Here is a 68,266-nt window from a genome sequence, read left to right as displayed (position 1 = left end):
ACACAGGTGACGCTCTGCTCTACACCAGCAGGGCTTATCCTCCCTGGTGGAAGACCCTCACTGTATAGCCCAGACTGACAGCATTTCTGGCCTTCAGTGATCCTCCCTGCTTCAACTTCCCTAGTTCTGGGATTACAAGTGTGCACTGCCACTCCAGCTTCCCAATTCAGATTTAGTTTGAATAGACAAAGTGCTAAGTCATGAAAAAGTGTGGACTTTGTGGTCAGACAATCCTGTGACTGACTCTTGATTCTGCCACTTGGTAACTGATCTTGGATAAGCTTGCTTATGCCTAAAATCTCTTTATTTTTGTGCCAGTACTTGAGCTTGAACTTGAGGCCTAGGTGCTCTCTGATAGTTTTATCACTCAAGGGTGGTGTACTACCACTTGAGCCACAGCTTTGCTTCTGCCTTTTGGTGGTTAATTGGATATAGGAGTTGCAAGGACCTTCCTACATGGGCTGGCTTCAAACCACAGTCCTCAGATGTTAGTCACCTGAGTACCTAGGATTACAAGAGTGAGCCACCAGAGGACCCCAGTCTTATGTATGTGTGTATGTATGCATGTATGCATGTATTTGTGCTGGTCCTGGGGCTTGAACTTGTGATCTGGACACTTTTTTGCAGACTCTGTTACTTGAGTTGCAGCTCTACTTCTACCTTTTTGATGGTCAATTGGAGATGAGAGTCTCATGGTCTTTCTTGCCAGAATGGCTTGGAAATGCCATCCTCAGATCTCAGCCTCTTGAGTAGCTAGGAGAACAGGTGTGAGCCACCAATGCCCATCTTGTTCTGGTTTTAAAGACTCCTGTAGCTGGCACTGGTGGCTCATACTAATCCTAGGTACTCAGGAGGTTGAGATCTAAGGATTGCTGTTTGAGGCTAGCTCAGACAGAAAAATCTGTGAGATTCTTATTTTCAACTACTCAGAAAATAGCTGTAAGTATCATTGTGGCTGCAGTAGTAGAGCACTAGCCTTGAGCAAAAAGCAGCTCAAGGACATGCCCTGGCCCTGAGTTCAAGTCCCAGGACTGGCAAAAAAAAAAAAATTGTGTAAAATTAGGGTGATAAGGGGCCAGTCTCAGGGACCAGTTGTGAAATTCAAGTAGGGAGGATTTTAACATAATGTCATCAAAAACATTTCATAAATAATAGATGATGTAATTGTTTTTCTCATTCTGCAAATTAGTTCTCTGTGAAAGTGCCTATACTATCTTTAATGTAGCATGGCAGGCACTGCTAGAATTTGGCATTCTCTGGTGATGTGATGTTTTCTCGTATTTCCTTGTTTAAGTTTAAATATCTTTCTTAAGAATAGCTTACATATTTTTATTATTTTTTTGGGGGGGGGTCCGGTCGTGGGCCTGAATTCTGGGCCTGGGTGCTGTCCCTCAGCTCTTCAGCTAAAGGCTAGCGCTCTACCACTTGAGCCACAGCACCACTTATGGCTTTTTTTCTTTTTGCTTATGTGGTGCTAAGGAATCGAACCCAGGGCCTCATGCATACAAGGCAAACACTCCATCACTGAGCCACCTTCCCATTTTTATTTTTTTGTTAGTCATGAGGCTTGACCTCAGGGTCTGGGCTCTGTCCTGGAATATTTTTGCCCAAGGCTAGCACTCTACCACTTTGAGCCACAGCTCCACTTCTGGTTTTGGGGGAGTAAAGATAAGATTCTCACAGAAAGTCTGTACTGGTGCTGGCTTCAAACTATGATCCTCAGATCTCAGCCTCTTGAGTAGCTAGAATTACAGGCCTGACAGGCCTAAGCCACCAGCACCTTGCCTTATATTTTATTTACGTGTGTGTGTGTGTGTGTGTGTGTGTGTGTGTGTGTGTGTGTGTGTGGTCAAACTTGGGGATTGAAGCTCAGGGCCTCAGGGCCTGTCCCTGAGCTTTTGCTCAAGGCTAGCACTCCGTTACATAGGGCACAGAGCCACTTCCGGCTTTTTCAGTTTATTTGGTACTGAGGAATCGAACCCAGGGCTTCATGCGCTAGGCAAGCACTCTACCACTAAGCCATATTTCCAGCCCCTGTATTTTATCTTTAACTCTTTTAAAGAATCATGTTAAGAAGTACTTGTTTCAGTGTTTAGGAATACAGTAAAGATTGGGTGATTTTCACCATTAATATGTAAATCATCTGCTAATGGAGAAACTTGGGTGATTATTTTGTTTCCATTTTTGTGGACTGGAGTTTTATTTTTTCAATTTAAATTTTGTTGTAAAGGTGATATATAGAGGGGTTACAGTTACATAAGTAAGGTAATGAGTACATTTCTTTTTGAACATGTTATCCCTCCCTCATTTTCTCCCATCCCCCCTCCCTGTATTGTAGTTTTAATTTGGGAATTTATTCTTGCTAGGCAGACACTCTACTGCTGGTTATTATTGAAATATTATTGAGATACAGTCTTGTTTCCAGCCTAGATGTGTACCTGGACCATGATGTGCCTATTTTAAGCTCTCCAACATAGCTGGGAAAACAGGCACATGCTACTGTGTTCTACTCTTGGGTGAGAAAGAGTCTTGTAGACTTTTCTTCCTAGGCTGGCCTTGAACTACAATCCTCTCAATAGCTTTCTATCTAGCTAAGATTACAAGCATAAGTTACCAGTGCCTGGCTAAAAGATATTTTGATTCTCTTCTCACTCTAAGGTGTTAAGTAATGTAAGGAAGATAGTATAAAAGTTTTAAATTTATGACAGGTTTGTGTGTATGTGTGCATGTGCACCAGTCCTGGGAATAAACTCAGGGCCTGGGTGCTGTCCTGAAGCTTTTCTGCTTGTCTATCACTCTTAACACTTGAATGATAGCTTCACTTCCAGCTTTTTTTGTGGTTAAGTGGAGAATAGAGTCTCATGGACTTTCCTGCCTGGGTTGGCTTTGAACTGCATTCCTCTTATCTCAACCTCCTGAGTAGCTAGGATTATAGATAGTGCCTGGTTACAGTATTTTTGATCTGGGTATGGGTAGGGGTATTTGTAATTAAACCCTGAAGTTTAATTCTTATGTTTAACTAACTTCTCAATGTTAGGATCTTTTCAGTGGCAGTATAGAGTTCTCAAGATAGAAGGTCTGAGCCAAGCACTGATGTTGCATGCTTATAATTGTAGTTTCCCAGGAGGCTGAGATTTGAGGATCGAGGTTTAAAGCCAGCTCAGGCAGATAAGTCCAGGAGACCCTTATATCCATTTAACCAGGAAAAACTTGGAAATGGAAATGTGGCTCAAGTTGTAGAGTGCCATCCTTGAGTGAAAGAGCTAAGGGACAACACCCAGGCCCTGAGTTCAAGTCCCAGTACCAGCACCAAGAAATAAAAAGAGTAGACATGCTTGGCCTTGTTTCCTGATTATATGATGTCATCATGCAAGGACAAAGTTGTTTTCCAAGTTGTCTTCACTTTGAAATCTTCCTTACACATTTTCTGTTCTACCCCCTTTTCTGTTTCATTATATTTATCAGAATCTTTTGATTGTTGGCTAACTGTTCATATTAAAGAATAGAAGTGCCAAAAAGGTATTAGGAGCTGTAAATGCAGAGGTGGGACTTGCTGCATTTGGGCTTAGTGGTAGCAGGAGTTTTTCAGGGAAAAGGAAGAAACACTGGTGTGGGGGATATAGAGCAGCTTTCCTGGTGGGACACAAACCCCAGATGCAACAGAGGACGAATCCGTTGGACAAACAGAATTTATTCCCCCAAATGTATGTGTAGAAAAATAGCAAAAGACTATTTGCAGTGGGAGGAAAATTAAAAAGGAAGGAGTATGATGAGCAGTTCTTACAATGATTGTAAATATATGGAAAGATTTTGTTTTTTTGGTGCTCATCCTGGGGCCCGAACTTTTTTACTCAAGGATGGCACTGTACCACTCGAACCATAGCTTCTACTTTTGGCTTTTCGCTGGTTAATTGGAGATAAGAATCTCTTGGATTTGTCTTCCTTAGCTGGCTCTGAACTGGGATTAACAGATCTTGGTCTCCCTAGTAGTTAGGATTCTAGTGGTTAGTCTCAGACCCTAGTTGCATTTTTTGTATGTGGTGGATTTGTGTGTGTGTGTGTGTGTGTGTGCGCGCGCGCGCGCGTACGTGCGCATGCGCACACACACATGCATATGCCATTACTTTTTTTTTTTTTTTTTGCCAGTCCTGGGATTGCCTGAGCACTGTCCCTGAGCTTCTTTTGCTCAAGGATAGCACTCTACCACTTGAGCCATAGCACCACTTCTGGCTGGGGGTTTTTTGTGTGTGTGTATGTGGTACTAAGGAATGGAACTCAGGGCTTTGTGCATGCTAGGCAAGTACACTACTACTGAGCCACATCTTCGGTCCCATATGCCATTACTGAGGGCTTTAACTCAAGTCTTGAGATCTCTTTGTCAGCTTCTTTGCTCAAGGCTAGTGCCACATATCCACTTCCAGCATTTTGCTGGTTAATTAGAGATAAGAATCTCATGGGGGGGCTGGGAAGGTGGCTCAGTGGTAGAGCGCTTGCCTTGCATGCATGGGGCCTTGGGTTTGATTTCTTAGCACCACATAAGCAGAAAAAGCTGGAAGTGGCGCTGTGGCTCAAGTGGTAGAACGCTAGTCTTGAGCTGAAGAACTGAAGGGCAGCGCCCAGGCCCAGAGTTCAGGCCCCACGACTGGAACCCCCCCCCAAAAAAAAAAAGAATCTCATGGGCTTTTTTTTTTTTTTAACCCCCAGGCTGGCTTTGAACCTTGTCCTCAGATTTCAGCTTCCTGACTAACTACAATTACAAGATGTGAGCCACTGACACCCAGCTTGCATTGGCTTTTTAACCCCCATTTTCTCTTTAACATATAGATTCAAACTTGCTGACACAGATCCATAGACAAGATTGTCAACTGATGGAAGGACAGCTGTGTAATACTCCATTTAGATGACTGAAATGTTGAATCTCTGAAAGGCACAGTTGAAAGGCACAGTTAGCAGTGCTTGGAGTAAAATTACCTTCTGTAATTTGGGCTTGTAATCACGTTGGTTATATGCTGCACTAGGATAATGGCATCTGGTGTCAGCTGCCCTATAAACACAGATGACTCACAGGTCTTTGCTTGCTTTTATTTCCTTTTGTCCCTGCCATAGTATCCTTACTTTCTACTCACATAGATGTGAATTTTTCGCTGGAAATCTCTACATAAACTATCAATATTCCTAGTTCAGGCAGGCTTTGGTGGCTCACACCTGCCATCCTAGCTATGCAGGAGGCTGAAATCTTAGGATGGTAGTTCAAAGCCAGCCTGAGCAGGGAAGTCTGTGAGACTCATCTCCATTTTACTAGCAAAAAGCTGGAAATGGATCTGTTCTCAAGTGGTAGAGCACCAGCCTTGAGCAAAAAAGGCAAGGGACAGAACACAGATCCTGAATTCAAACCCCAAAACTGGCCAAAAAAAAAAGCTACTCCAAAACCCCAAAACAAAAAACTACCCCAAAACTTCTAATTCAGCATGCTCAAAGGCAAACTCATGGAAGTGGCACTGTGGCTCAAGTGGTAGAGTGCTAGCCTTGAGCTGAAGAGCTGAGGGACAGCACCCAGGCCCAGAGTTCAGGCCCCATGACCGACCAAAAAGAAAAAAAGAAAGCCAGGCAAACTCATTTCCCCCCAAATCTACATTTTTCCCTAATTAGTGATGTTCATAGGACATTCAAGCTTAAAATTTGACCATCATTCTTGGACTTCTTTGTGTATCTATATAATGAGGCATACATCCCTGTTCACTTTACCTGTGGGGAAAAATATATGCCATCTATTATATATATATGGCATCTATATATAGTTTATCTATCTATCTATCTATGTATCTATCTATCTTACCTTCATTCCTACTGTGGATATTATATTTCAGGCTCCTACCTCTACATTTATTTATTTAACCAGCACTTGCCGATTGTTCATTTTGTGCCAGACACCATGTGAGGCTATTCTATGTCATTCAACAAATAAGGTGCATCTTTCAAATAGTCTAAGTATTCCTTTTTTTGTGCCAGTCCTGGGGTTTGAATTCAGGGGTTGGGCACTGTCTCTGAGCTTTTTGTTTGTTTGTTTTTGTGGTCATGGGGCTTGAACTCTGAGCCTGGGCACCTACCCTCAGCTCTTCAGCTCAAGGCAAGTGCTCTACTACTTGAGCCACAGTGCTACTTCCTTGGAGCTTTTTTCGCTCAAAGCTAGTGCTCTTATCATTTGAGCTACAGCTCCATCTCCAGCTTCTTAGTGGTTAATTGAAGAGTAGAGTCTCGTGAATTTTCCTGCCTAGGTTTGTTTTGAATTTTGAGAATAATTTTAAAACAACTTTTAAAGCAAAAATTTACCCAGGCACTGGTGGTTCATGACTGTAATCCTAGCTACTCAGGGGGCTGAGATCTGAAGATCACAGTTCTAAGTCATCCTGGGCAGGAAAATCATGAGACTCTTAATCTTCAATTAACCACCAAATAGCTGGAAGTGGACCTGTAGCTCAAATGGTAGAACCCACACACACAGACAAAGAAAACTCAGGGACAGCATTCAGACCCTAAGTTCAAGACTCAGGACTGACACACACCCAAAACATGAAATAAGATCAAGTTTTGTGAGCAGTATTAATGGGCACAACAGTAATTTTTATGACAATAATGTAGCCTACTTCCTGTAGTTTCAAGTTATGGATACTCAGATCTAAGTAAGGGAGAGATAACTGTAAGTAATTTTATAGAGTACTGAACTCTGTGCATCTTATACATTTACCATTTACCCTCTGCTAGTCTTCTTGGAACTACATATACATGGATAATAAGGGTCTACTGTACAGTCATTGTTTATTTTGTAATACACTAACTGAGCATGCTCTGTAGGCAGGATAAAGATCATAGTCCTCACATTGGCTCTTGGAAGAAGAAGCAGTCATGGAGAGGTGCAGTATACAAGCCATGATAGTCAAAACAGTGCGCTTGGCTCAAATTCCAACTGAAACATGAAGATAGTTGTTAATACAGCCAGATGCTGGTGGCTCACTCTTGCAAACCTAGCTACTCAGGAGGCTGTGATCTGAGGACTATAGTTTGAAGCCAGACCAGGCAGGAAAGACTGTAAGACTCTGTCTGTACACACACACACACACACACACACACACACACACACACACACACACACACACACACACACACACACACACACACACACACACACACACACACACACACACACACACACACACACAGAAAAAAAGTAAAATTAAAAAAAGAAGTAGATGATTACGTCAGATGTAGTGGTTCAGGAATCTCATCCTATCAACTGAGGAGACTGAGGTGAGAAGGATCTTGGCTTGAGGCCAGACTGGTTGTGATGTCCTGATATCTCTGTTCTGTGGGAAGTGTAAATAGGGGGATGGTAGTCCAGGCTGCCCCAGGTATAAATGTGAGAATATTAGAAAGCTAAAGCATAAAGGGATAGAGATGGCTCAAATGGTAGAGGCCTGCTTAGCAAGTGCAGACCTTGAGTTCAAATTCTAGTACTGACAAAAAGAAGGGGGAGATTGAATAATCAAAAACCTAGCAATATAGTCTGTGTGTGTGTGTGTGTGTGTGTGTGTGTGTGTATGTGTGAGAGAGAGACAGACAGACAGACAAAACAGACACAGAGAATGGATTTTTAACTAGAAAGGATTTTTGAGGTAAGATTTCAGAGGTAGAGGAGGTAAAGATAGTCATGGAGGAAAAACTAGTTCTAACGTGTGTGTGTGTGGCGCACACACGTGTGTGTGCTGGTACTGGGACTCGAATTCTGGCCTTAGCTTTTACACTTAAGGCTAGTACTTTACCACGTGAAGCACACTTTCACTTCTGGCTTTCTTTTGGTGTTAAATTGGAGATGAGAGTCTCATGGACTTTCTCTCTAGCTGGCTCTAGCTGGCTTTGAACTGTGATCCTCAGCTCTCAAGTCTCCTGAGTAGTTAGGATTATAGTTGTGAGCCAAGAACACCCTGCTAGTTCCAAATTTTTAATGGTATTCAACTTGTGGAACCAGACATGGCTGCTGGGCCTGGGAATAATGGAACCCTTCTTCCATTTGACCACTTTTCTGAGCATGTTGAGGAATTATTTTTCTCAAAATCCCAGGCTTTATAATTTGACCTCGTTTCACATTGTGAAATAGATTTAAAAAAAAAAAAAATCAATCCTGGGGTTGAACTCAGGGCCTGGGCGCTGACCCTGAGCTTCTTTTGCTCAAGGCGAGCGCTCCACCACTTGAGCCACAGCGCCTTCTGGCCTTTTTCTTGGTTAACTGGAGATAAGAGTCTCAGAGACTTTCTTGCTCAGGATGGCTTTGAACCTGATCCTCAGGTCTCAGCCTCCTTAGGGGCTTCCTGATCCTCATGCTCTCCCTCAGTAGGCTCTATGACTTCAAGTTCTCAGCGTTTTCTCTTGGAACAGACTCGGTTTGGATGCCCAAACAGTTCTCAGCTGACTTAAAAGTGTCCCTCCCCGTAGATGTGCTTAATTTGGAGGTAGTGCTAATTAGAAGGAAGCGGGAGGACGCTTTCCGTACAAGAACATGGCAGCTTCCTGTAGGACTTCGGCGGCCTTTGGAGGAAGCCGAGCTCGCTTTCCGTACGGCGTCATGGCGGCCTCCTGCGGGAGCGGCTCACTGCCTGACGCCCGGGAGGTGGGGCGGGGCGAGGGGGGGGCGGGTCAGAGACCGCCGTAAAGCAGGTGTGGCTTCCTCCTCTTCTCCCGCCTCCCCCTGGCCGTCGTAAAAGGGTGAATGGAGAGCGCGTTGTGGGGGGGACAGCGGGAGGCCCGGGGGCGCGGAGCCGGTGTGGCGCAGCCAGTGGCTGCAGGTGGCGGCGGCGGCGGCGGGGGTGCGGGTTGAGGCGAGCCAGGGGGCGCGGGGGGGGGGGGAGGCGGCGGCGGCGGCGAGGGTCCGGAGAAGAACTACAGCTGCAGTCTGGCCTAGCGCGCCCGGGGGCTGTGGAGCCCCCAGCCGGGGCTATGGACCTCAACCGGATCATTCAGGCGCTCAAGGGCACCATCGACCCGAAGCTCCGGATCGCGGCCGAGAACGAGCTCAACCAGGTGAGGGGCGGCCGCGGCGCGCGACTCGCGGCCGGAGGGGCCCCGGCGCGGGCGGGCTCGCCCTCCTTCCGGGGCGCCGCGCCCCGCCCTCCGGCCGCCCCGGGCCTGCGGGGCCCCCCGCGGGCCCCCCGCGGCCGGGGACCTGGGCGTGCTGCCGGCGGCACCTGTTGGCCCCAGCCGCCGCCTCTTCGTGAGGTCCTCGCAGCCTGTTCCGGACGCGTCCAGAAGCGGCTGCCACCTTGCTGGCGTTTTCGGGGGTTAGGAACGGAGATGGATTTCTTTTCCTTCCCTGCACCTCAACTCGGGGGCCGCACGGGCGTCAGGGCGTATTCGAACCCCAGCACTCTCGGTCCCAGACCCAGCCACCACCCAGGTGCTGGCGTGGCCGAGCCTACCCTTAGCCTGCGTGGGTGGGGTTGGCGGGACAGCTTTGACACCGGGGACCGTTCTACCGGAGCTGGGCAGCGCTGTTGGAAGTTGCTCCGGGAAGAGCAGCCAGCTGCCCTGGGCCTTGCCAAAGACAAATTAAGTCAGGTGTGTTTGGTGGGATTTCTTTTAAATGCCAGAATGTAAAAGACTTCTCTTGCGTTCAAACCAGCCTTGATTTGGTTCCAAGCATTATCCTCATCATTCTTTTTTTTTTTTTTTTTTTGGTCTTTGCAGATACTGGGGTTTGAACTCAAGACCTCCTGCTCTTAGTTGGCTTTTTTAGTCAAGGATAGTGCTCTGCCACTTGAACCCACAGCTTCACTCCTGGCTTTTTGCTAGTTGTTTGGAGAACTAGGAGTTTCCAGGATTTGGCTGCCCCGCTTGCTTCAAACGTCCATCCTCGGATCTCAGCCTCCTGAATAGCTAGGATGATAGATGTGAAGCAGTAGCACCTGGCAGGATTGTTTTTTTGTTTGAGTTGACTTCAGATCAGTTCGCCGTGTGAATCTGTGGAGTTCAAAGTAGATGTGAATCCAGGATTCGCAAGAGATACATACATACATACATACATACATACATACATACATATATACAGAGAGAGAGAGGACTTGTGGCTCAAGTGGTAGAGTAATAGTCTTGAGTGGGAAAAAGCTAAGGGAAAGCTCCCAGGTCCTTGAGTTCAAGCCCTAGTACAACCACACATAAGAAGGGAGGGAGGGTGGCTGGGAAGGTGGCTCAGTGGTAGAGTGCTTGCCTTGCATGCATGAGGCCCTGGGTTCAATTCCTCAGCACCACATAAGCAGAAAAAGCCAGTGCTATGGCTCAAGTGGTAGAACGCTAGTCTTGAGCTGAAGAGCTGAGGGACGGCACCCAAGCCCAGAGTTCAGGCCCCATGACCAACCAAAAAGAAAAAAAGAAAAAAAGGGTGGGGGGAGGAAGGAAAGAAGTCAAAAGAAAGAAAGGAAGGAGAAGAGAGAAAGCTGAACATGTGATGTACCATTTGAAGAGAGAGTTGGCCTGTTTGTGATCTTCTCCTTAGGCTGAAGTTGCTAATCTCTTTGATCCTGTTCATCAGGAACCTATCTTTGATGTCATTACTTTCTGGCCTCTTTCTGCCCAACCTTGCTTTGTATCTGATACATCAGGAGATGTTGTAAAAGTAGGAGAGGTAGATGAGAAAGCTGGAAGTACTAGGAGATGTCATGGTATTTTAGTCCAAATCTATTCCTGTTGTTTGCCCCATATTTATATGCTTTATCACAGTCCATCTCTCCTGCAGCCTAGAATCCTGGTCTGTACATGCACAAAGTCCTGGGTTCATCCTCTCATCCTCAGGACTACAGTCAGTCAATCAGTCTACCAAAGTAACTTGTTGCTATGCCACTCTTTGTTATACAGAATGCTCTTTGTATTGTAATGCGCATTCACCAAGTTTTTAGTAATTGTAAGCAGAAGACTGAAATGAAATGCCACTTAACCTTCCACTCTAGACTATAGATATGATATTGGGGTGTGTATTCTGATTCTTTACTACCAAAATATCTTCCTGTTTTTTCAAATAAATGAGTAGATGCCTACTATAAGCAGTTATGGTCTAGACAGGCAGCAGTGGCTGACACCTGTAATCCCAGCTAGTGATGATCCAGGTTCAGAACCAGCTTGGCAGAAAATCCCAAAGCCCAGAGACTCCCCCCCCCCCCCGCCTCCCCCCCCCCCCCCCCCAGGGCTTGAACTCTGGGCATGGGCTCTGTTCCTGAGTTTCTTTTGTTTAAGGAGAGCACTCTACCATGTGAGCTACAGTATCACTTCCAGCTTTTTCTGAGTAGTTGTTGGAGATTAGAGTCTATTGGAGTTTCCTGCCCAGGCTGGCTTCAAACTGCGATCTTCAGATCTCAGCCTCCTGAGTAGCTAGGATTACAGGTGTGAGCCATTAGCGCCGGGCTCTTATTGGAGAATTAACCACCAAAAATGCTGGAAGTAGAGGTTTGGCTCACGTGGTAGACTGTCAGTCTTGTTCAGAAAAAGCTGAGCAAGAGCATGAGGCTCCGAGTTCAAGTTCCACTTCCAGTATACACACCAAAAACAGTTATAGTCCAGTTCTTTTATATTTCATTTATTTATTTACTAATTGATTGATTGCAGTGATGGAGAGCAACTCCAGGGTTAGGCACATTCTAGGGAGGTACTTTACCACTGAGCTGTATCCCTAGCACCAGGACTGTTTATTTTAGTGTACTTATTTATGTATTTATTTTTTCTCTCAGCAAATATTCTTTGCCCAGGAAATGGGACAGCTTTTTCAGTGTACTGACTGATCTTTGCATGCCTTTCAGAGAAGCAAGTTCCTTCAGCTCTCAGCTTCATAGCCTGTGCTGTGAAAGATAAGTTCTCTGTATTTCCAGGTCAACATGTTTCTTTCACAAGTGACTGTCACTTGGGAATTATATTTGACTTTTGCCTCAAAATATCAAGAATGAATCCTATACTCTCTGTGTATATACATGTACGTGTACATGTGTGTGCATGCGCGCCAGGCCTGGGGCTTGGACTTGGGCGTGTAAGCTCTAACTTGGCTTTTTTTTTTTTTTTTTTTTTTTTTACTCAATGCTGGTACTCTATCACTTGAGCCACATCTCTACTTCGAGGTTTTTGATAGTTTATTGGAGATAAGAGTCTCATGAACTTTTCTGCTTGGGCTGGCTTTGAACTGTGATCCTCAGATCTCATTCTTTTAGGTAGCTAGGATTACAGACATGGTACTCCAGCACCTGGTGGCTTCTCTTTTTTTGAAAGAGGATCTCACTAGAAAGATCTCAAACTTGAAATTCTCTTATCTGTTTCCTTAGTGCTAGGATTATGGATTTGTCCTAGATGCCCAGCATTAGCTGTCTTTTAATAAATCAGTTTACACATGTGCCAATAAGGAATAAGTGATTACCTTTTATGGCCAAGTTTTGGAATTCCTATTTTTCTTGCTGTACAAGTCTTTTTTTCTTTAAGTGCTGGGTATTGAACCCAATCATTCATGTGTGCTAGGCAAGTGCTTTAGAATGGAACACCCTCAGTTCTTGAAGACATTTTGTTTATGAGGATAATGAATCTGTTTGCCAAGTTGTATTATAGACAAAAGAGTGTGTTCTCAAGCCAGGAGCCTGTGGCTTGCACCTGTAATTACAGCTACTCAGGAGGCTGAGATCTAAGGATTGAGGTTCATAGTAAGCCTGGATAGAAAAGTCCATGAAACTCTTTATCTCCAGTCAGCCAGGAAAAAGCCAGAAATAGAACTGTGGCTCAAGCAGTAGTGTGCTAATCTTGAATGAAAAAGCTAAGGGAGAACACCCAGTCCCTAATTTCAAGCTCTAGTACTTGAAAAACAAAAACAAAAAACAGAAAACATGGAGCTTGCTTACCTGTTAATGGGGCATGTGGACAAGTAAGTGATATAATTTCAGGTATGTCCTGAATTCAGGATAATACTGAATAAAGCCTGAGGTGGCATGCTATGACTTATAAACAGCGGTGTTGTACTGTGGCAGACACTCAGATGTTAGGTTGTCAATGAGTGACCTTTTCTGAACAAAGGAACTAGCAGGTTCTACAAAAGTCTTTGCCCCAGACCTGATGTGCTGAAGAATAGAAAAGCACATGGAGTTGGGCCACTGAGTCAGAGAATAGGGAAACAGCAGGTCTTTGCTGTGTACATGTGCAAATGTGTGTTCCAGTGCCATTGGTGCCTAGCTCAGTCTTTGCTTTATATGAATTCTCAGAAAATGCTGGATTTCATGAAGGACCCAATCTGTCTCTTCAGAACACTTCACAGATCAAAGTAATTATCTCCAATCAATCATTGAGACATGAGCCAATTTATTTTGTTAGAAACTTGAAGCCTGGAGAACAAGAAATTGGATGGGCCAGGTGCCAGTGGTTTACACCTGTAATCTTAGCTACTCAGGAAGTTGGAATCTACGGATTGCTTGAAGCCTGGAGAACAAGAAATTGGATGGGCCAGGTGCCAGTGGCTCACACCTGTAATCCTAGCTACTCAGGAGGTTGGAATCTAAGGATCGCTATTTGAAGCTAGCTGGGAAAGGAAAGACCAACAGATGCTTATTGCCAATAACTACCAAAATCTGCAGGTAGAGGTGTGGCTCAGGTGGTAGAGTGATAGCCTTGAGTGAAAAAGCTTAGGGAGACTGTGAGGCTGTGAGTTTAAGCCCCAGTACCAGCATTTAAAAGAAAAAAAGGGGGGGGGCTGGGAAGGTGGCTCAGTGGTAGAGCGCCTGCCTTGCATTCATGAGGCCCTGGGTTCGATTCCTCAGCACCACATAAAGAAAAAAGCTGGAAGTGGCGCTGTGGTTCAAGTGGTAGAGCGTTAGCCTTGAGCTGAAGAGCTGAGGGACAGCGCCCAGGCCAGAGTTCAGGCCCCACGACTGGACCCCCCCCAAAAAAAAATAAGAAAAAAAGAAAAAAGAAAAAAAGAGTTGTGAAAATAAAATGTTTTGACATATCAGATATATTAGAATTTGTTCCTGATAGTTTTAGCTGACCAAATTAGTCTTCCTTTAATGCAAGTTAAAAGGAGACAAAGTTTCCTAGGTTCTTGAAAATGATAAACAGTTGCAAAGTAGTGTGTCAAGTGGCATCAGTGCTGAAATCAAATAGATACTTTCAAGTAAGGAGCATTCATCCAGTGTAAAAGATACTTTGTATTTATAGATTATAAGGCTTTAAAAAATTAAGTCAGTTTTTATGATTAGTATAATATATATTGTGTTAGTACTAGGGCTTGAACTCAGGGCTTGGATGCTGTCCTTGAGATTTTTTGCTCAAGGTTGGTGTTCTACCCCTTGAGCCACAAATCCATTCTGGCTTTTTAGTGGTTAATTGGACCATAAGAGTGTCATGGACTTTCCTTCCTGGGTTGGTTTTGAACCTTGACATTCAGATCTCAGCCTTGTAAGACAGGTAGGATTACAGGAGTGAGCCACTGGTACCTGGCTGAAGGTAGGATAATTATAATTTAGATTATTATTTTTTTTTCTGTTCATAGAGCTTAAACTCTAGGCTTGGGTGCTGTCCCTCAGCTCTTCAGCTCAAGGCTAGCACTCTACCACTTGAGCCACAGTGCCACCTCTGGCTTTTTCTGCTTATGTGGTGCTGAGGAATTGAACCCAGGGCCTCATGCATGCAAGGCAAGCACTCTACCACTTAGCTACCTTCCCAGCCCTAACTCAGAATTTTATTGAGGCATATAGGAAAGTTTGCAGGGCACAGTGCTCTTGGGTATAATGGTCAATACCTTAAAGAATGCCACTTTTCTCCAAATTTATCTTTTAATCAAACATTTGCTTTAATAAATTAGTATAACTGGGCTCTGGTGGGTCACACCTGCAATCCTAACTATTCAGGATGCTGAAATCCAAGGATCCTAATTCAAAGCCAGCTCAGGCAAATTGGAGAGGCTCTTATTTCTAACCAGCACAAAGCCAGAAGTGGAGGTGTGGCTTAAGGGGTAGAATGCCAGTCTTGAGGGGAAAAAGCCAAGTAATAATGATCAGTACTGGTGTGTGCACATGTACATGTGCGCACACACACATACACAAATGCTATTATAATTAAATTCATAGGAAAGATGACAGAATCAAAACTAGAGTGCCTTTGATATCCTGTCTGTATTGGCTCCTCTCTGGCTGCAGGTGCCTCTGTGTGTTTTGTGTGTGTGTGTGAGAGAGAGAGAGAGAGAGAGAGAGAGAGGTGTGAGTCACTGTGTCAGTGCCAGTGCCAGAACTGGGGCTTGAACCTAGGTCCTCACACTGTCTCTTAGTTTTTCTGGTCAAGGTTGATGCTTTACCATTTGAGCCACACATCCAGTTCTGGCTTTTGCTGGTTAATTGGAGAAAAGAATCCCATGGACTTTGCCCACACTGCCTTTGAATTGAGATTCTCATACTCAGCCTCTTGAGTAGCTAGGATTTACAGGTGCTTAGTCTCCAGTTGGTTTTAATACTATTTTGTCTGTTCTGCTGTTGTCTTGTTTATAATGTGTAAGTAGTGTAGTCAGTAACAGATGCTGATAGCTGCTCATTTATATTGCTTTTTTCCTAAAACATTTCTTTGTGATTTCAGTCCTACAAGATTATCAATTTTGCTCCCAGTTTACTTCGGATTATAGTCTCTGACAATGTGGAATTCCCCGTACGCCAGGCAGGTGAGTTGATTTTTAATCCTTTTATATATTTGTCATATATATTTTGTATATTTTACATATTTTCCTTCAGTTGGTTTTTGCCTTTTTATATATGTATCAATTAATTATTTAATATTATGCCAGTTCTGGGGACTGACTCAGAGCCTATCATTTTTGCTTGTTTTTTTTTTTTCCTTTTCCACTTGAGCTACAACTCTTCTTTCAGCTTTCAAATCATAATCCTCAGATCTCAGCATCCTGAGTAGCTAAGATTACAGGTGTGAGTCACCAGCATCTAGTTGGATGTGTGTGTGTGTGTGTGTGTGTGTGTGTGTGTGTGTGTGTGTGTGTGTATGCATATGTGTAGTGTGTATGAGTCCTGGGGCTTGAACTCAGGGTCTGAGTGCTATTCCTGAATCACATATCTAGACCTTTTTGCTTTACGTTTTATTACATTTATTTATTTTTATTTATTTATTTATTTATTGCTGGTCCTGGGGCTTGCCTCAAATTGATCTTCTTAGCCTGTACCTCCTGAATATCAGGGATTACAAATGTGAGCTACTATGACTGGTGCTCTTCTGGCTTTATTTTGATTTTATTTTTTATTGAAAAATTTTGTGTGTATGTTAGTACTGGGGCTTGAACTCAGGGTCTGAATGCTGTCTCTTAGTTTTTTACACTCAAAGCTGGCACTCTATCACTTGGCTTTTTGCTGGTTAGTTGGAGAGGAGAGTCTCAAGAAGTTTCCTGCTGGGGCTGATTTTGAACCATGATCCTCAGATCTCAGCCTCCTGAGTAACTAAACTTACAGGCTTGAGCACCTAGCCAAAGTGAAACCTTTAAATTTGTACCCACTCCCCTTCCCACCTCATTTATTTATACCTGTAAGATTTTCTGTGTCTGCTAGATGGCAGGTTCATTCACACTGAGGGGTTTAGCCTGTCCTGTAGAGATGGACTAAGGACATTGTACCTATCACATAGCTGCCATCTACCTGAAGAACATGGTGACGCAGTATTGGCCAGACCGAGAACCTCCACCCGGAGAAGCTGTATTCCCATTCAACATCCATGAGAATGACCGGCAACAGATTCGAGATAATATAGTGGAAGGCATCATTCGCTCTCCTGATCTAGTGAGGTATGACATGCTCTGGGTGGCTCCTGGGAAGAGGGACTGGTCTGGTGATGGATCTGTGTGATTTACTCTGCAGCGTCAGGTTTTGTTTTATTTATTTTATTTAGATTATTTATTTTGGTGCCAGTATTGGGGTTTTAAGTCATAACTTCACATTCTCCCTTGTTTGTTTTTTTTTCTGTTCAAGGCTGGCACTCTGCCATTGGAGCTATATACCTCTACTTTTGGCTTTTTGGTAGTTAATTGGATAAAACGGTTGCTGAGCAGTGCCCAGCAACAGAATACTCTGTGTGTGTGTGTGTGTGTGTGTGTGTGTAAGTGTGTAAACGATTGCTGAGCAGTGCCCAGCAACAGAATACTCTGTGTGTGTGTGTGTGTAAACGATTCCTGAGCAGTTCCCAGCAACAGAATACTCTGTGTGTGTGTGTGTAAATGATTGCTGAGCAGTGCCCAGCAACAGAATACTCTGTGTGTGTGTGTGTGTGTGTGTGTGTGTGTGTGTGTGTGTGTGTAAACGATTGCTGAGCAGTGCCCAGCAACAGAATACTCTGTGTGTGTGTAAACAATTCCTGAGCAGTTCCCAGCAACAGAATACTCTGTGTGTGTGTGTGTGTGTGTAAACGATTGCTGAGCAGTGCCCAGCAACAGAATACTGTGTGTGTGTGTGTGTAAACGATTGCTGAGCAGTGCCCAGCAACAGAATACTGTGTGTGTGTGTGTGTGTGTGTGTGTAAACGATTGCTGAGCAGTGCCCAGCAACAGAATACTGTGTGTGTGTAAACGATTGCTGAGCAGTGCCCAGCAACAGAATAGAGAGAGAGAGAGAGAGAGAGAGAGAGAGAGAGAGAGTGTGTGTGTGTGTGTGTGTGTGTGTGTGTGTGTGTGTGTGTGTGTGTGTGTGTGTGTGTGTACGATTGCTGAGCAGTGCCCAGCAACAGAATACTCTGTGTGTGTCTGTGTCCTGGGGTTTGAACTCAGGGCCTGGGCACTGTCCCTGAGCTTCTTTTGCTTAAGGCTCCACATTACCCTTTGAACTACAGCTCCACTACTTTTGGCTTTTTGGTGATTAATTGGAGTTAAGAGTCTCATGGAAGCCGGGCGCTGGTGGCTCACGCCTGTAATCCTAGCTACTCAGGAGGCTGAGATATGAGGATCGCGGTTCAAAGCCAGCCCGGGCAGGAGAGACTGTGAGACTCCTATCTCCAATAAACCACCAGAAAACCGGAAGTGGCGCTGTAGCTCAAGTGGTAGAGCGCTCGCCTTGAGCTGAAGAGCTGAGGGACAGCACTCAGGCCCAGAGTTCAAGCCCCACAACCAACAACAACAAAAAAAAGAGTCTCATGGACTTTTCTGCTCAGGCTGGCTTCAAATCATGATCCTCAGACCGCAGCCTTCAGAGTGCCTAGGCTTACAGCCCTGAGCCACAGGTTCTTGGCTTCTAGAACACTTTCATGGGAAATGCTAGAACTCTTTGATACGTGATATTCATAACTACTGCATTCCCCTCTGCCCCCTTCCAGAGTGCAGTTAACTATGTGTCTTCGCGTTATTATCAAGCATGATTTTCCTGGATACTGGCCGGCTGTGGTGGACAAGATAGACTGCTACTTGCAATCACAGAGCAGTGGGAGCTGGCTGGGCAGCTTGCTGTGTTTGTATCAGCTAGTGAAGACTTATGAGTAAGTTGGTTCTCTCTGACTGAGGAGAACAGCCCTGGGGGACACTGAAAGTCAGCTACAAGGGGATCTGCTGGTGTGCTATGCAAGATGATGTGACTGAAACCATCAGAGTTAACACATTGAAACATGTATTCAAAGAAACTTTATTCTCCTTACCTACATAGCTATTATATGTGTGTGTGTATATATATATATATATATATATATATATATAGTGTGTGTGTGTGTGTGTGTGTGTGTGTGTGTGTGTGTATACTAGGGCTTGAACTCAGGGTCTGGGCACTCTCTTAGTTTTATTACTCAAGGCTGATACTGTCACTTGAGGCACACCTCCACTTCCAGCTTTTGTTTGTTAGTTGGAGATGAGTCTCTAGGATTTGTCTACTCTGGTTGGCTTCAAATTGTGATCCTCAGATCTCAACTTCCTGAGAAGCCTGGATTACAGATATGAGTCACACTAGTGACTGGGTTAGTTTAACTTTTTAGTTTAGGTACTGAGGTTTGAACTTGGGGCCTGGAGTTGGAGGTGAGGTAGCTGCTGTTCCTTAATTTTTTCACTCACTCTACCCATTAAGCTACAGCTCCATTTCCAGCCTTTTGGTGGTTACTTGAAGATAGGAGTCTTTCAGGGCTGGGAATGTGACTTAGTGGTAGAGTGCTTACCTAGTATGCGTGAAGCCCTGGGTTCGATTCCTCAGTACCACACGAACAGAAAAAGCCAGAAGTGGTGCGGTGGCTCAAGTGGTAGAGTGGTCTCCTTGAGCAAAGGAAGCTCAAGGACAGTTCCCAGGTCCTGAGTTCAAGCCCCAGGACTGGCAAAAAAAGAAAGAAAAACAGCCTGTGCTGGCTTTGAACCTTGATTTTTAGATCTTAGCCTCCTAAATAGCTAGAATTACAGGTATGAGCCACTGGCACCAGATGTAATCTGTATATTTCATTAATTGTTGTAGCCTTTTGGGGGAAAGGGAAAGAAATTACTTGTTTTCTTTTATTATTTATTGTTCATGTAGATATAAGAAAGCAGAAGAAAGAGAACCACTCATAGCAGCAATGCAGATATTTCTGCCACGAATTCAGCAACAAATTATGCAACTTCTTCCTGATCCCTCCCATTATTCTGTATTACTACAGAAGCAGATTCTGAAAATCTTTTATGCACTGGTTCAGGTAGGTTTCCACTGCAGAAGACTAACCTGTGAAAAGTGCCCAGTAAGTGAATTGTTATTAAAAATTGTGATATATTCTCACACAGATTTCTTTTAAAAATTTCTCAGAAGAAACAGGCTCATAGAATTCACCCAACTTCCCACAACCATCAGTGTCTCTGTGCTCTTGCTCCATGTATGAAGTCTGAGTAATCGAGAACCAAGTGTTATTTCCCTTAAACTTGTACTTAGCAGTTTAAAGCATCCCTGCTGGTAGGTGGGCCATCATTCTAGAAGAGGAAGGGGAAGAAGAGAGTCCTCTTTTATTGGGAAATCATTGATGATTTCTTTGCTTTTGACCCAAACTAAAGCTAACAAAGGTTTAGTAGCTTAATTTCCTTGATTTTAACTATTCCCTCCTCTCTTTCCTTTCACTTCCTCCACTCCCTCCTTCCTGTCTTTCCCTTCTCCTCCCTCCCTCCCCCTTCTGTCTCTCCTTCTCTTTTTTTCTCCCTCCCTTCCTCGCTCTCTGTCTCTTGCTTCCATTCTCTTCCTTCCTTCCTTTCTCTGCATAGTTTTACTGTTCAGGGTTGGTGCTCTACCATTTGAGCCACAGCTATACTTCCAGTTTTTTGCTGGTTAATTGGAAATAAAAGTATCTTGGATTTGTCTGTTCCAGCTTGTTTGATCCTCACATATCAGTCTCTTGAATAACTAGGATTACAGCCATGAGCTATTGGCATCTAGCTATATTTAAAAGAAATTGAAAAAACGGTTCAGAGAGACAACTCACGACATGTATATTTCTAAATTTTAAGTACACATGTGTGTGTGTATATATATATATATATATATATATGTATATATATATATGTATATATATATATACATATATATATGTATATATATATGTATATATATATACATATATATATATACATATATATATATGTATATATATATATATGTATATATGTATATATATATATATATATGCTATGGACCTATTTTAAGTTAAATTTTAGGTTCAGTCATATGAAACTGCTATTTTCATGCTTAAATTCTGGCTTGTTTATATGTTTGAATCTTCCATTGTAGATAAAACGACTGATCTTGATGGACAGGAAGAAGAGTTGTTTATGTTTTTGTTCTGTTTTCTAGTATGCCTTGCCCCTTCAGCTGGTGAATAAGCAAATCATGACAACGTGGATGGAGATTTTCCGAACCATTCTCGACAGGACTGTTCCTCCTGTAAGATGGAGCTCTGTTTCTTATTAAAACTGGGGAAATGGGCTTAGAGTACTTTTAGTAGGCCAATGCATTATTTCAGCCTATTTTAAACAACAACAAAAAGAAAAGATTACTATAATGTTAGTAAAATAACAGGGGCCAGTGACTCATACCTCTAATCCTTCCTAATTGGGAGGCTGAGATTTGAGGATTGAGGTTTGAAGCCAGTCTGAGCAGGAAAGTCCATGAGACTGTTACGTATGACGAACCAGCAAAAAGCTAAAAGTGGAGGTGTGGCTCAAGTAATCTTAAATGAAAAAGCCAAGCAAGAGTACAAGGCCCTGAGTTCAATCCCCAGTACTAGCACACACAAAACAACAGACAAACTAAAATGAAATAACTCATAATACTTAGTCTAGAAAGCTTAAATTTATAAAAATAATTATAACTAAAAATAGTAAAAATCCTTTTAAAAGCTTAGTGTTTATCTAGTTTCCCCCTTCCCTTCCCTCCCCTCCTTCCTTTTTTCTTTTCTTGCCAGTCCTGGGCTTAAACTTAGGGCCTAGGCACTGTCCCTGAGCCTCTCTGTACTCAAGGCTAGTGTTCTACCACTTGAGCCACAGTGCCACTCCCAGCTTTTTTCTGTTTATGGTGGTACTATTTATGTGGTACTGAGGAAACAAACCCAGGGCTTCATGCATGCCTGGCAAGCACTCTACCACTAAGCCACATTCTCAGCCCTCTTTTTTTCTTTATGTAAATAACATTTTATTTTAAAAACATATATATATAATTTTTACCTTTTGTGTGGGGGAGGGGGAGGCTTAAACTCAGCCCAGGTGCTGTCACTTTGGCTTTTTGCTCAAGGCTGGCACTCTACCACTTGAACCACAGATCTACTTCCATTTTTTGAGTATTGAAGATAAGAATCTATTGGGCACTGGGTGCTGGTGGCTCACACCTGTAGTTCAAGCTACTCAGGAGGCTGAAATATGAGAATATGAGAATCACAGTTTGAAGCCAGCCTGGTCAGAAAAGTCTCCATGAGACTTTTATCACCAATTAAACACTTGAAACCGGAAGTGGAGCTGTGGCTCAGAGTGGTAGGGTGCTAGCCTTGAGCAAAAGAGCTCAGGACAGTGCCCAGGCCCTTAGTTCAAGTCTCATAACTGACAAAATAAAAACAAAACATCCTTGTATTTTAAAAGTTCAAGATTTTTATTTTTGGATCTGAGGATTGTATTCAGGATTGGTGCATGCTGGGTATAGCTTAGCAAAGTTGGACAAGATACAGTTGTGTCCCTTTCACCAAGATCAAAATGTAGAACCATTTCATTATCTCAGAGTCTTACCAAGGTGTTAGCAATTTTTTTCCCTGCTTATTCTTAAAGTGGAGGTGTGGCAAATGATGAATGTGCCTAATAGCAATGTTTAATGAAATGTATTGTGCTTATTTAATTCCTACCCAGCAATTTATTATTATTATTTGTAATGCTAGTACAGGGGTTGAACTCTGGGCTTGGGCACAGCCCCTTAGCTCTTTTGTTCAAGGCTATATCTCTACCACTTGAGTCACATCTCTACTTCTGGCTTTTTGTTGATTGATTGGAGATAAGAGCCCCATGGACTTTCCTGTCCAGGCTGGCTTTGAACCTGGATCCTGAGATCTTGGCCTCCTGAGTAGCTAGTATTATTTAATCTGAGTTTTTGCTCCTTTAGGAGACTCTACAAATTGATGAGGATGACAGACCGGAGCTGGTGTGGTGGAAGTGTAAGAAGTGGGCCCTGCATATTGTAGCTCGTCTCTTTGAACGGTAATTCTCCATTACAGTGATTCTACATTACACAGAGCAGGCTAGTTTCTTTGCTGGTCTGCTAAACGTGATTATTCCTCTTTTTTTGGGGGGGGTTCAGTTGTGGGGCTTGGACTCTGGGCCTGGGCGCTGTCCCTCAGCTCTTCAGCTCAAGGCTAGAGCTCTACCACTTAAGCCACAGCGCCACTTCCGGCTTTTTTCTTTTTGCTTATGTGGTGCTGAGGAATCGAACCCAGGGCCTCAGGCATGCAAGGCAAACGCTCTACCACTGAGCCACCTTCCCAGTCCCTCCTTTTTAATACCATAGAGAAGAAAGAGCCAACCAGCCAACCCTATGCAAGGTGCACACCTGTATTTTAGCTACTTAGGAGAGTGAGATCTGAGGATTCCGTTTTAAAGCTAGCCCAGGCAGGAGAGCTGGAGATCCTTTTCTCCAATTAATCACCAAAAAGCTAGAAGTGGCTGGGCACTGGTGGGTCACACCTGTAATCCTAGATGTTCAGGAGACTGAGATCAGAGATTGAGGTTTGAAGCCAGCCAGGCAGAAATGTCCTCTTGAGACTTTTATCTCCAATCAACCACTCAAAAACTGGAAGTGGAATTGTAGCTCAAAGTGGTAATAGTTCTAGTCTTGAGCAAAAGAGCTCAGGAAAAGTACTTAAACCCTGAGTTCAAGCCCTATAACTGACAGCAACAACAACAAAACAAGCCAGAAGTGGAGATATGGCTGAAATGGTAGAGTACCAGTGCTGAGTGAAAAGCTCAGAGACAATGCCCAGGCCCTGAGTTCAAGCCTCAAAACGCTCCCCTACCTCACAGTCTCCCTGCTTCCCTCCTGTCACCCTTTGTTTAAAGTCGCTTTAATGTGCTCATGCCTTTGCAGTCAAAAGGAATTGGGCAGCTTTCTCTGGCTCTTTTCTATTTTTTTTTTTTTTTTGGCCAGTCCTAGGCCTTGACTACAGGACCTGGGCACTGTCCCTGAGCCTCTCTGTGCTTAAGGCTAGTGCTCTACCACATGAGCTATAGAGCCACTTCTGGCTTTTTCTGCTGGTACTGAGGAATCAAACACAGGGCTTTATGCATACTAGGCAAGCACTCTACCACTAAGCCACAGTCCAAGCCCAAGTTGTGTTTTGTTTTTGTCAGTAGTGGTGCTTGAACTCTGGGCCTGGCGCTGTCCCCGAGCTCTTCAGCTCAAGGTGAGTGTTCTACCATTTGAGCCACAGAGCCACTTGGCTCTTTTCTATTCTGTGAAAAACATGAAAAAATTAACATTAGGTGTTTAGAACTATCCAGGAATTATGCAAGAAACTATATAGCTCAATAAGGTCAGTTTTAACTTGAAAAGTATTTATGGGCTGGGAAGGTGGCTCAGTGGTAGAGCACTTGCCTTGCATGCATGAGGCCCTGGGTTCAATTCCTCAGCACCACATAAGCAGAAAAAGCTGGAAGTGGGGCTGATGCTCAAGTGGTAGAGCGCTAGCCTTCACCTGAAGGTCTGAGGGACAGTGCCCAGGCCCAGAGTTCAGGTCCCAGGACTGACCAAAAAAAAAGAAAAAAGAAAAGTATTTATGAAAGCCGGAAGTGGTGCTGTGGCTCAAACTAACTCTTCAGCCTTGAGCTTAAGGACAGTGCCCAGGTCCAGAGTTCAGGCCCCACAACCAACAACAACAACAAAAAGAAGTATTTATGGATGCATTTATGTATTTTTTTGTGTGTATGACAGTGCTGGGGCTTGAACTCAGAGCCTGAGCATTATTCCTTAGCTTTTTCACCAAAGGCTAGTACTCCGCCTCTGAGCCACAGATCCACTTCTGGCCTTTTGCTTGTTAATTAGATTTTTCTGCTGGGGCTGCCTTTGAGCCATGATCCTCAGATCTCAGCTTTCTAAATAACTAAGATTACATGCATGAGCTATCAGTGCCTGGCCAGTTTTAATGTTAAAAGTATCAATGAAAAGAAACATATTAGGTAGAATGTTGTTGCCCCCCATTATTAATCCCTTAGGAGCCATTGGTTTGGAAGGTGACTGCTCTGTCTGAAAGGTGAAGGGTTGCCAGTGTCCGCACAGCTCGGCATGCTTCATTCTGTGTCTTATGTGAAAGGGAATGTGGTAGTTTTCTGGCCCAGTAGAAAACATCTTTCAGTGGCCATGTTTTGATGGCTGAGCATCCTTTGCTTTTCAACTTTATAGCACTGACATGATTCTTCTTTGAATTTTAAGGTATGGAAGCCCAGGAAATGTCACCAAAGAATACTTTGAGTTTTCTGAATTCTTTTTGAAAACCTATGCTGTAGGAATTCAGCAGGTAATAAACTTATACTTTTAAAATAGGATTATAATTGACAACTATTTTTGATTAAGGTGCCACTAGCTCACTCCTGTAATCCTAGCTACTCAGAGGCTGAGAACTAAGGATCATAGTTTGAAGCCAGCTGGGGCAGGAAAAGTCTGTGAGACTCTTCTCCCCAATTAACTATCAAAAAGCTATAAGTGGAACTGTGGCTCCAGTGGAGAGCACTAATTCTGAGTGAAAAAGCAGTGCCTAGGTTCTGGGTTCAAGCCTGAGTACCAGCATGAAGAAAAAAGTAGATGTCAGACAAATGAACTCATTACATATTTAAAGAAGATGTAGTGGCAGCTTTGGGAGTAGTTTTAAAATCCAGTCTCTTCTGGCAGCCATCATCAGAATTACCCTTCCTGAGTTCTCCTAGGCTTTGGACTTTGATCTTTTGTTGAAATTGTCCTAGCAGTGAGATTAGTTTAGCTTAGATTGCATGCTGCTTCCATTAGTTCAATTTGATTGCTTTCTTACAAGTATCTTTTTTTTTTTTTTGGTGCCAGTACTGGAGCTTGAAGTACTGCTCTTAGCTTTTTTGTTCAAGGCTGGTACTCTACCATTTGAGCCATACCTGTACTTTTTCACTTTTAGCTTTTTGCTGGATCATTAGAAAATAAGAGTCTCACAGATTTTCCTGCACAGGCTGGCTTCAAAACATTCTGATCTCAGCCTCAATTACAAGCATGAACCATGGTTCCTGGCTCTTTTTGTCTCCTTCCTTCCTTCCTTCCTTCCTTCCTTCCTTCCTTCCTTCCTTCCTTCCTTCCTTCCTTCCTTCCTTCCTTCCTTCCTTCCTTCTTCTTTCTCTCTCTCTCTCTCTCTCTCTTTCTTCCTTTCTTTCTTTCCTTTTCTTTTGCGAAGAACCATTCTTTTAGGCACCACACTGTGTGTAAGCTACATTGTATTAGCAATAATAAGCTCAGCATCATTATTTAGCCTGCATTAGCTGATGGTAGGACTTTTGACAAGTTCTATAAAATAAGCCTGGATTTTAGGTAACGAGTAAATTTTGTGTTTTGAAAGATTTTGCAACCTACTTACAAATTTGATAATAGGCCCTTGGACCAGTCAAAGCTGATTTGCATTTCTAACACATTTATAAGATTATTTCTTTGTTGCTTTGTATGTCCCTCCCTCATGGTATAACCCCTGCTTTCACTGTATTTGATGTTGTTATAATTTGTGGAAGGGAAGGGAAAAAAACAAATGGTTTAAATAGGGATACAGGTGGACCCATTGCAAAAATGAGACTACAAGGTATAAGTTGTTATGTCGAAAAACGAACTTTACAACTTTGGTGGGGGGGGGGGAGGAGCGGATGGGAAGGGGAAACAAAGGAGGAGGCTACAATGCTTGATAAGAAATGTACTCATTATCTTGCCCATGTAATTGTAACCCCTCTGTACAGTATTTTCACAATTAAAAAAAAAAGAATTAAAAACAAAAGCTGATTTGCAATGGTGTTTGTGAACTGCTTTAATCAGGCTTAAAAAAAAAAGCTCTTCATTAAAGATCTTCCACCTGAGAATATAAAATAAAACTTTTTGTCATATTTTTCTTTTAGGAACTTTGTTTTCATTATTTTGTAGATAGAGAAATATCTGCTTCTGGAATTTGTTTTGGCATGAGGTTTAGAGATCCAGTTTATTTTTTAAGAGCTGATCAGTTTTATTACTATTTTTGAAATCATGTTTATTTTGAACAATTTCTTTACCAAGCAATATAATCTGTTTGTGCTGTCCCTTGCTATATAGAAATTTTAAAATGTTTTTCAGTTAGTATTATTATTTATATTTCTTTGTACCAGTACTGGGACTTGTACTTAGGACCTTGAATGCTCAGTTGACTTCCTGCCTCAAGACTGATGCTCTACTACTTTAGCCACACCTCCAATTTCAGCATTTTGGTGATTAATTAGAGATAAGAATCTCATAGACTTTCCTGCCCAGATTGGCTTTGAACTGGGATCTTCAGGTCTCAGTCTCCTGAGTAACTATGAGGATAGGCACAAGTAAGCAGTTCCTGGTTAAGATTATTTAGGGCTGGGAAGGTGGCTCAGTGGTAGAGTACTTACCTTGCATGCCTGAGGCCCTGGGTTCGATTCCTCAGCACCACATAAGCAAAAAGAAAAAAGCAAGAAGTGGCGCTATGGCTCAAGTGGTAGAGCGCTAGCCTTGAGCTGAAGAGCTGAGGGACAGTGCCCAGGCCCAGAGTTCAGGCCCCACAACCAGACCACCCCCCCCCCCCCCCGAAAAAAAGATTATTTATTTATTTGTTTATTATCTAGTCCCAGGTCTTGAACTTAGGGTCTGGGCACTGTTCCATAGCTCCACTTCCACTTCCAGCTTCCTTCCCCCCCCCCCCCGGTCCGAGGGCTTGAACTCAGGGCCTGGGCTCTGTTCCTGAGCCTCTCTGTGCTAGCACTCTACCACTGAGCCACAGTGCCACTTCTGGCTTTTTCTGTTTATGTGGTACTGAGGAATCGAACCCTGGGTTTTGTGCAAGCTAGGCAAGCACTCTACCACTAAGCCACACTCCCAGCCCCTACTTTCAGATTTTTTTTTTTTTTTTTTGGGTCCAGTCGTGGGGCCTGAACTCTGGGCCTGGGTACTGTCCCTCAGCTCTTCAGCTCAAGGCTAGCGCTCTACCACTTGAGCCACAGCGCCACTCCCGGCTTTTTTCTTTTTGCTTATGTGGTGCTGAGGAATCGAACTCACGGCCTCAGGCATGCAAGGCAAGCGCTCTACCACTGAGCCACTTTCCTAGCCCCCCTACTTCCAGATTTTTGATGGTTTAATGGAGTCTGAGTCTTGTGGACTTTCTTGCCTGACTTTGAACCATGATCCCCAGATCTCAGCCTCCTGAGTAGTTATTATAGGCATGAGCCTCTGGTACCTGGCTCTAGACTGTTATTTTTATTTTTTTGTTTGTTTTTGTCAGTTGTGGGCCTGAACTCTGGGCCTGGGCACTGTCCCTCAGCTCTTCAGCTCAAGGTTAGCCCTCTACCACTTGAGCCACAGTGCCACTTCCGGATTTTTCTGCTTATGTGGTGCTGAAGAATCAAACCCAGGGCCTCTTACATGCAAGGCAAGCACTCTACCACTGAACCACCTTCCCAGCCCTAGACTGTTTTTTTTTTTTTCCAGGGCTGAGAACCGAACCTAGGGCCTTGCGCGCACCAGGCGGGCGCCCTTCCGCTGGGCTAAACCCCCAGCCCCCTAGACTGTTATTTTTAAAAATAGAGTCTTAATTTATTTTGAAGAGCTAGTAACAGAATAAAACTTAAATTTCTTCTATATAGTTCCATTGGTTAGTAGTCAAACAAATGGCTTGAAGTAAGTCACAGAGACATGCTGTATTTCAATATAAACTGCCTTTTTGAGTTTTCTTCCCAAATAGTGATTTTCCCCTGGAAGCTGTTAATTTTTATTTCTGTGTATATAGGATAGTAATTACTATCATTGCTAAAAAGGCTCCCTTCTTTCTTAACTCATTGTTCTATATTTTACCTTCCTATTTTTCTGTAGGTTCTACTAAAAATTTTAGATCAGTATAGACAGAAAGAATATGTGGCTCCTCGTGTTCTTCAGCAGGCCTTCAACTATCTCAGCCAGGGGGTGCTTCACTCCGTGACCTGGAAGCAGATGAAGCCACACATACAGGTTTGTTTCAGAGAACAGTTTCCAAAATTGTGCCCAGTGAATCAGGTTCTCAATAGAGTTCTATATTTAGAACTCTTTACTTCCATTAGTAGTAGTTTTGTGTGTGTGTATATTTTGGTTTAGAGGCTTGAACTCAGGGCCTGGGCACTGTCCTTGAACTTTCTCCACTCAAGGCTGATATTGTACCACTGAAGCCACAGCTCCACCTCTGGCTTTGTGGTGATTAATTAGAGTTTCTCATGGACTTTCTTGCCCATGCTGGCTTCGAGTCAGGATCCTCAAATCTCAGCCTCCTGGAGTAGCTAGGATGACAGATGTGAGCCACCTGTACCTGTACCAGGCTCAATAATACTTTTTCATAAATGCAATCATATATTTGTAATAAAGGGCTTGGAAATTTAAGCAGTTGAAAAGAGTGAGCCCTTACAATTTGGTAAGTTGGAACTGTTGATTTTTTTTTTCCCTCGGTTTCTGTTCTATGGAAAGAGATAGTATTTTTCCATTTTTTGTTTTGTGCTACTACTGGGGTTTGAATTCAGGGCCTTCATACTCTGACTTGATTTTTTTTTTTTAACTTAAGGCTAGTATTCTGTGACCTTGAGCCACAGCTCCAATTCCACTGTTTTTCTGGTTAGGATATAAGTCTCTTGGATTTTTCTGTCCATGCTGGCTTTGAACTGTGATCCTCAGATCTCTGCATCCTTTGTAGCTAGGATTATAGGTATGAGCCACAGTGCCCATCACATACCCTTTTTATCTAAAGGTTGCTAGAACCTAGGATCAAATAAGGTATTTTGTGTGAAAACATTTTGAAAATTGCCAGCAAGTATCTACTAAAACTGTTAGTTTGCAGAAAATGAACTGGGATATGTGACCATTTTCTTTGGTAGGTATCGGCAGACATTCTCTTTATTTTAGATTAAGTGCTTTAGCAGAAGTTAAAATTTCCTGGTTTTCTTTTTTTGGGTCCGGTCTTGGGGCCTGAACTCTGGGCCTGGGCGCTGCCCCTCAGCTCTTCAGCTCAAGGCTAGCGCTCTACCACTTGAGCCATAGCACCACTTTGAGCTTTTTTCTTTTTGCTTATGTGGTGCTGGGGAATCGAACCCAGGGTCTCATGCATGCAAGGCAAGCGCTCTACCAATGAGCCACCATCCCAGCCCCAAATTTTCTGTTTTTATACTAGTTGTTTACTGCAAAGTAGAATTGTGTGTTATTTAATTAAAAAATGAAAATGGAAAATAGTGAAACATTAAAAATAAATTCTTTATGTATATAAACAATTGGATAATTAAAAGTTTTTTTGTTTTTGTTTTTGTTTTTTGGTCCAGTCGTGGGGCCTGAACTCTGGGTCTGGGTGCTGTCCCTCAGCTCTTCAGCTCAAGGGTAGCACTCTACCACTTGAGCCACAGTGCTACTCCCAGCTTTTTTCTTTTTGCTTATGTGGTGCTGAGGAATCGAACCCAGGGCTTCAGGCATGCAAGGCAAGCGCTCTACCACTGAGCCACCTTCCCAGCCCCCTAATTAAAAGTTTTATAAACTTTCCTGTCCTCAGAGCTTAGGCTAGATTTACAGGTGTCTATCACCTGTCACTTATAGTACCTTTTAGATATGTTTTTGTAGGCATCGTAATAACAGTTTTCCTATTAATTTTGATAAAACTATGATAATTTCCTTGTAATTAATAAAATGCTGACTTCATTTTACTTATGATATCCCTAGAAAAGGATGAGTTGTCATTGTATTTCTTCTCTTTTCAGTATTTTGGCCTTATTTTGATATGTCTGGAATGTAGGAATAAGAAAACTCTGACCCTTAGAATGGTTTTTTTCTTACTAGAATTAATCAATTTGGAAGAAGTGGTGTGAAATGGTCTTATTTTTATGTAAGTGGTCTGTAGACCATTAGCAGCAGTGGACAGAAAGGTAGGATTTCCCCTGAAATACACATTTATGCAGTAGGGTATTGGTTTTTTTTGTGTGTGTGAGTGTGAGTGTATGCCGGCTCTGGGGCTTGAACTCAAGGCCTGGGGGATGCTCCTGAGTTTTTTGGGTTTTTTTGGCTCAAGGCTAGCACTCTATCACTTGAGTCACAACTCCATTTCCAGCTTTTTGAGTAGTTTCATGGAGATAAGAGACCTCACAGACTCTACTGCCCAGGGTGGCTTTGAACCGAGATCCTCAGATCTCAGCTCCCTAACTACCTAGGATTATAGGCCTGAACCACTGTTTCTCTGCAGAGTATTGTTTTTGGGGTTTTTTTGAAGATGGAATAAGAATAGAAATAGTTCATATTGTTAGTTCATTGTTATTTAAGCTGAACATGGAAATATTAAGAACTTTCAAAATGAGAAATAGTAAATATAACTCTGACACAACACATTTCTTCTTTAAATAAATCAAAGCCTATTTAATGTTGGTTTCTTTTTCTTAGTAAAACTGTATTATCCCTGTCCTTCAAAGAGTAGCATTTACACTTCCTTTTTCTGTACTTTTAATTGCTTGTTATTTAAAGTCAATCTTCTAGTTAACTCTTTAATGCCTTGGCCTTTGCAGAAGCTCTTGTTACCTTGTTGTACTGCAATGAATGTAGGCTTATCCAAAGGACTTGTGTACTTATTTGAGGCTCAGTGCTGGTGCTCACGCCTATAGCCCTAGCTGCCTACTCAGAAGGCTGAGATCTGAGGATTGCAATTCAAAGCCAGCCCAGGGAAACAAGCCTGAGAGATGCTTATCTCCAATTAATCAGCCAAAAACCCAGAAGTGATGGTGTGCCTCACGATAGAGTCCTGAGTGAGAAAAGCTAAGGAAGAGCATGAGGTCCTGAGTTCAATTTCCAGTACTGGCACCAAAAAGAAAAAAATAAATGTTGGGAAAACTAACATCATAAAGACTGTGCACGAGTATATTACTTGTAATCTCCAAGTTTGGATAGCCTGTACTCACTCACTATTTTGTTTATATTTCTCAGAGTATCTGTGAAGATGTGGTTTTTTCTGTGATGTGCTACAAGGATGAAGATGAGGAGCTGTGGCAAGAAGATCCCTATGAGTATATCAGGATGAAATTTGGTAAGTGAAACTTTTCCCTGCATGGTTCCTAAATATTATAATCATTTGTGTGTGTGTGAGTGTGAGTGTGTGAGAGAGAGTGTGTGTGTGCTGGTTCTAGGGCTTGAACTCAGAATCTAGGCATTGCCCCTGAGCTCTTTTTTGCTCAAGGCTAGAGCTCTAACACTTGAGTCACAGCTCCACTTCTAGCTTTTTAGTTACTAATTGGAGATAAGAGTGTCCTGGACTTTTCCCACCTGAGATGGCTTCGAACCAAGACCCTCAGGTCATAGCCTCCTGAGTAGCTAGAATTACAGGCATGAGCTACTGATGCCCAGTTCTCCTAAATATTATAATCAAACTACAAATTTCCCAAAAAGCTAGATGCTGGTGGCCCCCATCTGTAATTCTTGCTACTTAGAAGGCTGAGATCTGATTATGGCTGTTTGAAGCCAGCCCAGGCAGGAAAGTCCATGAGACTCTTTAATTAACCACCAAAAAGCCAGAAAAGCTAAGGGACAGCTCCAAGGCCCTGAGTTCAAACCCTAGTACTGGGGGGAAAAATCGTTTGTATGCCAGATTTGTATGCCAAAAAAATGTGTACGACAAACTGAAACTCTCAAGCATGCGGGACCATTGTAAGCACTTGCTGCTTCAGCTGTCACCTAGGCACTGGTCTGTGGCCCCACCTCTTCCTGAGCCATTTGGACACCCAGTCTTAGTGTGCTCCCAGGTTTGACAGATCCTTTCGATTCCTGCATACTTTAGAAGCACCCCTAGTGTGCTTCCTTTTCCACAAAGGAATAAGATCTTCCAGTGGCTGTCCTGTGTGTGGCTGTTTTGGGCGAGGAGGGGATCCTTTTTGCTTTGATTTGCATAGAAGCCCTTGAGCTGTGGAGTCATCCTGTTTATCTTTCTTTTCTTTTCTTTTCTTTTTCTTTTTTTTTTTTTTTTGGCCAGTCCTAGGGCTTGAACTCAGGGCCTGGGCACTGTCCCTGAGCTTCTTTTGCTCAAGGTTAACATTCTACCATTTGAGCAACAGCCACTTCCGGCCTTTTCTGTTTTTGTGGTACTAAGGAATCGAACCCAGGGCTTTATGTGTGCTAGGCAAGCACTCTACCACTAAGCCCCATTCCCAACCCCATTCCTGTTAATCCTTAAGCACTTCTCAGAGCAAATAGTTACTATCTGAGGACAGAAACCTTTTTTTTTTTTTTTGTTAGTCCAGTGGTTTGGACTCAGGATCTTAGGCACTGTCCCTTAGGGTTTTTATTTTATTTTTATTGGTGTGTGTGTGTGTGTGTGTGTGTGTGTGTGTGTGTGTGTGTGTGTGTGTGTGTGTGTGTGTGTGTGTGTGTGTGTGTGTGTGTGTGTGTGTGTGTGTGTGTGTGTGTGTGTGTGTGTGTGTGTACGTGCGTGCGCATGTGCGTGTGCGTGTGTGAGTATGCGTCAGTCTTGGGACTTGAACTCAGGGCCTGAGTGCTGTCCCTGAGCTTTCTTGCTTAAGACTAGAGCCCACCACTTGAGCCACAGCTCCACTTTTGACTTTTTTGGTGGTTAATTGGAGATAAATATCTCACTAACTTTCCTTCCTGGGCTGACTTCGATTTTGGCCTCCTGAGTAGCTATGATTACAGTCATGAGGCACTAGCACTTGATGCCCTTAGGTTTTCACTCAAGGCTGTGGCTTTACCACATAAGCCACAGGTTCACTTCCAGCTTTTTGGTGGTTAATTGGAGAGAAGAATTTCATGGACTTTCCTGCTCCAGGTGGCTTTGAACTGTGATGTTCAAAGTGTGAGCTACTGGCACCTAGGTGGGAACTTTATCTTATTTGCTTCATTTTGCATTCTTCCCTCCCTCCTTCCTCCCTTCCACAATGCTATAGTAGTGCTTAGCCATAGCCTTCCATATAAGCACATTGAAAGTACCATGATGAAGCCATGCTTGCCCTCTATGGAACTGATGTCTCTGTGTTAAACTGGTATGGTCACTAGGATATTGTTATAGTGCTTTATTAGTAGATTTGGTAAGTGAGGAGGCATTGGCTTTCTTTTTTTTTTTTTCCTTGTCAGTCATGGGGCTTGAACTCTGAGCCTGGATGCTGCCCTTGAGCTCTTCAGCTCAAGGTGAGTGCTCTACCTCTTGAGCCACAACACCACTTTGGTTTTCTGGTGGTTAATTGGAGATAAGACTTTCCTGACTGAGCTGGCTTTGAACCGCAATCCTCAGATCTCAGCCTTCTGAGTAGTTAAAATTACAGGCGTGAGCCAGCAGCACCCAGCTTGGCATTGGCTTTCTTAAAGGCAAAGGAGAAGCAAACAAAGCAGAAAACATTTTTAACCTACTTTATATCTCTAGTTTTCTTTGGGAAATCATTACTTAAGTGCAAGATTTCTAATTTTCCCCTCGTGTGTGTGTGTGTGTGTGTGTGTGTGTGTGTGTGTGTGTGTGTGTGTGTGTGTGTGTGTGTGTGTGTGTGTGTGTGTGTGTGTGTGTGAGTGAGTGTGTGTGTGTGAGTGTGTGGTGGAGGGAGGTGCTAGTACTCAGGCTTGAATTCAGGGCCTTGCACTCTCACTGGGCTCTTTCACTTAAGGCTAGTGCTCAACCACTTAAGCCTCAGCTCCACTTCAGGCTTTTTCCTGCTTAATTGGAGATAAGAGTTTCAGACTTTTCTGCCTAGGATTGCTCTGAACTGGAATCCAATGATCTCAGTATCCTGAGTAGCTAGGGTTTCAGGCATGCAATAGCAACAGCTAGATTTATTATTTTTTTTAATTTATTTTTTTATTATGCTCATAGTGAAAGGGCAGCCTGTAGAATTCGGTGACCATGGTATATCTGACAGTGCTGATAAGTAAATGTCCTTATTTTCTCTCTGCTGTAACCCAGTATCAGGGGAGCTGTTTTATTTTGTGTTCTAGAAAAGTATGGATCAGGTGGCAATCTATTTATACTATAGGAATGAGTAGGAGAAAATCGGAACTTAACTGGCATAGCCAGGAACTTTCTGAGTAGAGTTTCAGGGGCTCAGCAAATTGGAGAAAGAATTACAAATGGGAGTGCATTATGCTAAAAAGTTTCTGCACAGAGAATGACATAGTTACTCAGCTCAAAAGACAACTTATAGAGTGGGAGAAAATTTTGCCACTTATACATCTGACAAGGGCTTAATATCCAGAATATACAAGGAGCTCAAAAAACGAAATCTCCAGCTGGGCGCCGGTGGCTCACGCCTATAGTCCTAGCTACTAGGAGACTGAGATCTGAGGATCACGGTTCAAAGCCAGCCTGGGCAGGGAAAGTCCATGAGACTTCTTTATCTCCAATAAGCCACCAGAAAACTGGAAGTGGGACTGTGGCTCAAGCAGTAGCATGCTCTCCTTGAGCTGAAGAACTGAGGGACAGTGCCCAGGCCCAGAGTTCAAGCCCCAAGACCGACCAAAAAAAAAAAAACACAACAACAACAAAAAACAAAATGAAAGCTCCAAAGAATTAATAACCCATTTAATAAATGGGCAAAGGAGCTAAATAGAGACTTCTCAGAAGATGTAAAAATGGCTAAGAAACACATGAGGAAATGCTCAGTATCTCTGGCTATAAAGGAAATGTAAGTCAAAACAACATTGAGATTCTATCTAACTCCAGGCAGAATGGCCACCATCAAGAATACAAACAATAGGGCTGGGAAGGTGGCTCCATGGTAGAGTGCTTGCCTTGCTTACCTGAGGCTCTGAGTTCAAAACCTCAGCACCACCGAAGCAGAAAAAGCCGGAAGTGGTAGTGTGGCTCAAGTGGTAGAACACTAGCCTTGAGCTGAAGAGCTGAGGGACAGTGCCCAGGCCCAGAGTTCATGTCCCACGACTGACCAAAAAAAAAAGTAACAAAAACAAAAAAGAATATAACCAACAGTAGATGTTAGTGCAGATGTGAAAATGGAAGCAGGTCACTTGAGGGGTGGGATTGGGAGAGATGAGAATGATGGGAGAGGTGACGCTGATTGAGATGAGCTGTATTAAAAACTGGTTTGTTGAATTCAAACCCCTTTGTACAGTTATTTAAAGGTAATAAAATGTATTTACTAAGTGACAGATTGTTCACTAATGTGATTTAATGTTGAAATCACAGATATTTTTGAAGATTATGCCTCTCCCACCACAGCGGCTCAGACTCTGCTATACACTGCTGCAAGGAAGAGGAAAGAGGTATGTAATTGCTTCTCTTATATCCCAGACAAAAGTAGCCTGTTTGATGAACATATTCTTAGTGTCTGGAAATTGTATTGTTATTAATTATAGCCTATCCCCTTAAGGATGTTTAGTTGTTCTAGTAAAGAGAGAAGGGTGAAGTATCTTTGCTTATTTTCCTGTAATAAATACCTTTCTTATTGAGCGTATAGTTGTTTGACTAAAAAACACCATAAAATAGCTTTATTTTTGAAAAGTTGTGCATCATACTGATATTGTAATAATAATCCAATGCAAATTCCTGAGCACTAAAATGGATTCCTCTATTTCTTTAGGTGTTGCCAAAAATGATGACATTCTGTTATCAAATCCTAACAGACCTGAACTTTGACCCTAGGAAGAAAGATGGAGCCCTGCATGTGATTGGTTCCCTAGCTGAGATTTTATTAAAGGTTAAGATGAACAAAATTTGTTTTATTCAATAGGATGCAAATATTGGAAATTATCCATAATTTTAAACTGGTGACTACTTCTAGATGACCTACTTATTTCATAAAAAGGAAATTTTACTTTTGTTAGTTTTTCATCATGAAACTATTGCTCTATAAAAAATGATCCAAAATAACTTCTTTGTTTTTGTTCCAGTACTGGGGCTTGAACTCAGAACTTGATACCAATTGGCTTTGTTACTCAAGGCTGACACTCTACCACTTGAGCTATAGCTCCACTACCTGTCTTTTGCTGCTTACCTGAGATAAGAGTCTCAGATTTGTTGCTCTGGCTGGCATCAAAGTGTGATTCTCAGATCTCCACCTCCTGAATAGCTAGAATGACAGACAAGAGCAACTGGTGCCCCATTTAGCATTATTTCTTTTTTTTTTTTTTTTTTGTCGGTCGTGGGGCTTGAACTCTGGGCCTGGGCGCTGTCCCTCAGCTCTTCAGCTCAAGGCGAGCGCTCTACCACTTGAGCAGCCCCACTTCCGGTTTTCTGGTGGTTTATTGGAGATAGGAGTCTCACGGTCTCTCCTGCCCGGGCTGGCTTTGAACCGCGATCCTCAGATCTCAGCCTCCTGAGTAGCTAGGATTACAGGCGTGAGCCACCGGCGCCCGGCAGCATTATTTCTTATTTCAACAAAAGTCACTCATTATTCAATTAATCTAAGGTACCATTTGTCTTATTTTTAAAACACACAATATGGGACTTGGAAGGTGGCTCAGTGGTAGAAAGCTTGCCTTGCATGCATGAGGCCCTGGGTTCGATTCCTCAGCACCACAGAATCAGGAAAAGCCAGAAGTGGCACTGTGGCTCAAGTGGTTGAGTGCTAACCTTGAGCTGAAGAGCTGAGGGACAGTGTCCAGGCCCAGAGCTCAGGCCCCACGACTGACAAAACAAAATAAAACAAAAAACACAACAGTACAATATGTCAAAACAATTTTACAAATGGTAAATGGAAATATATATTACATATATTCCCTCCCCTTCAGTTGTAGTGCTTGAACTCAGGGCCTGGGTACTGTCCCTGAGCTCTTTTGCTCAAGACTAGTGCTCTACCACTTTGAGCCACAGCTCCACCTCTGGTATTTGGGTGGTCAGTTGTAGATAAGAGTCTCATAGGGGCTATTCTGCCTGGACTGGATTTGAACCCGATCCTCAGATCTTAGCCTCTTGAGTAGGCTAGGTTTATAGGCATGAGCCACTGGTCCTTGTTGGAAGTGTGTATTTTTAAAAATTTATTTATTTATTTTGTCGGTTATAGGTCTTGAATTCTGGGCCTGGGCGCCATCCCTGAGCTCTTCAGCTCAAGGCAGGTGCTCTACCACTTGAGCCATAGTACCTCTTCTGAACGTTCCTGCCCAGTCTGGCTTTGAATCATGATCCTCAGATCTCAGTTTCCTGAGTAGGATTACGGTTGTGAGCCATCGGCACCTGGGGGAAGTATATTTTTTTTAAAAAAGGAAATGAAAGACAGGAAGCAACTTATTTATAAAAGAAATTATGTCAGTATAAAAAAGGGAAATATATAAATGCAAGTCATATTAACCATACATTATTAGAAAGTGTTGCATTGAAGTTTAATTTCTGTTTCCTAACAGAAAAGTTTATTCAAGGACCAAATTGAGTTGTTTCTTCAGAATCACGTATTTCCTTTGTTGTTATCTAACCTGGGATATCTTCGAGCTCGAGTAAGTTTTCCTTAGTTCTATTATGTATTTTAAAATCTCCATCCTTTTAGTAACTCTAGAAATAAAAGTGAAGTGTTACTATGGAGCTCTTACCTGTGTAACATTAGTACTGATGCAACCTTCCTTGATTCTTTTGGGAACACAGTCCTGCTGGGTGCTGCATGCTTTTAGTTCTTTGAAATTTCATAATGAACAGAACCTAGGAAGTGCAGTCGAGTTAGCAAAGAAGAGCCTGATTGAAGACAAAGAGATGCCTGTCAAAGTGGAAGCCGCCCTGGCCCTGCAGTCATTAATTTCTAACCAGATCCAGGGTAAGCCAAAGCACCTTTTACTGCAGTTCCTATTTATGTACTCATGCATTTATGTATTTATGTATTAATGTATATATTTTTATGCTGCTCCTGGGCCTCAAGCTCTCCCTTAGCTCTTTTGCTCAAGGAAGTACCCCTTGAACCACACCTCCACTTATGGATTTTCTTGCTTAATTGGTGATGAGTTCCACTGACTTTCCTACCCAAGTTGGCTTTGAACCATGATACTTAGACTTCAGCCTTCTGAGTAGCTACTATAGGCATGAGCCATTGGGGGCCTGGCTACATAAATTTTTTGGGGGGGGGGTTCGGTCATGGGGCCTGAACTCTGGGCTTGGGCGCTGTCCGTCAGCTCTTCAGCTCAAGGCTAGCGCTTTACCACTTGAGCCACAGTACCACTTCCGGCTTTTCTCCTTTTTGCTTATGTAGTGCTGGGGAATCGAACCCAGGGCCTCATGCATGCAAGGCAAGCGCTCTACCACTGAACCGCCTTCCAGTCCCCATAATTTTTTTTTTAAATACTCATCATTATTACTGATGATGTTTATGTTCTTCAGGTCATGCTGATGACAGAACATATGTATAATTAGGAATTCTCCTTTGAGTCTGAACTCGGTGGCAATGGGGCTGGACAGTCTTTTTTTTTTTTTTTTTTCTTTTAATTGCTAGTTTTGGGGCTTAAATTCAGAGCCTGGTTGCTGTTTCTTAGCTTTTTTGCTCAAGGTTGCTCTCCTTCTGGGCTTTTCCTGCTATCGTGTAGTTTCCTGCAAAGGCTGGCTTCTAACTTATGTGCTCACATCTCAGCCTCCAGAGTAGCTAGGATTACAAGTGTAAGCCACTGCAACTGGATTGGTCAGTCCTTTCTTGGGAAGAATTGCTATCTTTCTGTTACCTGTGAGGAAATCAATGTAGTGATAAGCCTGATTTGGTTTAGCTTTGTGATTTATCTGTTGCAGAGCAAGTACTCATCTTGAAGTTTAGATGGATAGTGACCTGTCATTGGACCTTGTGACCAGTTTAGTTTCTTTACCTTCTGTGCATGACTAATTTTGTATTTTACTATATTAGCTAAGGAATATATGAAGCCCCACGTGCGGCCAATTATGCAGGAACTGTTGCACATTGTTCGAGAGACAGAAAATGATGATGTCACTAATGTGATTCAGAAGCTGATCTGTGAATACAATCAGGAAGTGGCTTCCATTGCTGTGGACATGACCCAGAACCTGGTAAGGCGGGGCAAAGGTCATGCTGGTTAGAATAATCTGAAAATTAAATTCCACCTTTGGGAGTTTAGTGACTTGTAGCTGGAAATATTTGCTCTGTTGATTATGGTATTTTTATGTTAATTTAACTTACATCTAGTAACATTTAGGATAATTTTTTAAATCTGTTCTGAAGTTTCATACTGATATGCCTTGATGTAACATAAATTCCCATTTTCTGGACTTCAAATCTGGAATTTCCTTTAAGGGATTTTTTTCATATTACCCTATTAGTTTTGTGTGTCATTTTCCCCCGCGGGGGGGGCCCCCCCCTCCCTGCCGTGTTGTTCTCGGGCCTAAACTCAAGGCCTGGGTGCTGTCACTAAGTTTTTTTGTTCAAGGTTAGTGTTCTACTACTTTAACCACAGCTCCACTTCCAGCTTTTTGTGGTTAATTGGAGATAAGAGTCTCAAGGACTTTTCTGCCCATGCTAGCTTCCAACTAAGGTCCTTAGATCTCAGCCTCCTGAGTAGCTAGGATTAAAGGTATAAGGCCCAGTGTATGTCTGTTCTTTTTGTTTTGTTTTTCTGTGTCTTTTCTTGTCTCCGTTTTTTTCTTTTTTTCTTTCCTCTCATTGCTTTTTTTTTCTCTCCTTGGTGCTGATATTAGGGTTGAAGTGGGGCCTATACTCTGTCTCTTAGCTTTTCCACTCAAAGCTGGCCCACTTGAATCATAGCTCCACTTTTGTCTTTTTGGTTGATGATCAGCATCTCAGATTTTTCTAGTTTGACTGGCTTCAAACCCCAGTCCCTCCTGAATAGCTAGGATTATAGGAATGAACCACCAGTACCCAGTTTGTTTTCTTTTTAGTGTTACTCGATTTTAATTTTTCTAAATGTTGATTTTATTGCCTAATCATAATCAAAAGTTAAATATTAGGTAATGGTTGTAATAACTAATGTATGTCTCACTTTGATGAATAGACTAGAGAGACTGGATAAATTAAAAATATGATATGTTTTGTTGTAAAGAACAAGAGGCTAGCTGGGCGTTGGTGGCTCATACCTGTAATCCTAGCTACTTAGGAGGCTGAGATCTGAGGATCATGGTTCAAAGCCAGCCTGGGCAGGAAAGTCTGTGAAACTCTTACTTCCAGTTAACCATCAGAAAACCGGAAGTGGCGCTGTGGCTCAAGTAGTAGAGCACTAGCCTTGAGCTGAAGAGCTTAGGGACAGTGCCCAAGCCCAGAGTTCAAGCCCCACGACTGACAAAAAACCCCAAAACAAAACAAAAAATCAAGGGTTCAGTCAGCCAAATGCAGAATTAAAAGACTGAATACTGCCAACATTTAGATAGGTGGCACTCACTGCCTTTTTTCTGTGGGGATGTTATGGTACTAATGGTTGAATATTTTAATGTGATTTCATAGGCTGAAATATTTGGCAAAGTTCTTCAAAGTGATGAATATGAAGAAGTTGAGGACAAAACAGTAATGGCTATGGGAATTTTACATACCATTGATACAATTTTAACAGTTGTGGAAGATCATCAAGAGGTGAGAGTTTTACAGCATGTTACCTGAAATTTAGATGACTAGTAGTTATGAATTTTAAGGTTTTAGCTTTGAAAATTGCTTCTTGGCTTTAAAAATGTTAGGTTTACTCAAGATGCAGAGATCTGAAAGATCATAGTTTGAAGCCAGACCAGGCAGGAGAGACTGTGAGACTTAACCTCCAGTTAACCAGCAAAAAGCTGGAAGTAGAGCTATGGCTCAAGTGGTAGAGTGTTAGCCTTGAGCATAAAAGCTCAGGGACAGTGACTCAGCCTTCTAAGTAGCTAGTATTACAGGCATGAGCTACCAGTGCCCAGCTTGGCAATTTTTTTAATTGGGAAATATTCAGTCCTTTGAACTTTAATAGTTTAATGTATCAAATTATCAAAGGGCATTCTACAAGTATACATATGTATATGTATATTTATATATATATATGTACACACACAGACACAAACATATATATTATGGGCCAATTAAAAATAAAAAAGTAATAGAAAATAGAATACCAAATAGTTTTAACTGAATATTAGTCTGTGCTCAAAAGTTGAAACTGGATATTTAAATGAAAACTATAACCCATGAGGGATTGTAAGTTTTTCTTACTTAAAGGTATTTTAGTTGGGTGCCAGTGGCTCACATCTGTAATCCTAGCTCCTGAGGAAGCTGAGATCTGGGGATCGCAGTTCAAAGCTAGCCTGGGCAGGAAAGTCCGTGAGATTCTTATCTCCAATAAACCACCAGAAAACTGGATGTGGCGCTGTGGCTCAAGTGGTAGAGTGCTTGCCTTGAGCTGAAGAGCTCAGGGACATCACCCAAGCCTGGAGTTCAAGCCCCACAACTGACTGGGGGAAAATCTGAGGATCCAGGTTCAAAATTAGCTTAGACAGACAATTCTGAGAGATTCTTATCTCTATTTAACTAGCCAAAAGCCAGAATTGGAGATGTGGCTCAAGTGGTAGAATTCCAGCCTTGAGCAAAAAAGCTAAGCAAAAGTATAGAGCCCTGGGTTCAAGTTCTGCTACTGGGACACACAAAGTATTTAATAAAAACGTATGTTAAATAGTTTTGAAAGTATGATAAGATATTTAGTGAACCTTGTTATTCACCTCTCCAGATATCTAAGTCCTTTTTAAGTTATTTTTTATTCTTCCAGAGTTTTCTGTTACTATACAAGCAAAAATTAAAATTACTGTGTATATTTGTCTTTTCTTTTTTCTCTCTCCCTTCCTCTCTCTTTCTCTCCCTCCCTTCTTCTCTGTACCCCTCTCTTTCTTTCCTTCTTTTCATGCCAGTCCTGGGTTTAAACTCAGAGCCTGAGTGCTGTCACTGAGCTGCTTTGCTCAAGGCTAGCACTCTACCACTTGACCACACCTCTACTTCTGACTTTTTTAGTGGTTAATTAGGCTGGCTTTAAAATGTGATCCTCAGATCTTAGCCTCCTCTGTACCTAGGATTACAGGCATAAACCACCATTGTCTTTTTTTTTTTTTAAGTGCTAGGATTTGAACTCAGAACACTCTACTACTTAACCCACACCTCCAGCCCTGCTTTTAGAATAGTGTGTTGCTTCCCTCCTTTTACATACCAGAGCCATCATTCATCTTGCTTGGCTTCTTGCCATCGCTCTATCACAGGAAGGTGCAGCTTCTCTCTGTGGAGATAACACTCATGAACATTTGCCCACACTGGCCTAAATCAGAATCCTCCCAGTCTCAGCTGCCCATGTAGCTTGGGGTCACAGGCCTGTTTTGCTGTGCCCAGTTACAGATCAAGAAGGATCTTGAAATTTTTTCTGCTTGGGCTGCTCTGAAATCACAGTCCTCTTACTTCAGCCTCCCAAGTAACTAGGATTAGTCATTGACACCCAGCTATATTTTTCATTTATGAAAAAGCTAGCATAGTTATAGTTTTTAGTTGATTTTTTAAAATTATCCTGGTGATCCTGTCAAACTTCTCACTAAAATTCTTTTTGTTTTTTTTTTCTTTTTGAGTCCGGATGTGGGGCCTGAACTCTGGACCTGGGCGCTGTCCCTCAGCTCTTCAGCTCAAGGCTAGCGCGCTACAACTTGAGCCACAGCGCTACTTCTGGCTTTTTTTTTCTTTTTGCTTATGTAGTGCTGAGGAATCGAACCCAGGGCCTCAGGCATGCAAGGCAAGCACTCTATCACTGAGCCACCTTCCCAGCCCCACTATATGAATTTATATAATGTATTTTTAGGTAATCCGTACTGTTTACTTGTTCCTTGTTTAAATGGAACTTTGGTTATTAACAATCATAAGCATTGTTTCAATGAGTATTCTTTTTTTTTTTGTCCGTTGTGGGGCTAGAACTCTGGGCCTGGGTGATGTCCCTCAGCTCTTCAGCTCAAGGTGAGCACTCTACCACTTGAGCCACAGCGCCACTTCTGGCTTTCTGTTGGTTTATTGGAGATAAGAGTCTTACAGACTTTCCTGCCTGGGTTGGCTTTGAATCGTTATCCTCAGATCTCAGCCTCCTGAGTAGCTAGGATTACAGGAGTGAGCCACTGGTGCCTGGTATGAATAGTCTCTTACATGTCATTTTGTACAGATAAGCAGAATTTGAAGACTTTTACTAACTTGTCCTTGATGGCATGTACCAACTACACTCCAAAAATCCAGATGTGTGCTGTTTTCTCCCAGGCAATAGCTTTAACCATTGTGAGACTGAAGTGCTGAAGTTGCACTGAATTTGTACTCTTACCATGTGTGAGATGAAACATAGTTTTTTTTTTTGGGGGGTGGGGTCTGGTCGTGGGGCCTAAACTCTGGGCCTGGGCGCTGTCCCTCAGCTCTTCAGCTCAAGGCTAGCACTCTACCACTTGAGCCCCAGCGCCACTTCTGGCTTTTTTCTTTTTTGCTTATGTGGTGCTGAGGAATCAAACCCAGGGCCTCAGGCATGCAAGGCAGGCGCTCTACCACTGAGCCATCTTTCCAGCCCACATATATTTTTTAAAATATATTTTGTGCTGGTCCTGGGGCTTGAACTTAGGACCTGGATGTTGTCTTGAGCTTTTTTGCTCAAGGTTGTCACTCTACCACTTGATCCACAGCTCTACTTCTGGACTTTTGGTGTTTAATTGGATACAAGGGTCTCATAGACTTTCCTTTATGGGCTGACTTTGAGGCATAATTTTTAGATCTCAGCTTCTTGAGTAGCTAGGATTACAGGCAAGAGCTGTTAGTGCCCACCTGAACATGTTTTAATTTTATTTTTATTTATTTACTTTTTGTTGTTGTTGGTGGTTTTGGGGCTTGAACTCAGGATGTGGGTGATGTCTCTCAGCCTCTTTGTGATCAAAGCTAACACTTCACCACTTGAGCCACAGTGCCACCTCAGTTTTTGAGTAGTTAATTGGAGATAAGAGTCTCATGGGGACTTTTCTGTCCAGGTTGTTTGAACTGTGATCCTCAGATCTCAGCCTTCTGAGTAGCTAGAATTACAGCCTGGCTCTGAGCATGGTTGTGTGTGTGTGTGTGTGTGTGTATGTGAGTCTGGGCCTGGGTGCTGTCCCTGAACTCTTTAGCTCAAGGTAAGCACTCTACCACTTGAGCCACAGTCTATTTCTGGTTTTCTGGTGGTTAATTGGAGATAAGAGTCTTAGACTTTCCTGCTTGGGCTAGCTTTGAACCGAGATCCTCAAACCTCAGCCTCCTGAGTAGATAGGATTACAGGTGTTAGCCACCAATGCCTTGCTCTGAGTATATGTTTATAAGCGTAGGACTTGTTTATATTGTGAACATCTTTTTTACACAACAGAGCTTGTTTGTGGATGGGTTGGTTGGTTGGTTGATTGATTGATAGTACTGGGACTTGAATTCAGGGCTTCATACTCTCTCCCTTAGCATGTTCACTCAAGGCTGGTGCTCTACACCTTGAGCCACAGCTCCACTTCTAGGTTTTCCTTGGTTAATTGGAGACAAGAATCTTATTGACTTTTGTGTCACAGTTGGCTTCAAACCTGGATCCTAACATCTCACCCTCTTTAATGGGATTACAGGTATGAGCCACCTGTAGTAGTTTATTGGCCATAAGAAACGCTTGGAGTTCCTGCCCAGGCTTATCTCCATTTAATCACAGAAAAAGCCAGTTGTGGTGCTGTGGCTTCAGTGTTAGATTGCTATCCTTGAACAAAAAGAGCTCAGGGGCTGCCCAGGCCCAGAGTTGGGGCAAAAACGAAAGCAACTCCCACCCCCCAAAAAAGGATCATCATGATGAATTTTAAAATAAATATTTAAAATTTCTTTTAGATTACTCAGCAATTAGAGAATATCTGTCTACGGATTATTGATCTTGTTTTACAAAAACATGTAATTGGTAAGTTCAACATGTGAATATAAAGGTAAACTGAGATTTTATTTTTTAATTTGAGGAAATCAAAGTACATTATTAGCTTTTAAAATTTAACAAGATGTTTAATTTTGAGGAGAAACTTGCTTTCTCTTAAATTTTGGAATATACTGTCTAATGTTCAATATTTATATTTTCATTCAGAAATAAACTTATACCCAATTAAGGATTTTTGACCTTGGAACCTTTTAAGGACAGAGACATATTTTTTTGTGTGTGTGTGTATGACATGTATGTGTGTACTTCCTTGTACACGTACTTGTGTACTTCCTTAGCTTTTCTGCTTAAGGCTGGTACCTTACTATTTAAGCCACAGATCCACTCTGGTTTCTTGCTGGTTAATTTCAGACAAGTATCTCAAGAACTTTCCTTACAAGGTTATCTTTGAATCATAATCCTCAGGTCTCAGCCTCCTGAATAACTAAGGATTAAAGGTGTGAGCCACTAGCAACCAAAAGCTAAGTTTTGCCTTGGGTGGCAGAGTAAAGGGTGGTCTTGGTGAGCAATAGGAAGAAGTGGATCTGTACTTAAAACACTGAGGAAAGCTGAGCACTGGGGGTTCACACCTGAAATTCTCACAACTCAGGAGCCTGAGACCTGAGGATTGCGGTTTAAAAGCTAGCCCTGGCAGGAAAGTCCATGAGACTCTTATCTCCAATAAACCACCAGAAAACCAGAAGTGGAAGTGTGGCTCAAAGTGGTAGAGTGCTAGCCTTGAGCACAAAAGCTCAGAGACAGTACCTAGACCCTGAGTTCAAGCTCTATAACTGACAAAAACAAAAACAAAAATAACAACAAAAAAAACATTGAGCAATGGCTGCTTATAGTCACTCTGCTCAGAAACACTCTCTTCTGTGAGCTTTGTTCTCTGCCTTTTTGCTTTTTCCTACTGTGCTAACTAGAGATTTTCTTCCTTCTAGAATTCTATGAAGAAATTCTTTCCCTGGCATATAGTTTAACCTGCCACACCATCTCCCCTCATATGTGGCAGCTTCTAGGTATTTTATATGAAGTTTTTCAGCAGGATTGCTTTGAATACTTCACAGGTATGGCTTGGGCCCTAGAACATTTTTGGTCTTCTGTGTTTAGCTATGAATTCCCTTGATACCTGAAATAAAAACTCATGTGATTCTGGTATAATCAGAAACGACTCTTTCTTTCCTGTCAAGTAAAGGGCCTGGAGATACAGGCAGTGGAGGTAGAGGGATTTTTTGTATCTGAAGTTAATTTACTAGCAGAGTATCTCTCCATGAAATTTCATACATGCTTTTTTTTTTTTTTTTTGGTGCTGGTTCTGGGGCTTGAACTCAGGGACTGGGCACTGTCCTTGAGCTTCTTTTGCTCAAGGCTAGCGCTCTACCACTTGAGCCATAGCTCTTTCCCATAAATGCTTTTTGAATACCAGCTATGTTCTAAACTTTAATCTTAGCAAGGAATTCAGGAGCCTGTTCTTTTTTGTTGTTGTTGTTTGTTTTAGTGCTAGTACTGAGACTTGAACTCAGGCCTTCCTCACGCCCTTGTGTGGCTTTTTCCACTCAAGACCAGTGCTCTGCCACTTCAGCCATACTTCTGGTTCTAGCTTTTTGCTGGTTAATTGGAGATAAGAGTCTCATGGACTCCTTTCCCCACTAGCTTACAACCTGGATCCTCAGATCGCAGCCTCCTGAGTAGCTAGGATTACAGACATTTTCCACCAGCACCTAGCAGTAGAAATTCTGAAGTTGACATTTTAGTGGGGGCTCAGGGAGGGAGGGTGAGGGGAACTCTCAGAAGACAAGCCAGAAGCTTGTAGTGTGAGGATGAAAGAAACAATTTTGAAGTTGGGCCACAGTGGTGAGCATTTCCATCTTTCAGACTCCTGAGGCCTTTATTCATGAATGGGGCTGGTCTGTTACTTTAATTCTAGGTTTGTGGCTGCTACAGACCTGTTGGGTCAGTGGGAATCATTTATTTCTCCTGCTCTTGTGAAGTCTCACAGGTTTTTAAATTTTTTTCCAGATATGATGCCTCTCCTGCATAATTATGTGACAATAGATACAAATACTTTACTGTCAAATCCAAAACATTTAGAAGTCCTTTTCACAATGTGTAGGAAGGTAAGCATGTCCTAGCCATTTGTCACAGTATGCTTTACTAAGATTTCTGTGTGTTTTTGTTTTTGTTTTTGCTGGTCCTGGGGCTTGAACTCAAGGCCTGGGCACTGTCTCTGAGCTTCTTTTTGCTCAAGGCTAGCACTCTACCACTTGAGCCACAGTGCCAATTCCAGCTTTTGCTATTTAAGTCGTACTGAGGAATCGAACCCAGGGTTTCATGCATGCTTTGCAAGCACTCTACCACCAAACCACCTTCCTAGCTCCCATGTATTTCTTTTTCTTTTTTTCTTTTCTTTTTTTTTTTTTTTTTTGTCGGTTGTGGGGCTTGAACTCTGGGCCTGGACACTGTTCCTCAGCTCTTCAGCTCAAGGTGAGCGTTCTACCGCTGGAGCTACAGCGCCATTTCCGGTTTTCTAGTGGTTTATTGGAGATAGGAGTCTCAAGGTCTTTCCTGCCCGGGCTGGCTTTGAACTGAGATCCTTAGATCTCAGCCTCCTGAGTAGCTAGGATTACAGGTGTGAGCTACTGGCGCCCAGCTTCCCCTATGTATTTCTTAAATGTTTCGTCTATTCATTGATCAGCCTATATTTGTGAGTGTGCATTTCCAAAATGAAGTTTAGATGTTGTATTTTGAAAGTCACATGTTCTGCATTGTGCCTTAAAATGTTTAGCAATTTAAGCCAGGCACTGTGGCTCACTCCTGTAATCTAGCTACTCAGGAGGCTGGGACCTGAGGATGGTGGTTTGAAGTCAGCCCAGGCAGGGAAGTTGGTGAGACTTTTATTTCCAGTTAACTAGCCCAAAGCAGGAAGGGGGAGTTTTGGCTTAAGTAGTAGAGGGCCAGCCTTCAGTGAAAAAGCTAAGAGAGAGACAAGCCAGGTACTGGTGGCTCACACCTGTAATCCTAGCCTCTCAGGAGGCTGAGATCTGAGGATCATGGTTCAAAGCCATTCTAGGCAATAAAGTTCATGAAACTCTTTATCTCCAACTAAGCTCCAATAAAGCCAGAAGTGAAGCTGTGGCTCTAGTGGTAGAGTGCTCGCCTTGACCAAAATAGCTCAGGGACAGTGCCCAGGCCCAAAGTTCAAGCCCCGGGACTGACATACCATAATAAACAAACAAGGAATGTAATTAGGTACTAGAGCAAAGAGCAGGGTTGTATTCTTCCTTCCCTTTTTCGGGGTGAGCAGGTACTAGGGTGAAGCTGAGTCCTGTGACTGAATTTATATGGATGCTTGTTTTAAGAGCCTTTGATGAATTTTATGCAATGATTCTTGGTGCTGAGCCAAGTTATCTTTTATTGTAGGTGCTCTGTGGAGATGCAGGAGAAGATGCTGAATGTCATGCAGCGAAGCTTCTGGAAGTCATCATTCTTCAGTGCAAAGGAAGGGGAATTGATCAGGTAATGCATGTGAGGGAAGTAACCTACTCAACATCTGTGTTTATCATCAACAGGCCTGATTGACATTTTGGTTATGTTTGGATGGAGTACTGAGGTGATAACCCACCACCATTTTTTGTTGTTTTTTTTTCCTGACTTGTGCAAATTCTATTCAAATGACAAAAAGCCATACAGTCTGGGCCTTGTAATTTGCATTCTAGCTGAGAACTAAATGCACAGAAAAATATGAAATAAGGAGCTGTTCATAGGATGATGAAGAAACAAATGTGGAAATTGTGCTTAGTGATTTGCAATTTTTTTTTTTAATACCAGTGTTGGACTTACGCCTATGTGCTGTCCCTTTGCTTTTCCTACTCAAGGCTGGTTGGTACTCTACTGCTTGAGCCTCAGGTCTACTTCTGTTTTTTTTTTTTTTTTGCTGTTTAATTGGAGATAGAAGTCTCACAGATTTTTCTGCTTTGGCTGGCTTCAAACAGTGATCCTTAGATCTCAGTCTCTTGAGAAACAAGGATTACATTACAAGCCAGTGCTTGGCTTTTTATTTTTATTTATTGTGCTGATCCTGGGGTTTGAACTCAGAACCTGGGAACTGTTTCTGAGCTTGTTGCTCAAGGCTAGCACTCAACCTTGAGCCATAGCTCCCCTTCTGGCTTCTTTGGTGGTTAATTGGAATAAGAGTCTCACAGACTTTCCTGCCCAGGATGGCTTTGAACTGTGATCCTCAGATCTCAGCCTCTTGAGTAGCTAGGATTATAGGCATGAACCACTGGTATTTGGCATGCTATGCTTTTTTGCCAGTACTGGGGCTTGCACTTAGGCTCTCATGCTCTTACTCAGTCTTTTTCTCATGGCTGATCATGTTTGTAGTCAGCACTTTTGCTTCTTAATTGGAAATGGGGCCTCTAAGACTTTTTTTGTCCAGATTAACTTCCAGCCAAGGTCCTCTAGGTCTCTGCCTCCTGAGTAGCTAGGATCACAGGCATGAGGTACAGTGCTTGTCTTAATTACCCTTTTTTAGTTCAGTAATATTTGCTCCATATATTTTTTCTTTTATCTTTTTCTTTATCTTTATGTATTTTTTCTCTATTAAGTGATTACATAAATTTCATAAAATTCATAGTATTGTGGGGTAGTGATACTTAAAGTCAAACACATTTTAACCTTCATGAGGTGCATTGTTATTGTCATGGTCTATAAAGCTTACTGTCTCTACATACCTTGACACTATTTTTTCCAAATTGGGTGATATGTACATTTCTTTCCTTTTGCTCAGTATAAGCTATTCCTCCTTTCTCTCTCATCGCTGCCCTTGAGTCTCTAGTTCACTTTCATCAATGTCCAGTGCAGCTGATGGGCCCCTCTGCTGTATGTTTTCCTCTGTTTCCCTCTGATTCTCTGCCTTTTTCCTATCTTCAGATGTACACATGTATACACCATATATGAGGTGAAGGACATGGGGTCATCTAGAAATGATATGACAAATTAAAAAGAGATCCTTTATTTCTTGAGTCCTGTGTACTTTGTCATATCTCCTTCATTTTGGATTTAACATCTGCATATCAGGGAGATCATGTGCCATTTGTCTCTCTGATCTTGGCTTACCTCTCTCAACATGATTTGTTCTAGTTCCATCCATTTCCTTGCAAATGCCATTGTTTTCTCCTTTCTAATGGCTGCATAATATTCCATTGTATATAAGTACCACAACTTTTAGATCCATTCACCTGTAGTGGGGTATCTGGGTTGTTTCCATATCTTGGCTATTGTCAGCAGTGCTGCAATGAACATGGAGGTGCATGTGTCCTTGTATCCTGGTTCCTGTTGCTCAGGGTAGATGCCTAGGAGTGGTATAGCTGGGCCAAAGGGGAGGTCTATATTTAGCTTTCTGAGGAATCTCCAGACTGCTTTCCAAAGTGGTTGTATTAGTGTACATTCCCACCAGCAGTGAAACAGGGTTCCTCCTTCTCTGCATCCCCTCCAGCATTTGTCGTTGGCTGGCTTTAGGATGTGGGCCATTCTGACTGGGGTAAGGTGGTATCTCAAGTTTATTTTTATTTGCATTTCCTTTATAGCCAGGGATTATGAACATTTCCTCATGTGTTTCTTTGGCGTTTTTATCTTTTCTTCCAAAAAGATTGGTTTGTTAGATTTGGGAGGGATTAGTTTCTTGAGTTCCCTGTATATAATGGATATTAGGCCTTTGTCCAATATGTTGTTAGTAAATATTTTTTTGCAGTTGATTGGTTGTCTTTCTAGTTTGGCAGCGACATCTTCAGCTGTGCAGAAACTTTTTATTTAAGGTAGTTCCATTTGTCGAGTCTCTCTCCCATTTGTTGTGACCTTGGGATTCTGTTCAGGAAGTTCCTGCCTATGCCTATAAGTTCTAGTGTCTCTACTGCTCTGTCCTGCAGTAGTTTCAGAGTTTCAGGTTTGATGTTAAGATCTTTAATCCATTTTGAGTTGATGTTGGTGCATGCTGATAGGCTACGGTCTACTTCTAGTTTTTTGCATGTGGCTGCCAGTTTTCCCAGCACCAATAGTTGAAGAGGCTATGTTTCTTCCAGTGTATGTCTTTGGCTCCTTTGTCAAATATCAGCTGGCTGCAGGTATGTGATTTTATTTCTGGATCTTCTAATGTATTCCATTAGTCTTTGGGTCTATTTTTGTGCCAATCCCAAGTTGTTATTATGGCTGTATAGTAGAACTTAAAATGTGGTATTGTGCATTGCTTCTTTTGCCTAGAATTGCTTTGGCTATTCTAATCCTTTTGTTGTTCCATATGAATTTTTGGATTGTTTTCTCTATTTCGTAAAGAACATTATTGGGTTTTTGCTGGGGATTGTGTTGAATTTGTATATGGTTTTTGGCAGTACGGCCATTTTCACAATATTGATTCTACCTATACATGCACATGGAGGGTCTTTCCATTTCCTGGTATCTTCTTTGCTTTCTTTCTTTAGATTTTTTCATTAAATAGGTCCTTTGCATCTATGGTTAGGTTAATTCCTAGATATTTTATTCTTTCTGAGATTATTGGGGGTTTTTTTGGTTGGTTTTTTTTTTTTGGGGTCCGGTCGTGGGGCCTGAACTCTGGACCTGGGCGCTGTCCCTCAGCTCTTCAGCTCAAGGCTAGCGCTCTACCACTTGAGCCACAGCACCACTTCCGGCTTTTTTCTTTTTGCTTATGTGGTGCTGAGGAGTCGAACCTAGGGCCTCATGCATGCAAGGCAAGCGCTCTACCTCTGAGCCACCTTCCCAGCCCCTCTTTCTGAGATTATTGTGAATGGGGTTGTTTCCCTGATTTTCCTTTCTGCTTATACATTATTGTTGGTGTACAGAAAGGCAACTGACTTTTGTGGGTTAATTTTGTATCCTGCTACTTTGTCAAAGTGGTTTATAAGTTCTAGCAGTTTGGGAGTGGAGTTTTTGGGGCCATTTAGGTATAAGATCATGTCATCTGCCAATAGGGTTTAATTTCTTCCTTCCCTAGGTGGATCCCTTTAATGTCCTTTTATCTTCATGTATTTTTATAATAGTCATATTGAGATATAATTCATGTAGTATATACTGCATTCATTCAAATTATATATTTTAATGATTTTCATTGTTTTCACAAAATTGTGCAATTATTTCTGCATTCAGATTTAATCATCCCTAAACCCCATTTAGTCAGTTTTGTTTTTAAATGTTAAAGTAAAAGGAGAAAGATTTCTTTGGGCTCAATTTTATTATTTGTTTTTGTGCTGGTCTTGGGGCTTGAACTAAGAGCCTCGCATACTTGGATGCCTCTTTTGTTCTCAAGGTTGGTGCTCTATCACTTGAGCCACATCTCTACTTCCAGCTTTTGTTTACTGGTTAATTGGAGATAAGAATCTCATAGATTTTTCCTTTCCAGGCTGCCTTCAATCCTCAGCTCTCAGGGTCTCCTGAGTAGCTAGGATTATAGGCCTGACCCACCGGTGCCCTGCTAGGTCATAGTTTTGGAGGTTGTAGTCATGGTTATCTGTCTCTACGTCTCATGGGTCTTAGTAAGGCTAAAATATAGTGGATGGACACTGAGGAGAAAGGCTGTTCACCTCATGGAGCCAGGAAGCAGAGCAAACAAGATGGCGGCAAGATGAGCCTCACAGGCTTCTGTGGCCAATTTAAGCCCCACCCCTGTAGCCCTTACTGTTCTGACTCAGTAGATACCTCCAGTCACCTGTGAGGGCTCCACCTCTGAGCCATTTCCTCAAGGACCAAGTCTTTAATACACAAGTCAATGGAGGACATTTCAGATCCAAACTATAATTTCTACACCCTCCAAAATAAACCCCTTCCATACCTGTTATCATGAAGCCACCCATATCCATAGCCCTAGGCAACCACTGAATGTACTTTCAGTCTTAATACAGTTGACTATTCTGGACATTACATGTATGGAATCCTATAAGAATAAAGTTTCTAGGTTCCTCCACATGGTAGTGGATGTTGATTCTGGGTGGCATTCCACTGTAGGTTTTCTTTTTTGTTTTGGTTTGGTTTTTTTGGGGGGTCTGGTTGTGGGGCCTGAATTCTGGGCCTGGGTGCTGTCCCTCAGCTCTTCAGCTCAAGGCTAGAGCTCTACCACTTGAGCCATAGCACCACTTTCCAGCTTTTTTCTTTTTTGCTTATGTGGTGCTGAGGAATCGAACCCAGGGCCTCATGCATGCAAGGCAAGCGCTCTACCACTGAGCCACCTTCCCAGCCCCTGGGAAACTCTTTATCTTCAGTAAACCACCAGAAAACCAGAAGTGGCGCTGTAGCTCAAGTGGTAGAGCGCTAGCCTTGAGCTGAAGAGCTGAGGGACAGCGCTTAGGCCCAGAGTTCAAGCCCCACGACCGACAAAAACAAACAAACAAACAAAAAAAACAAAAAAAACCCCAACTCAACAGACTTTCTTGCCCAGGCTGGCTTTGAACTGTGATCCTCAGATCTCAGCCTCCTGAGTAACTAGGATTACAAGTGTGAGCCACTAGAACCTGGCATGAATGTAAAGCTATTAAATAACTAGAAACAATTGAAGCCAACATTGTATTGTCATTAGGACTCTTCTTTGACACCACATTTTGCTTGTATTCACCTTTCTGGAAGTTTCTAGTATACTTTCCTCTGATTTTCTCTTTGTCTTCTAGTGCATTCCACTTTTTGTTCAACTTGTCTTGGAGAGATTGACTCGAGGCGTGAAAACGAGCGAGCTGCGCACTATGTGTCTGCAGGTGGCTATTGCTGCGCTGTACTATAACCCTGACCTGCTGCTGCACACCTTAGAGCACATCCAGCTGCCTCCCCACCCGGGGCCCATCACCGTACAGTTCATAAACCAGTGGATGAATGACACCGACTATTTCCTCGGGTATGTGCCTTGTGGATTGTGTGAGTGAGTGTGTGTGTGTGTGTGTGAGAGAGAGAGAGAGAGAGAGCACGTGTGTGCATGCCAGTACTGGGGCTTAATATCAGGGCCTAGGCACTATCCCTTTTTCACTCAAGGCCAGCACTCTCATATTTGTGTCAAACCTCTAATTCCAGCTTTTTGCTGGTTCATTGGAGATCAAGAGTCTCTCAGATTTATCTGCCTGGGCTGGCACTGAACTGTGCTTTTCAGATCTCCATCTCCTGATTAGCTAGGATTATAGGTGTGAGCCATCAGTGCCCAGTGACACTTAGTTTTTGAAACACCTTTGGGGGAGCTGAGATTTGTGTAAAGTACACAGACCAGGAAACCCACAACTCATGGTGGAAAAGTCTGGACACTCTTCATATTTTTTCTATTGTATAGAAGTTTTCTCTTGTCAAGCAAAGTTACATTTACTTTAATAAAACTCATCACACCAACACTCAGGTACAGCATTTGCATCAGTTGTAAGTTGGTATTACAGCAAGATTCCATAAGAGTGAGTGTGTGTGTGTGTGTGTGTGTGTGTGTGTGTGTGTGTGTGTGTGTGTGTGTGTGTGTGTGTACCAATCCTTGAGCTTGAATTCTGGGCCTGGGCACTGTCCTTGAGCTTCATTTTGCCAACTCTACAACTTGAGTGTGTGTGTGTGTGTGTGTGTGTGTGTGTGTGTGTGTGTGTGTGTGTGTCTGTGTGTGTGTGTGTGTGTGTACCAATCCTTGAGCTTGAATTCTGGGCCTGGGCACTTGCCAACTCTACAACTTGAGTGTGTGTGTGTGTGTGTGTGTGTGTGTGTGTGTGTGTGTGTGTGTGTGTGTGTGTGTGTGTGTGTGTGTGTGTGTACCAATCCTTGAGCTTGAATTCTGGGCCTGGGCACTGTCCTTGAGCTTCACTTGAGTGTGTGTGTGTGTGTACCAATCCTTGAGCTTGAATTCTGGGCCTGGGCACTGTCCTTGAGCTTCATTTTGCCAACTCTACAACTTGAGCCACAGATATACTTCTGGTGCTTTTGGGGGTTAGTTTATTGGAGAGAAGAGTCACAGACTTTCCTGCCTGGGCAGACTTTGAACTATGACCCTCACATCTCAGCCTCCTGAGTAGCTAGGATTATAGGATGAGACACTGACACTCTGCTTCCTTAGGTCTGATAGTTATTGATACCCATAGAATTTTGTGTAATAAAACATGGAGTATTTTTATGTAATTCCCACAGGAACGTTAGTATACACTTCCGGCATTTGGGCTTTGTCCTTTATTGCATTTCTCATGTCTCTTTTTTTTCCTTTGAAAACCTCCAGGCACCATGACCGGAAAATGTGTATAATAGGGTTGAGTGTCCTCTTGGAGTTACAAAACCGGCCTCCTGCTGTGGACGCTGTGGCAGGGCAGATCATCCCCTCTATTCTTTTCCTCTTCCTTGGCCTAAAGCAAGTCTGTGCTTCTAGACAACTGGTAAACCATGAAGATCGCCCCAAAGTAGAGAAAGATGATCTGGAAGAAAATGGTAACGCCTTCTACTTGTGATGCATGCTGTGACTGAATTCATGTCATGTTATTATCGCCTTTCATCCTTTTATTTCATTATTTTATTTCTAGTTCTTTGAGACTGTGTCTAACTGTGTAGTATTTAAACATTCAGTGGAGTCCAGGTTGTCCTGGAACTTGAGATCCTCTTGCCTCTGCCTTCTGAGTACTGTGATTCAGGCATGTGGTCCTCTACTAGGCTTTGTTGATTTGACCATATGTTGTCTTTGAATTTATTCCATTGGGAGTCACTCAGCTGACTTGTAGTGTACCTATTACACATTTAACAAGGATGTTGAGCTTGCTTCCTTTGTTGTTATGTGGGATAAATTTAGATCAGTGATTTTTTTTTTTTCTTTTGTGCTGGTCTTGGGGCTTGAACTTAGATCCTGTGTGCTATCCCTGAGTGTTTGTGCTCCAGGCTAGCACCCTACCACTTGAATCACAGCTCCAAAAATGTCAGGATTTTTGGTGGTTAAATGGAGATTCGAGTCCCATGGACTTTCCTGACTTAGCTGGCTTCAAACCATGAAGTGCCACCGGTACTTGATATAAATTACACACACACACACACACACACACACACGCACGTGCACACACACACACACACACACACACACACACACACACACACACAATTTTATGTTTTTGCCAGTACTGGGGCTTGAACTCAGGGTCTGGGCACTGTCCCTGAGATTCTTTGGCTCAAGAATAGCACTCTACCACTTGAGCCACAGTGCCACTTCTGGCTTTTTCTGTGTGTGTGGTACTGAGGAATTGAACCCAGGGCTTCATGCATGCTAGACAAGCACTCTACCACTAAGCCACCTTCCCAGCCACCCTCAATAATTTTTAAATGGAGTCTAGTAGATCTTGTTAAACCTTGAGAAATAAATTTGTAACAGAATCCTGTGGTCTTGAATATGAAGTTAGCAATTAAGTATTTTATTATCTGGGCTAGTAGACTTAAGGTAGTAGCCACTAGATTAAGAGCAGAACTTAGTACAGTTTAGGTAGTTGAGATTGTATTACTTAAAAATAATGGTTCTTCAAGATGGGTGCTGGTGGCTTATGACTGTTATCCTAGCTATTCAGAAGGCTGAGATCTGAGGATCACAGTTTGAAGCCTAGGCAGTAAAATCTGTGCCCCTTTTATCTCCAATTAACCACCAAAAAGCCAGAAGTAGAGCCGTGGCTCAAGTGGTAGAGTGCTAGCCTTGATCAGAAAAGAAAAGGGAGAGAGCAAGAGGCCATGAAAGATTTTTTTTTTTTTGCAGTCCTGGGGCACTGTTCTTGAGTTGTTGTTTTTTTTTTTGGTCGGCCATGGGGCTTGAAATCTGGGCTTGGTCGCTGTCCCTGTGCTCTTCAGCTCAAGGTGAGCACTCTACTGCTTGAGCCACAGCGCCACTTATGGTTTTCTGGTGGTTTATTGGAGATAAGAGTCTCACAGACTTTGCTGCCCTGGCTGGCTTTGAACCGCGATCCTCAAATCTCAGCCTCCTGAGTAGCTAGGATTACAGGCGTGAGCCACCAGCGCCTGGCCCCTGAGTTTCTTTTGCTCAAGGCTAGCATTCTACTTCTACCACTTGATTCACAGTGCCACTTCTGGCCTTTTCTGTGTATGTGGTAGTGAGGAATCAAATTCAGGGCTTCATGGATGCTAGGCAAGTACTCTACCAGTAAACCACATTCCCAGCCAATAGTAAATATTTTTTTTTAATTTTTAAAAAATTTTTTAATTTTTTTTGGGGGGGTCCAGTTGTGGGCCTGAACTCTGGGCCTGGGCGCTGTCCCTCAGCTCTTCAGCTCAAGGCTAGCGCTCTACCACTTGAGCCACAGCGCCACTTCCGGCATTTTTTCCTGCTTATATGGTGCTGAGGAATCAAACCCAGGGCCTCATGCATGCAAGGCAAGCGCTCTACCACTGAGCCACCTTTCCAGCCCCAATAGTAAATATTTTTAAAATATTTTTAAAATATAAAAATATCAAGAAAAATAACTAGTTGGTACATGTGGCTTAAAAAGTTATTTTTTTGTTTTGTTTGTTCTAGCACTTGGGAGGCTGAGGCATGAGAATTTCGAGTTCTAGACTAGGTTACACACTGAGCTCTCATCATAAAATTAATATTTAAACTACAAATATATCTTGTATTTATAATTTTATAACTTTTGAAGAACCTTTTTTTGTGTGTGTCTGTGTGTGCCAGTCCTAGGGCTTGAACTCAGGGCCTGGGCATTGTTCCTGAGCTTTTTTGCTCAAGGCTAGCCCTGTTCCACTTGAGTTCTACTTTGACTTTAAAAAAAATTTTTTTTTTATTGTAAAAATACTGTACAGAGGGGTTATAGTTACATGAGTAAGGTAATGAGTACATTTCCTATCGAGCATTGTTACCTCCTCCTTTGATTTTCCCCTACCATCCCTTCCCTCCCCACCTTCCCAGCTCCCTCCCTGCCCCAAGTTGTAAAGGTCGTTTTCAACATAGTGTCTGGTGCATCTCATTAACATAGTGTCTGGTGCATCTCATTGTTACAATAGGTCATCCTGTATCCTTATTTCAGCATTTTGTTATTTCCCTTCTCCTCCCCAGATTAGAAAAATGTATATACAAGATGCAGGGCATCTACATCAAATACAGTGAAAACAGGGGTGTTATCATGGGGAAAGAACATAAAAACAAACAAAAACACACACAAAAAAATCACATTACATTTTAAATACATTACAAACAATAGCAAGAAAGAAAAAAACCACTTGTTTCCCTATCTTGGGGTTCATTTCACTTAACATCATCTTATATGGTCATATGTACATAGATTTTGATCTTTTCTGCTTGTCCTAGACTTACACTAGTTATTGCAAATAAGGAAAACCATGGTGCCTATGTTTCTTTGGGCCTGGCTTACTTCACTTAATATAATTTTTTCCAAATCTTTCCATTTCCTAACAAATGGGGTTATGTCATTCTTTCTGATGGAGGCATAGAATTCCATTGTATAAATATACATTTTCTTCATCCATTCATCTACTGAGGGGCATCTGGGTTGGTTCTATATCTTAGATATGTAAATAATGCTGTGATAAACATAGTTGTGCTGGTAGCTTTAATATAGTCTTGTCTGGGATCGTTTGAGTAAATGCCCCAAAGTGGGATTGTTACTTTGGCTTTTTTTGATGGCTAATTGGAGATAAGAGTCTTATAGATTTTCCTTCCCAGGCTGGCTTCGAACCACAAATCTAAGATCTCAGCCTCCTGAATAGCTAGGATTATAGATGTGAACCACTAGTACCTGGCTTAGACAGTATTATTAGTAATTTTTCAGTAACGTTCAGCTAGACAACTGATTTTAGGAAATTGTTTTCTGTGGGGAAGTGACATTTTGCGTCACTTTAGGAAACTACAGTAAAGATAAATTCTACACTCAGCGATTTGGGATATTATACAGTAGCCTTTCCACTTCCAGAGTATTTTATAGTGCTTGCTTTTGCTTTCTTATTTTGTATTTTGAACTGTGTGCTTTGACTCCTTTTAAATTATGAATGGATTGATTTCCAGAGGAGATTTCCAGTGATGAGGAGGAGAAAAGTGTGTCTGTGCCGGCGATGCAGTCTGTGAATAGGCGAGGCGCGGATGAGGAAGATGAAGACGAGGACTGGGAGGAGGAAATCCTGGAGGAAACGGCCCTGGAAGGATTCAGCACTCCGCTTGACCTAGACAATAGTGTGGATGAATATCAATTTTTCACTCAAGCTCTGCTAAGTATGTTTTTATGCTGTGAATTTTCACTGTGTGTGTGTGTGCGCGCGCGCGCGCATGCACGCACATGCATGTGCGTGTGTATGTGTGGGCCAGGCCTTGAACTTGGGACCTACATGTTATCCCTGAGCTTTTGTGCTCAAGGCTAGTGCTCTACTACTCCAGCCACAGCTCCACTTCTGATTTTCTGGTGGTTAATTGGAGAGAAGAGTCTCATGCACTTTCTTGCACAGGCTGGTTTTGAACTATGATCCTTAGATGTCAGCCTCCTGAGTAGCTAGCATTATAGGCATGAGCCACTGGCTCTTGGCTTCAGGTTTTTTTTTTCTGCTAAACTTGCTTAATTTCTTCCAGCTAGGAGTTATTTTAGGATCTGGCCCAAAATACATTTAGGCTTTTCTTTTTGTTTGTTTCTTTGTGCTGGTACTAGGGCTTGAACTCAGGGTCTCATGCTCTCCCTTGTTTGGTTTTTTGCTCAAGGCTAGTACTCTGCCATTTACTGCAGCAACAGCTCTATTTCCAGGTTTTTGGTTGTTAATTGGAGGCAAGAGTCTCACAGACTTTCCTGCCCTGGCTGGATCCATGATCCTCAGATCTCTGCCTCCTGGTGTGAGTCACTACACCCAGCTAGGAGGTTTCTAACAGGAATAATAGGACCCTGGAGAAGAGGATGAAATGTGATGGGAGAAGTGTGTAGGTGGAGGACATTAAGAAAGAGGCAGGGCACGGCCTCCGGTGTGAAAGGGGTTTGCCATGGTTCCCTCAGAAACAAGCACAACCCATAATGGAGATGCGGAGCGAGCGACAGCAGCGAGCACTTTCAGTGTAGCCATTTGTGCTGAGTCTGTGGTAAGTTTGGAGGTCAAACAAAGCAACAAAGCCCGGATGCTGAAAGGGAGGATTCTGCCTAAAGGATAATTAAATTTTTTTTAACGTTTAATTTTTTGTTACTATAAAGGTGATGTACAGAGGGCTACAGTTACATAAGTCAGGTAATGAGTGCATTTCTTTTTGGACAGTGTCACTTCTTCTCTTACTCTCTACCAGTTTTTCTTCCTGTTCTCATCCACAAATTGTAGAGTTCATTTTCAACATAGCATCCAGCGAGTATCACTGCTGCATTTGTTCACCCTTTGTCCCTCCATTTCGTGCCTCCCTTTACCCTCCCGAAGACAGATAAATGAGCAAACAAAGAACCTCTTATTGCCACTTCAATAAATAATATTGGCTATGATCAGAGGCACAGAAGAAAAATTGTAGCTTTGTATTCTCCCCCAAGAGGGTCCCCCTGTGGACTCACTGAATGCCTGGAGTCCTTATAAGATTGATCATATTAAGGGTCAATTTTACTCTCTTGGGTTCACAAGCAGTGCTGCTGCTGTGACTGGAATGAGAGCGCCCAGGTTAGAGGTTAATAAGTGCCGACATGGTTTGCTAAGGTCTGCATTTGAGGCTACACCAATAGTTAGGAAAACTCCCAGAAGAAGACAGAATTAGGCAAACTAGAGATCTGTGCTGTCCTAACCTTCCCTTGATACCCCACATAGTCGGGCACTTGTAAATCATCCTTGGAGCTAGGCACCAGTGGCTCATGCCTGTCATCCTAGCTACCCACAAGGCTGAGATCTGAGGATCAAGGTTCACATCCAGCCTGGACAGGAAAGTTCTGTTCACCTCCTATCTCCAGTTAACCACCAACAGACAGACATGAAGTGGAAGACATGAGTGAAAAAGCTAAGCAAGAACACAGGGTCCTGAGTTCAAGCCCCAGTACCTGCACATACACATATACAATCATCCTTTGTCAGGATGGTTTATTACCCTGTCTCTTACCATCTGAAATAATTGCATGCCACTAGTTTTCCTCTGATATGATCATCACTGTTCTCCTTCTCTCCTCCTCTTCCCCACCACTGTCATGGTGCAGCTGTGCAGAATCGGGATGTGGCTTGGTACCAACTACTGATGGCACCTCTCAGCGAAGACCAGAAGAGAACACTACAGGAGGTGTACACACTGGCAGAGCATCGGAGGACAGTGGCAGGTCAGCCAGCCATCTCTGCCCTGCATGCACGTCAGAGCACTAGTTCATCCTTGTTCAGTGAGCTAGGTGGCACCAAAATACAGTTTTAAAAATTGGGGAGAAGGGCTATAAATGTGGCTTAGTGGTAGAGTGCTTGCTTAGCTTGCATGGGGACCTGGGTTTGATTCCTCAGGACCACATAAACAAAAAACAGATTGTGGAAAAGCTGAGTGCCAGTGGCTCCTACCTATAACCCTAGCTATTCAGGAGGCTGAGATCTCAGGATCACAGTTGGAAGCCAGTGCAGGCAGGATAGTCCATGAAATTCTTATCTCCAATTTACCACCGAAAAGCAGGAAATAGAGCTATGACTTGAGTGGTAGAATGCCTGCTTTAAACAAAACAGGCAAGTGGGGGCACTGGGCCCTGGTTCAAGCCCCAGGGCCAGCACTAACCATTTATAATAATGAGGAATTGACATTGTTGTGTGGTAGTCTTTTTTTGTTACTGTTTGTTTGGGTGTGATTTGAGATAGGTCTCACTATATGTAGTCAGACCAGGCTAGCCTTGAACTCTCTTTTTTTTGGTCTGGTCATGGGGCCTGAACTCTGGGTCTGGGCGCTGTCCCTCAGCTCTTCAGCTCAAGGCTAGTGCTCTACCACTTGAGCCACAGCACCACTTCTGGCTTTTTTTTTCTTTTCTTTTTGCTTATGTGGTGCTGAGGAATTGAACTCAGGGCCTCAGGCAAGCAAGGCAAGCGCCCTACCACTGAGCCAACTTCCCAGACCCCTAGCCTTGAACTCTTAGTCTTCCTGCCTCTTCTGAATGAAGAGATGGGGTTTTTTTTGTTTTGTTTTGTTTTGTTTTTTGGTGTGGGTATGAGTGTGTGCTTGGCCTAGGGATCCTGAGCTTTTTAGCTTAAGAATGGTGCTCTATCACTTGAGCCACAATTCTACTTTTGGTTTTTTGATGGTTAATTGGAGATAAGGGTCTCACCAACTTTCCTGTCTAGCCTGGCCCTTAACTGTGATCCTCAGATCTCAGCATCCCAAGTAGCTAGGATTACAGGTGGGAGCAACTGGTGTCTAGCTTGTCTCTTCCTCTTAAAAGCTCAGCTACCTCTCATTATAGCCATGGACTGGTAACCAGTTCTGTCACATGTGGGCCTTTAGTACAATTAAGATCCAAATCATAGTAGAAGTTCTTTGTTTGTTTGTGACTCTTATGTTGAAATTATTACAACCATTCCTCGATTGTCAATGGATAAGACTGTGATTACCAAATTGTTTAGTATCATTTAGGCAGTTAAGAGTTGAGAACTGGGACTCCTCTTGCGGAGACAGTGTCAGATTTTGTGCCAGTTTTGGTCTGCAACATCTGAGCCCTTTCAGCAGGAGAGACCATGAAGCTCTTGGAGTCTAGCTCCAAACAGTTTTTCCAATGATAGTAATCGTAATTACATATGGCTGTTGGTCTGGTGGCTCATGCCTACAGTCCTAGTTACTCAGGAGGCTGAGATCTCGAGGATCAAAGATTGTCCAGGCAGAAAAATCTGAGAGACCCCCATCTCCAGTTAGCCAGCAGAAGGCTGGGCTGAAGGCCTGGATCAGGTGGTAGAGTTGCTGAGTCAGAGTGGGGTCCTGAGTTCAGGTCCTAGTACCAGAAAAAATAAGGAAACGGAAAAAAATGTTGATATTCAGTTTAGTAGTTAACTAATGCTTTGAGTTCCAGTTCTAAGTGCATAAAGAATCTGGCTTGCTGGGCTCTGGTGGCTCACACCTGTAATCCTAGCTACTCAGGAGGCTGAGATCTGAGGATCACGGTTCAAAGCCAGCTTGGGCAGGAGAAAAAAAAAAACACAGAAATAGAGGTGCAGCTCAAAAGTGGTAGATCACTAGCTTTAAGCACAAAAATTCAGGGATATGACCCAGGCCAGCACATGCGCTTGCGCGCGCGCGCGCGCGCGCGCACACACACACACACACACACACACACACATATGAATATGGCTCTGTTGCAGTTTTTTTTTTTTTTTTTGTTGGTCATGGGTCTTGAACTCTGGGCCTGGGTGATGTCCCTCAGCTCTTCAGCTCAAGGCTAGCACTCTACCACTTGAGCACAGTACCACTTCCAGTTTTCGGTAGTTTATTAGAGATAAGAATCTCACAGACTTTCCTGTCCCCCCCCCCCAATCCCCCCTCCCCCAGCTGGCTTTGAACTGTGCTCATCAGATCTCAGCTTCCTGAGTAGCTAGAAATACAGGTGTGAGCCATTGGCACCCGGCTGTTGCAGTTATTTTTTTTTAAGTTTATTTTTTTTTGACTCTCACTTGAAGTACTATTGTTTCTTCCCTCCCTTCTCTTTTGGTATTGCTAGAGGCAAAGAAGAAGATTGAACTGCAAGGAGGCTTCACATTTGAAAACAAAGGTGTCCTCTCGGCCTTTAACTTTGGAACAGTGCCCAGCAGTGACTGAAGGCGGGGTCAGAGCTGTCCCAATGTCACCACTGCATTTGATCTCACACTGGACTGTGGACATGTGAGAGGGTCGAGGATAGGGAGCCAGGGAGCTGCTTTGCAGAGTGCCCCCTGCGGTCCCAGTGCCGGCATATCTACTCTCCCTTTCCCCTTTGGCCCTTCTCACCTTGAAGTATGTATTTCTCAACAGCTACTGTCGTGTATGAAATTAAAGGCAACACAGAAATCATTACATGGAAAAGGATAAAGCATCCAGAGGCTGGAAAGCCCCAAGACGACCTCTAGAGGACTGAATAGGCCTGTGTGTCTCAGGTTATTTTGCCATGCAGAATCAGCGGACCCACGTGGGAACAGTGCCTTCTGTTGTACATGAATTATCTGAAAAAATTTTCTGGAGTGTGTTGTAGCTTTTTTTTTTAAAGCATAAAATGTATTTCTAGATATACTGTAAACTTTGGTTATATGTTGATATATTGTACATTTTCCTCTGTGAATTTACTGTTAAGCACTTACACTGAGAATCATTCTGATTTCAAAAAACTCCACCTTTGACCACTCTTGAGCAGGGGGCTCACTTCAGGGTTGTAAAATATGCACTGGCTCTGGCTCTTCATTGTTTTTGACTTTCTTAAAAGTATTTTGTTGCGTGCCGGTAGCTTGTGCCTGTAATCTTAGCTACTCAAGGCTGCAATCTGAAGGATTGAAGTTCAAAGCCAACCCTGGCAGGAAAGTTCGTGAGACTCTTATCTCTCACTAGGCAGCAGAAAGCCAGAAGTAGAGCTGTGGCTCAAGTGGTAGAGCTAGAAAAAGCTAAGGGACAGTGCCTAGGTTCTGAGTGCAAACCTCAATACTGGCACGTGTGCGCGCGCGCACACACACACACACACACGTGTTTTATTCCCTTTTTCATCTTGTTTTTCTGACTTGAATGGGGGTGAGTATTTCAGGATCAGTAACCATGTGTATCACTTGTGTTCAGAACCTGGCAACTTCAATATTCAGTAGTTTCTTGGCCAGAGACTACTCTGAAAAGTTGAGCAGTTAGGACTCAGTGACCATGAGTGGTAACAAACAGCAAGTTTGGTTTACACAATAAAGTACAGTACTAACCCACTTTGAACATCTAGGAGACAGATGTTATGTGAGCACACTCTGTCTTCAGATGTGGATTTCATCTTCAGTAACTCATCATTCCAGCTATTTCACTGAAGTCTAAAGCATTTTAGGATCTTTATATTTTTTAGGAGAGGGAGGGTCTCAGTCTAGGCTAGCCTCAAGCTCACAGTACACCTGCCTCAGCTTCCTAAGAGCAGGGATTATAGGCACGAGCTATGAAGCTCAGCTGATACTTTTTTCCTCCTGATGCCAGTTCTGGGACTTGAACTCAGGGCCTGGGAGCTGTCCCTGAATTTTCATGCTGGAGCCACTTGAGCCACAGCTCCACTCAGCTGATACATTTTTCTTTAGCAAGATGGTCAAGAAAGCTAACTTATGGTGTTTTCTCACATCTGGATGTTCTTTGACAATGTTAAATTTCAGGCTAGTATCCTAATTTAAGGCTTGGGTTTATTGGTGATCTATATCAGATGGGCAATGGTGTAAGATGACTTGTAGAGAACGGTGTGGACGGAAGGTTTTAATTCAGCAAAATGAAGTCTTTTATACTTTCAGGACCTGACATTCCCAGCTGTGATCCATCATTTTCCATTTTTGTGAAATGTCTACCACTTAAATTTTCCATCAGTGACAGTATTTTTTCCCCCAAGTGATCCGTATATTGCTATTCCTTATTTATACATATTAACTTCCTTATTTATACATATTAACTCCTTTTAAAACATTTTAGGTTGTTCAAGTGCTTTTTACACAAATAGCTTGAAAAGCTATGATTTACAGAGTAGCATGACTCATTTTTCATTCCTTCTCTAGGTAGGCATGGAAAATGAACACTACCCCTTTCACAAAACACAGATGGCATTGGGGAATTTTAGGGGGCTTTAGAACTTGTCTTTCCCCCTCTGTCCTCCAAGATTTAATTTTGGCTCACACTGGATCATACAGGTCATGATTGTAGATGGCTGTAGTGTCATCGGCAGTATTAAAAAGACAGCTGTGGTTCTGTGCGTCACCCCTGTGGTTCTGGAAGTCAGGGCAATGGTGTAGTGGTTGTGTCAGCACTGCTAATCTGAATGTGATCTGGTTACCTTGGCAATGCGGGAACTTCCATGAATGTACTGTAAAATAAAATGCAGACTGATGCCCAGGATTCTGCAATCTACTGCATGCAATGTTTGCTGAGATGTGGAGTAGGGGGCAGGTGGTAAAAAGCTATTAGCAAACTGAGACTGAGCACCAGTACATGCCTGTAATCCCAGCTACTCAGAACCTGCACACAAAACCCACCTTTTATCCAGTATTAATGATGGGAGGTAACAGAAGATGCCATATACACAGTGAAGCTCCCTGTCTGGGAGAAGAAAGAAGTGGGAGACTGAAAAAGAAATGATAAACTGGGTGCCAGTTTCTCACTCCTGTAATCTGAGATATTCAGGAGGCTGAGATCTGAGGATTACGGTTTGAAATGTGGGTGAGTCACAGGTGCCTGGCAAGTCATAACATTCTCATCAAGATTGTATTAAATTCTCATAGTTAAATGAGCTGCTGAGGTTGAGCTTTGGTTTGAACAGGATGTTGAGCGTTATGTCACACATTTACCACTGTGGCTCAAATAGGCCATCTGTGTTGCAGCTGGGGACATGCCATCACTTGGAGCTGCTTTACCCTCCAATGTTGCTGGAAGACACAGACTACTGAAGACAGAATATGGAGGTGGGGAGGTGCATGGTGTAGGAAGTTCTTCACTTTCTGGTGGTCAGGAAGGAGAAAGAGACACAGAGAGACGAGACATGTTTTTCATCTTATGATGGTCAGGAAGGAGAGACAGATGGGGAGAGAGGAGAGAGCGTGAACAAGAAGAAAAAGGAAGAGTAGAAAAAGATGAAAAGAAAAAAATTAGGAAAAAGAAGAGTAAGGAAGGGGAGAAAAGAGGAGGTGGAGAAGGAAGGAAAGAAAAGAAGAGGAAAAAGGAATGGAGGAAGGAAGGAAGGGAGAAAAAGAGAGGAAGGGGGAGAGGGTGGTTGCAAGGCCTGCCCCACTGATTCATTTCCTCCAGTGAGATCCCCACTTCTAAAGTGGAAAGGACACTACCTGCTGAGTTCAAAGCCCTCACATAAGACTTTGGGGTGAACATTTTAGATCTAAACCATAGCTTCAACTATTTGGATACGCTAGTACCTGTGTATTAGGCTGGATCCCAGAAGGCAGAAGGGATTAGGGGCCTAATGTAGACTCAGCAGGTGGGTAGATTGTGGGGAGATAGTATCCAGAGCCAGAAGCAAAGGGGGGTTGTGTATGTAGCAACTTTTCCCTAGTGGATTTATTTGTGTGTGTGTGTGTGTGTGTGTGTGTGTGTGTGTGTGTGTGTGTGTGTGTGTGTGTGCCAGTTCTGGGGCTTGAACTCAGGGCCTAGGTGCTATCCTTGAATTTTTTTGCTCAAGGCTCGTGCTCTACCACTTGAGTCACAGCTCTACTTCTGGCGTTTTGCTGGTTAATTAGCCAAAAAAGTCTCTTGGACTTTTCCCACTGGGCTGGTTTTGAACTAATCCTCAGTCTCTTAAGTAGATAGGATTACAGGCATGAGCCACGAATGCCTGAGTTTGAATCTGTGTGTGTGTGTATGTGTGTCTACCAGTCCTAGGGCTTGAACTCAGAGCCTGGGCACTGTCTCTGAGGCTCTTTGTGCTCAAGGCTAGCATTCTACCACTTGAGCCACAGCGCCACTTCCCCGAGTTTGAATCAATGACCTCAGTGTGATTCTGACACAGTACAAACACAACGGTTTCCCTGTTATCAATTACTTGCAAGCAGTGGCAGTGAAGGAAATGCAGGCCACGAGAGGTATTTTAGCCCAATAAGCTCCCTTCCCACAGCTTAGCATGCTCCTTTCCTAGGCAACAGAAGGCCCA

The 68,266-nt window shown here is 42.8% G+C and overlaps 1 protein-coding gene across 1 annotated transcript; it reads left to right on the top strand.

Annotated features, from left to right (window-relative positions):
- The first annotated feature begins 8,895 nt into the window (after positions 1-8,895).
- On the top strand, positions 8,896-66,507 carry Ipo8 (importin 8). The gene is made up of 25 exons (XM_070038295.1): positions 8,896-9,072; positions 15,628-15,709; positions 16,675-16,831; positions 18,349-18,507; positions 19,518-19,674; positions 20,814-20,903; positions 22,602-22,696; positions 24,921-25,005; positions 28,566-28,700; positions 31,668-31,767; positions 35,875-35,951; positions 36,269-36,385; positions 38,028-38,117; positions 38,263-38,428; positions 39,497-39,657; positions 41,063-41,188; positions 45,458-45,524; positions 46,478-46,603; positions 47,556-47,653; positions 48,957-49,052; positions 54,206-54,426; positions 55,762-55,967; positions 59,542-59,745; positions 61,670-61,786; positions 64,142-66,507. Exons 1-25 carry the CDS (start codon positions 8,989-8,991, stop codon positions 64,237-64,239), a joined length of 3,114 nt encoding a protein of 1,037 aa, XP_069894396.1. The 5' UTR covers positions 8,896-8,988; the 3' UTR covers positions 64,240-66,507.
- The last annotated feature ends 1,759 nt before the right edge of the window (positions 66,508-68,266 follow it).

Source organism: Dipodomys merriami, unplaced genomic scaffold, assembly GCF_024711535.1.
Source record: "Dipodomys merriami isolate MVZ:Mamm:240054 unplaced genomic scaffold, mDipMer1.0.p SCAF_10, whole genome shotgun sequence".
NCBI lineage: Eukaryota > Metazoa > Chordata > Mammalia > Rodentia > Heteromyidae > Dipodomys > Dipodomys merriami.
The sequence above is the reverse complement of the archived record's forward strand: the minus strand, read 5'-3'. Positions and strand labels throughout refer to the sequence as shown.

Coding starts and splice junctions, on each gene's coding strand:
- Ipo8 (XM_070038295.1), top strand. CDS start 8,989: ATGGACCTCAACCGGATCATTCAGGCGCTCAAGGGCACCATCGACCCG. Junction 49,053..54,205: donor AAGGAAGGGGAATTGATCAG/GTAATGCATGTG, acceptor TTTGTCTTCTAG/TGCATTCCACTTTTTGTTCA. Junction 55,968..59,541: donor AGATGATCTGGAAGAAAATG/GTAACGCCTTCT, acceptor ATTGATTTCCAG/AGGAGATTTCCAGTGATGAG.